Source organism: Pistacia vera, unplaced genomic scaffold (assembly GCF_008641045.1).
Source record: "Pistacia vera cultivar Batoury unplaced genomic scaffold, PisVer_v2 Contig212, whole genome shotgun sequence".
In the NCBI taxonomy this organism is placed as follows: Eukaryota; Viridiplantae; Streptophyta; class Magnoliopsida; order Sapindales; family Anacardiaceae; genus Pistacia; species Pistacia vera.
In genome coordinates this window covers 158214-230302 of record NW_022196016.1, presented here as the reverse complement: position 1 = coordinate 230302, position 72089 = coordinate 158214, and the positions used below count along the sequence as shown (strand labels likewise).

Sequence of the window (72089 nt, the reverse complement as noted above, 5' to 3'; positions counted from 1 at the left end):
TGAATAAATATTTGACAGTAACACATAGTATCCTACATTTTCCGGATCCAATTCAAATAGCTTTGCAGAAGCCACACGGGCTAGGTTTGTGTCTTTATGAATCATGCAGGCACCAAGCAATGCACCCCACACAACAGGGCCTGGCTCAACTGGCAAACCCTTTATAAATTCTAAGGCTTTCTCTAATTGTCCAGCTCGACCAAGGATGTCAACCATGCAGGCATAATGCTCAGCTAATGGCTCAAAACCATGATCATGGACCATGGATTTGAATATTTCATCTCCTTCTCTCACTAACCCAGCATGACTACAAGCATACAAGACAGAAAGAAATGTAACCCTAGCTGGCCGAATGCCAGAATGCAACATCTCAGAAAAGAGCTTTAGTGCTTCTTTGCCATGTCCATGGAGGCCATATCCAGAAATCATGGCGTTCCAAGTCACCTCATTCTTCTTTGGCATCAAGTCAAATAACTGTCGTGCCTCTATAATGCTTCCACATTTTGCATACATGTCAATTAGAGCAGTTGACACAAATACATTAGTCTCAACATTATTGCTCTTCACTAACCCATGCACCCATTTCCCCATATTTAGAGCTCCAAGTTGAGCACATGCAGAAAGAGTACTTGTAATAGTCACAGCGTTCAGAATGACTTTCGATCTCTGCATTTCCTGGAAAAGAGAAATCGCATTCTCTTTTAAACCATTTTGGGTATAACCAGCTATCATGGCATTCCATAAAGCTGAACTTTTCTCTGAAGACTCGTCAAAAAGCTGCCTTGCAGCTTCAGTCTCATTTAGTCTACTATAAGCAGTAAGCAAAGCACTTGATACAGAAGAATGTGAAACAATTCCAGCTTTTACACAAAACCCATGAATACAACCGGTGAGGTGTAAATAGCCAAAAGGATAAAACACAGGTATCAACCCCACAATCGTGCTTGAATTAACTTTCTCCCCTGAAGCCAGCAATTTTTTAAACAGCATAACTGAAGCTTCAGTCTCACCATTACAAGTATACCCAGATATCATTGCATTACAAGATATCAAATCAGGCCGATCAATCTCCCTAAACAACAGCTTTGCACTCTCAATCTCACCACATCTCGAATACAATGAAACCAACCCAGTAAGCACATAACCATGATCATGAAACCCCAATTTCAAACCCAAACACTGAATCTCCATCCCCAGTCTCAACTCTTGCAACTCTGCGACAGCCGGAAGCACAACAGCCAAACTAGTCGAATCCAACCTTATACCGCCATTTCTAAACACATCCACAAAAACCCAAATAGAATCCTCAAAACAAGCGTTCTTCACCAACCCAGAAATCATAGAATTATACAAAACTGTATCCTTGTCAGTTATTTTATCAAACACCTTACGCGCTGACTTGACACGCGAAAACTTAAAATACAAATCAACTAAAGCAGTACCCACAAACAAATTAGACGTATGCCCATCAACAATCGTTTGGCCGTGCAACAAAACACCTACACAATGATCAATAAAATTAGACGCCGCAGACAAGGCATACGAATAAGTGAAGTTATCAGGCCTAAGATTAGTGGTTTTTCTCAAGTGGGTGAACAACAAAATGGAAGCTTGAGGGTTTTTATTGCCGGAGAAGCCACGAATGAGGACATTGAAGAGGAAAAGGTCGGGTTTTGGGAAGGAATTGAAGAGGGATTTTGCGTAAAGCGGGGCGTTGAAGTCACAGAGTTTGTGGGCGAGTTTTGTGATGGTTGAGAGGTCGTTTTGAAGGCCATGGAGTATGATTTGAGCGTGCGTTTGAGTAAGTTGAGAAAGGGTTTTAGCCGACTTGAGAAGACTCAGAAACAAGTTTCTGGTCCCTGGCAGCGTTGAGCTAAAAGACATAAGTTAGTTTTTTCTCCTTTGAAGTTTAACTGTCTGTTCAATATTCATACAAAAAAGGCGGGAAATAGAATCAAAAGAGCAGCCCCGTATTACCGATTACCAGTAACATTACACGCGTGATATTTTGATTATTTCATTGCCCTTTGTAAATGCTAAAATCTACTGTTACGGAAAGAAAGTCTAATCCTATGAGATAAAAGTCATTGACAATTTGTTGTACCTGCACACAAAGTAAATAAGTTTAAAGCTTATGTAAACACAGGTGTCGTGTCTGCCGTAGACATCCTGAAGCTTAAGTCACTCAAGTCAGTAAGGCTTAATGAAGCAATTTAGTGAGGGCTAAGGAAATGAAGAGTTATCGGAGGTTAAGTCGAAAACTAGGATCACGACGTAGGTGTAGAACACGTAAGAATAGGAGTTTGGGTGTAAATATGTGGTAATGAGATTGAATGCCTAAACAGAAGAGTGGTCCTGTTTATATAATAATTATAGGATCTACGCATCTAGGACTTTAAATCCACAATGGAAGAAGTTTAGTGAATAGGAAAAATCCTGGTTCGCTTGCTTCATTAGTACTCAGAGTCCTAATTCACCTAAGATATGAAATCTTAGGCGAATCAGGATAGAACTCAAATAGGAAGAGTCTTGATTACCTTAGTATAGAAGGCCTGGCCTTAGGTGGGCTACCAATGATGCCTATTTTGGAGAGAGGTCGGATTTGGGCTGCACGTTTTGGCCCATACCATGAATATTGATGTTGGTCTAACCAGAATTGGGCCGTGACCTTGAGCCTATATAGTAGAAAATATCTACTTGGGTCTTATCAGGCCCAAGGTGATTTTTGGGTCATACACCCGTTATTTACAAAAACATAAATGATTATATATTTTTCATGTATTGATATGATCAATTTTTTATTTGAGACAATGGTCGTAGAATCATTATTGTTACAATTGATTGATAACCGCATCGTAAAAAGATTATTTTATTCTAGAATCGCTTATCTCTTGACTTGAATCCTGAAGAAATTTTGATTATTTCAATACGCCTTATTTACAAATAAATAAATAACTATTTATACACAACAGTTCTCTAGTCAAGACCGTCTTAATATAATTATACCATAACTATATATTTACTGTTGAATTATTATATATAAAATATTATTTCGATCCAACAATATTAGAGTAACATTTGACATTTAATATTAATTACCAATAACCATCCTCCAAATATATTAAATGAAAGAACACAATATAGATTACTGTAACAATATGATGATGAAGTATTATAATGTAAATGAAGAGATACAACAGAATCTATTCAATAAGCTTTTTCTTCCTCTCACTGAAACTTTGCTTCTTTCTACATTGAAATTTTAACCCTTTTTTGATTTCTTTGCATTTTCTGTTCATATGCCTGGTACAAAAATTACACCTAAGAAAGATTGGAGCCGGTTGCTCGCGCGTAGAAAAGAAAAAATTAATTAATTAAAAAATCCAACAAAGTAAAAAAAAATTTACATTTACTGAGACCCAAGCAAGCAGCATTCTCTCTCTCTTGAAGTAAATTTGTTAGCATCATAGCAGCTGGTTAGGGCCATGGAAGTTTTATTTTTTATGGCCATGAATGGCTGCTCTCATCGTCATCCCTTCTCCAAAGCTTGTTTCTTTTGTATAAGATGAGTCCTAAGGCTGTACTCCTCTACCTGTTCGACGACGACGGTGAAAGCGATCAAATACAATCCAAGAAGTGTGCATGATAAAGAAGAAAGTAAACTATTGAGCTTGAAAAAACAGGTCCTGGTTTAATTTGCAGAAAGATACAGACAGAGAAAGAAACAAAAAGAGGTTTGATAAGGACTTCTGCTTAAATGCCATGTGAGAACAATTGAATTGCTAGATGACAAAGGACTAATGGGCACATGAGCAGGGAATAATGAAGCAATTGACAGACTGCATTGATTGAACCCACCCAACCATTTGAACATCTATCAAAGTTAAAGAACGCCAACTCTCCACCATTTGATGAGGGTAAAGTTTCAGCTATGTAAGTATATGCAGTTAAGAGTAGCCCCACTGGGTCGCTACACAAACAGACAGACTGCCTGACAAGTATTGCTCGAAACAATCGATAAACTAATTGGGGCTCGGATTTTTGCACTTAAAAGGGTCTTTTGGAACAATCCCAGCCCGGACAGACCTGACCAGCTAGCTGACGATGAGTGACAAGGATGCTCAAGCATGTCAGGTCATTGCATAGCTAAATGTGAAACGGTCTATTCAATCCCACATGAATATTAAATGAGCCTTTTCATAAAGGGAAAGAAAAGTATGATTGTCAGGCAATCAAAAAAACATTCAATCGGTCAGTTAAAGGAGAAATTCAACCTTGGATACACATCTATAAACTATTGTAAAGCTTCAGCATCAAATTGGTGGGCATGGATGATAAAGACCAAAAATGCATCTTGCTGCCATTCTAAGATTTCTTGCAAAGTCCAACTGTAACATCATCTTTTTTATTTCTACTAATATTTTCTCATTGAAAGGGACATGGTAACACACACAAATATAATGCAATAATTGCTACACAGCACCTTAGAAGTTAGTGCAAATGCAACTTTAAAAAGTTAACTCAAGATAGCATGACTTTAATTGTGATTTTAACAACTTTGGCATGCATTAATAAGCGCAGAGTATTGCATAGCTTCCTACTTAAATCTGCTCATCAATTGAAGATCTTAATGAATAATGGCATTAAATTATACTAAAGTATTTCTGAGCAAGCATAAACTTTTTGCAATGATTAAGCAATTCTCACCTGCATTGCTTCTGTTGAAGCTAAAAGAGCTTCACATTCATCCAGCATTGCTTTTCCTTGTGCTGCTACAACAGCAAGTTCAGAAACCAAACTGTTCACCCCCTCCAACTGCAAATGACAGAAGGTCAAAAAAGGAGACAAGCATTGCCAATTATATACTAGAACCACAGAACGTTATCAGTGAGATGAACCAATGGTTATATCAGAATTTGTAGGTCCTATAAGGGATCAAATGCAAATGTGGTGGAAATATTGAATCATAGAAAAAAATATGCTCTCATCAAAGCAGAAAGATGGTGAACAGAAAAAAATGAAAATAATTCTTCAAAACAGGCAAACATTGCGTATTTAACATTCAAACAATTGTCCTAAACCAAATGTAATGGATGCCACAATACACAGTACAGTATCCTCACAATATGATTGGATAAAATCAATAATATCTCACCCTAGCAAGTAAAGAACATATGGAGGATCCCATTGACTGCATCACATCAACAGCTGAGCAAACAGCACCCTTTAAAGATTCAATGTCTGCCTGTAAAAGAACAAATCCAAAAATGATGCCAAGATTTCTCTTTTTGGATATTAATTCAATGACTTATAAAAATCTAAAATACCCTTGCTCCGCCGGTTATTGGAACTCGGCAAGTGCTCGCCTCCAAATCTTCCACAACGCCAGATAAAGAGCTAATATGATCTCTTTCAATTGAAGCCCAATCGTCAAGGTAAGCCATCTGAATCATCATTGTAAATGCAAACACTTAGATGGTACCATCAATTAAGAACTGATACGGTGACAATACTTATTATTTCCAAATCTATGCAAGCCTGTTATTAGTCAAAGGCTGAATAATGGGACATCTTATTATTTACAACTGACTTAAGGTTTGAAGAACTGTTTCTCAATGATTTGTTATTTTAACATAAAAAAGAATCGCTCATGAATTCAAGAATAACTCTGGCAATGAGATTTTACAGGGCCACCAAAATGTTCTATCCACTAAATGTGTAAATAAGGAGGTCTCCAGGTCTAAGAATATTGTTTCCATTAACATATTTTCAAGATATAAATTTGTTTTTAGCACATCACTATAACTATCCTGTAGAGAATTCAAAACCATAACCTATTTTTCAGATCAAATCGACAAAAATCATCAAAAATAGATCAATGCAATTTTTTAAGAGAGACTGATAAAAAAAATGACATCAAAATGAGAGACAAGACATACTTGATCGTTCAAAACTGCATTTAACTTAAGTTCCAGATTCAGCTGCTGGAGATTAATTCTTTTACTGATTACTGAATCCCACAGATTTAAAGTAGTGTCCCAAACGTTGTATAAAGTTTCCTGCACCATCAAATCAGTTTGTATGTTAAAAGTTTTGATGCTATAAAAGGAATACTATCTAAGAATCAATGCTAAGCATTGATCATATATAAAATCAATGATTATGACAACCTCTGGTTACCCAAGTTTATCTTCAGCATGAAGACAGTAACCCATAAATGACAAAACCATCAACAGGAGTAATTCATTCATATATAACTAAAGTTAACACCAAGGAAATCTCTTTATTGAGAATGTCCTTTTATAGCATTAGATATTTAAATGATGCAGTTAAAGGAACAAATATCTGAGAGAGAAACGAGAGATAGTTTCACAGAGATAAGGATCGTACCTCAGCCATTATTTTTTGAATATAAAGTACAGCCTCTGCTCGGGCATTTGTGAATCGCCACTGCAAATATCTATTGTAAAGCAGCCGCAAATGATGAGCATCATCTATGTAGCTTGCACTCTTTTTCCCTTTTTTAAAATCCGCAATAAAGCTGAGCACAGAAGTTGAACTGCTGGATTGACTAGCAGTAGTCGATGACCTTATCCGAGATGGACTGATGCCTCTTGGAGGTGGAGTTGATGGTCTTGGCCGAGATGGACTGACACCTCTAGAGGATTGTAACATTGAGGTCCTACTTGGTGAGGCAGGCCGTGATCTAACTGCAGCAGCTGCTGACGTTGATCTCTCAGATAAACTTACAGAGGTAAGCTTGTAAGATCCAGATACTCGCAGTGAACTGTCATCGACTGACTTTGCCACAGTCCCTAATCTACTAACTTCATCAAACGTCAACAATCTAGAAGCAGTGTCACTAGAAGATTTCTGTGAAGGTCTACTCAAACCATCAAGAGAATTTCTCCTCAATGAAGGTATCCCAATTCCCTGACCTGATGTACATGAGTTTCTAAAAATCTTATCCACAAGATCCACACTTTTAGCCAAAGGATTGGCAGATACCTTCCCACCAATTCTACTAGGCCACCGATGTTGATCTATCAATCTAGTTTGTAAACCATCAACTGGTTTAGAATTCTCAGATTGATCAGGCGCATTCTTCCCTTTAAGAGGACTCCTCTTTCTCTCAGGCGTGGGCTTCCTAGACAGAGGACCATGCATTTCACCCTGCTTATGAGCAACATTCGAAGGCGGTCTCAAAGTACGATCCAAGGCAACATTTGTAACTGGTTTTTCCTTCTTACTTACAGGAATAGAAATCGTATCCGACTGAAATGATACATTAAGACTCCTCATTGTAGAGGGCCACAAACTTTCAGGCAGTCTACCACCTCCACCTCCACCTCCACCACTCAACTTTCTAGATGACAATTGTGTACTATCTACAGATGACTCATTAACAGGTGTTGAAGGACTAGGCGGTGAGGGCGGTGTTGAAGGGCGTTTTCGCTCAGCCGATACGGCTCTCTTAGAGCCCGATGGAGTATGTGAAGAGAAACTTCTTGTAAGATTAGGAGATGGACAACGCCTAGTACTAGAAGGCATTGTTTGAGAAGGCGATTTATACCTTGAACTAACCTCTCGAATCCTCGGCCGACGACTCGACACTGAATTGAGAGCATTGTTCTTTTCAGCTGGAACCAAAGGCGGTCTAGGAGTCTCAGTTGGCGACTGCTTGTGCAACGATCCACAAACATCCATCAATCAATCACAAAACACTCTCAAAACCAAACCACATTGAGGAAAAAACCCAAATCCTTTCAGCAAAAACCCCCTAATGATTCGTTTTTGCCAGATAAATCCCACAAAGAAGATCCTTTTCTCTGCAAAGAAATCAAAAACAGTAAGATACTTACAGAAGGGCATCAGAAAAAGCAAAGAATAATAAACAACCACAAAAACCCATAAAGCAAACAAAAAAAGAAAGAAAAGAAAAAGAATACATCTTTACAAGAACCCAGATCTGGAAGGAGCTGAATTTGAGAAGGGTGTTGTTGAATCATAAACAAAACGGTTAGATCATGAAACTGGAGTTGGAAGAAGGCAGATTTTTTCAGAGAATGGAGATAAAACATGAACAAAAGCAACCACATTTGGGACAAACAATGGGGTCACAGAAATTTGCGGAGTGAAGCACAACGTGCATTAACGGTTGAGGTATTTGTTATGGATTTCAAGCTAAAATTTCAGAGTCCCACAACCACCAAAAATTTTGCATTTTTGCAGAGGGTCCCCTAGTATAAAGGGAAGACTAGGAAATCAAAATTGAACAACTGTTGTTGTTCATGTTGGGGAAGTTGAGGGCTGTAGTGTAGGATAAGACGTGAGTTGTGTGCGTAGGATAAGAAAATGCAGAGACTTTTTTTTTTTATTTAATTTGGTATGTATTTCTCTTTTGTCCCTGTCACGAGAGTGCCGTGGTCGTCTTTGCTGTCAACAATGGAGATTAAAAAAAAAAAAAGTAAGAAAAAAATATTCTCATCTCTTTAAGTCTTCTTAATTTAGGTTAGCTAAGAAGAACGTATTAGAATGATACGAAATATGTGTTTTATTTAAATCGTTTTTTACCTTTGAATTTAACCATTTTAAAAAAAATTGTTAAAGAAAATATTATATAGATACCGTGATATATTTGTTCAAATTATCGAAGATTTTGTTGTAATTGAACAGATTTTATATAAAAACATAATTATAATGTCATAACATATAGACATTCATTTTTAAACTAAAACAATCCCTAAAAAAAATACTTTATCACAAAATTGGGAAAATCTTAGTATATATACATTTCAAATTGAAACAAACCCTAATTCCGATCAATGCGGAAAAATATGACTTTTTCTCCTACAATACAGAAAATCTTACGTGAAAACACAAATAAAATATTATGACATGTATTATATTCATTTTTCGACTACAACAAACAGTGATTCCGAAAAAAAAGAATAAAAATGACTTTTTCTCACATAATTAGAAAAATCTTATCATAACATTTACATAGTCAAGTCTTGTGTTCAGGGGGGAAAGATAATTACTGAGTTTACCAAAAATAAAACCAACCATTAATAAAAATAATAATTTAATATATACATGAAAAAATATTATTGAATGAAAGCATGAACGGCATACCCCACTCCCGTTTTTTCATGAAAGGGAATTAAATGAAGGTGATGATGAAAAACTTAAACATCAATCATGCCTGATTCTATTGCATATTAAATCTCATTAATATGTGTTTAATGAGTCAAATGATTGTGATTAATATAATCTAAAAGCAATGAAAAATCTCCAAATAACGTGATTTGTTTTTATGCAAATTATTTAAAAGTAATTTAATTATTTATTTATATAGTTTTTTGGGTGTACTTGTTACTATCTGAATCCCTTGGGTGTGTTTGTTATTTTTTTTCAAATCTTGAGGAGGAAACTGTTAGAAACCGAAATAAATAAACTGAAAAAATTTTACATTAATATAAGTGAAAAAAGTACAAAAAAAATTAATTAAAAATTACTAGATTTTTTATTTTTTGTGTTTTGACCACTGGGATTTTTTTTTTTTTGTTTTGGATGATACCCAGATGAGATATGATCTAAGTTTGGATTTAACTGGAGATTAAATGGGTTTTATTAAGAATTAATTAAAAAAACAAATGGAAATATTCAGATTTTTTGCAGGTTTTGTCTCTGAAATTGCAAACATTTTACGTGATAAAAACTGTTCATGTAATCCCTCTCAGAAATTGCCCAGAAAAATACTGCAAAGCGAGACAGTTCATTGAATCTGGTGCTTCCTTCTTTTTTAATTTTTATGCCAGAAATAGCAATAAAATATATATTTTTTTTAATATTTCACTACTATCAAGGAAAGTGAAAATAAAATCAATAATTAAAACCTTTAAAATTTAAGAAATAATATAACTGTGAGAAAATATTTTTAAGTGGAAAATCTGACCTTAATTCCGTCGAGAGCTGGCGGAACTACGAACTGGGTGAGTGGAGACGGAGGAGACTTGGCCGGAGAGCGACGAGGGAGCGGAGGAGGGTGATCGGAGACTCGGACAGGGAGATTCCGGCGGGAGAGGTAACCGATTGGGTTTGATGTTGATTTGCTTTGAGAGGGATTAATCGATTTAGAAGAAGGTTATTCAGTTGAGAGAGGAGTCAAAGAAAGACGTTGTTTCGCGCCACCAACTTTAATAAGGCTGCGTTTGACTGTTTATTTTGGGAAAAGTGATTTGTTATAAGTGCCTTTATTAATTTATATATTGGGATTTTTAATTTAAGTGATTAATATTGTGTTTGAAAATATTTTTAATGTTATAATAAAAAAAAAGGTTTTATAATATATCAAGACGTACTCAAAAATTTATAATATATATTAAAAATTAATTACATATATTCTAAATTTTAACGTGTAGATCAAATTTAAAACTAAAAAAAATATAAAATAAATTCATATGAGAAAAAGAAATAAAAAAATCAATAATTGAGGATAAAATGCATGAATGAATAGTAACATTTAAGATTCCTGAAGCACATTTGTTCTTAATTATCTGAAGGTCGTGTGGATTGGTTGTTGTGGCCTGTGGGATAATTTCTTCCGATAATTAGTTGAGGTATATGTAAAACTAGTCCAAACACCTTAGTTAACAAAAAAAAAAAAAAAAAATGTTGAATGAATAATGACATTTCATGATTTAGAAGTTTTGGACTTAATATAGATTAGTCTTTAAGAAGATTTTTTGATTAATTATTTGCATCATTTTTGCTTGGGCTTTAAGTTTGATAAAATAAATTAAATGGGGGTCTTTTTTTTTCTTTATTAATGATTAAAAATATAATAAATTTAAATATACATATAAACAATGAAAAAAAAAAAAAAAAAAAAAGGAACCAATTAAATGTGTTATTGTTCATATACCTTTTCGATTACTAAAACTGTTGTCTCCACAAAAATGAAAAACATAAAAATTTAAAGTTTCCATCTAAATAATTAAAAGCATAACTACCTTTAGATCTCCATCCCATGCTGCTAAAATTCGTGGACCGTTGTCATTTTGGAGGCCAAAATCTTGGAATTAAATTATTGGTAAAAAAAAAAAAAAAATTATTTTTGGTTAACAAAGAGAAATTTCATTAATTAGGAGGATATAGTTTCTGTAAAATTTCGTTAACTTCAAATACAAAATCGATCTTTTGAATTTTATTCTTTGAGGTTTCATAAATAAAATAAATTCTCTACCTTTATTTAATAGATATTAACATAATTGTCTTCAATATTTATTTTAATGTCTAAAGTTTAAAGGCTTTTTAATGATAAGAAAATTCTTATTATTTCCAAAAAGCATAATATAAAATGGTCTAGTTTTCCTGCTTTTCAAAGATTGTAGGTGTTCGACAAAGGCTTTAATTTCAAAGTCTAGTTTACAAAGCAAGTGCTGGGGATTTGTAATATATATGGTCCAGTTTTCCCACTTCCCAAAAATTGTAAGGTTCGAGGGGACTCTAATTTTAAAGTCAGGCTTGCAAAGTAAGTGTCGGGACATATGGATTCTCAAAAAAGAAAAAGAAAAATAGGTTTTAACTAAAAAATAATAAGAAAAAGAAATACTTGGAATTGGAAATAATATTGTGAAAGCAAGCATCATTGTAAAATTAAGGAAAATTATTGTTTAAGCAAAATGAAATTGAAGGCATACAAAGTTGACCCAAAAGAACAGAACAAAACATAGCACAATTATTTGTCCATATCAATAGAAGGGTATTCATAATTTTCTTTTCTTTGTATGGAAGCAATTTTCTTGTTTCTATCTTCTTTTGCCAACTCTTAATTAATCTATAAATTTCACGGACATAATATCTACAAAAAAGAGTGAAAAAAATATTATAATAATTTTTTTTAACATGATCATTCTTTGTAAGTTATAAAAAATAATTAATTTCTTGAACTTATTGGTTAGGTGGGTCAACATTCTGATGTGGCGGAGACCGAGGTTGTGTTACCTTGAACCGTGGACGGAAGCTAACGTTTAAGGAAATAAGGTTGCATTTTTACTGAAGTTTTTTTTTTTATTTTGGGTGGTAAACGTTTAATCTTAATAGAATTTTTGTTTTAAAACTTTAAATATAATCGTTTGATTAGTTATAAAATAACATCAAAATTAATATTGATTGAAAATGGTAATTTTCTAAGAAAAAAGAATACCAAGAAAAAGTAATTACAAGAAAAAAGCTAAAATATTCATTTTGGTAATTAAATGCTAATCTTCATGATGGAATTAAAACAAAAGATAAGACAAGAAACCTACTATAAAATTATTAGAACGTTTAAGGTTGGATCTTATAATAATATCATATATTTTCGTGTAATACAAGTCAATTTTATTTTATTTTTGTCTTTGTTTTAAATAGAGTTTATAACTAAGGTTAAGGAACTTTAAAGAATTAATTATGAATTCATTATTTTTAAGAATTTCATTTGATTTTTTCAACCATTCCATGTCTATCACTTCAATTCCTAACTTTTGACTTCAATTAATTTTATTATTTCTTCTTAAATTACAAAAAAAAAAAAAAAAAAAAAATTTAGACATATAATTTTGTGTAAAGACTAAAATACCCTTTTATTTAAATATCATAAATACAATAAATTGGCAATTTAATTTATATGTTGCCCTTTTATTCAATTTGTTGAATATTTATTCTTTAATTTGTGTTATCTTTAGCCATCACGTTTGTTTTATGATCCTTTTTTGTGCATTTCAGAAGTTAGGATTTTTTTTTTTTTTTTTAATTTGTGTGGTTTCGAAACAAATAACCTCTAAATAATAATACTTGTTTAGATTATTATTTAATCATATGATTGGATATTGAAATTAATATTATTTTCATATTTTTATTTGATCCCTTCTAAATTAATCAAACATATTTAAATAAATTGACCTTATTATAATTTATATGCACGTTTTGAGTTGTCAAAATGTTGCCCAAGTTGAATGTTTTAGTGTTGGATATTGAAGCCACCACTATGTGTACATTCCAAGTTTTAATATTTTATATTTAAGAATTTTAATAAAATTTCATTATTTTCTCTATCATATCCCATCTATAAACATAATAATATTTTCCATCTTAAAATGAATAAATTTATTATAAAGTTTTCAAATGTAATGAATTATAAAACCCATTTGATATTTAGTCTTACCAAACTTTATTTAAAAAAAAAAAAAAATTATATCTCTTACTTTGAAAAACAATAAATTGTATTTAAATCACAAATCAAATATAGTCAAACATCACATTTTATTTAATTATTTCTCCTCTTAAACTAAACATTAGTCCCATAAATTTTAAGAATTGACTAAAAGACTTAGTGATAGTTATGTTTTGATAGTTTCAAAGGTATATTTCATTATAGCAAGCAACATGTTTGATTATGTTTCATTTCGATATTAATTAGAGGTTGATAAGATAAAAGATTTATTTTCATGTAATTAATATAATGTTGACATTACATAAAGAACATTAGCTGGGATCATAACTTTGTACATGTAGAATTGCTGATTTCCTATCCCCTTACGACATCGATAGGTATTAGACGTCCTAACTATTTTAAAAAACTATTAAGTATCCTATATTAGAAGAGTTTTTATACTTTAACAAGGGTTTTTGGTAATATACGAGAAGATTTTGATAATTTCATAGGTTTTTAATAATTCAAAAGAGATAATTAATAGTTTTCGAAGATGTTGTTTGGGCACTTGAGACTTATCAATCTCTTGGGAGTGGATAAAATTAACCCGTTTATGAAATTAGGTGGGAGCTGTAATTTATTAATTAAAACCTTGGGGGGTCTCTAAAATTTACCATGAATTACAGGTAAAATTACCAAAATGTCCTTAAGAATTGACCCTTTGCTTTTATGAATCGATGGCTTTGTACACTTTTATGCAGTTTCACGGCTTTAGGCCGAAAGCTAGCAGGCCCATTTCCAGCTATTGAAGCTCACTTTTGGACCCACAAAAAGTGATTAGAAGCCCTTGAGCCAGTGATTAAAAGAGTAGTTAAAAGCTATTAATTAATCTAATCTAATCTAATCTAATCTAGGTTAAAACAAAAGCATGTGCTAACCCTATTGTACTTTGAATTTTAGATGTTACTTTTTGGACCACAACTATCGTACTAGGTAATGTATTATTTATATCATGATATTTGATAATATCACATTACTTATAAAGCTCTTTGTTATCACTTTGTATGTGAAATTCGGTTAATCACTACACGTCATGTCATTACCATTATACGTGTAATAAGTTAAGAATAATGCTATGTGCATTAACAAAAAACCATACAACTCAAGTACTAACTGACGTGATAGATTTTTCTTATTGTCATGTCAGTTCCCCCAAAAACAAACAAAAAAAATTTTCAAAATTTCAACTGTTAGTACTTGGATTAGTACAAATTGGTTACTGCACATAGTATTACTCATAAGTTAATCACGAGATGTCATTTTAGCATCGTGATACGTTGTCAATAATTATTTTACAATTTTTTCATTTTAAATACGATTATTAAATGAAGTAAAAAAAAAACATATTTACAATATTCTAAACATGGAAATTATTGTTTGGATTATAATTGCATAAATCTTTAAGATATAGCCAATTTTTAACTGAAAAATCTGTAAGTTTTAAATCGTATTTTAAATTAGTAAAAGAGGAGTCCAATTATGGGTCAGATTTTGAATTGTTAATTGAAGGTGGGTGAATTATTGAAATAGTAATAAAATTGGATTCAACCACCCCTGAGTGGTTGGAGAAGATGATAATGACTCTCGGATGTATTACTCAAGAGATCTTGAATATAATTTTTCTCGATTACTGACAAGAGTGACCACTACCAGGTTTACCTAGTTGTTAATTTTAAAGTTCTGAGGGATTAGTCGAAGTGCACGCAAATTGACATGCACACCTCATTCATAAAATAATAATAATACTAAAATTGGATAAAGTTTTTTATTTTTCCCAAATTAATTATTCTATGAGACAACCTCTAGAAATGAAGTGTTGCCATATAATCTTTATTCTTTAAAAATATGAAAATTACATCTATTTTACTTATATTATAATGTTGGTAGACTAATAGTACAAAATATGAGATTAATAATATGGAACTCAAAAAAACATTTCTATTAATAGCTATAATTTTGGATCTATTGTGCCAAAAATACACACTAATGTCAGAACCACTAATCAGAGTTCAACTAGCACTTGGAAATAAGGTAGTATTAGTTGTCAAAAACTCAAATCGTCTTCAAGAGATATTTTATATCAATCTTATCTTATTTTAAGATAAGGATTAAAGAGTGATCCCTACGTGTTAAGATAGCTTGCAAAAGCATTCATTACATTGACTTCCAAGGTATAAACTGACACATCTCTTCGTGAAAAAAGGGCTGGTTGGACATATGAGAGCTAGACAAACATTTGAGCTTTAATATTTTTTCTCTGTAAACAAAGCATTTCTTCATTCTTTGTATGCCTTATAGGCAATATCAGAAAAATAGCTAGAGAATAATAAAATAACAGTAGATGTAGGATTTGCTTTAAGCATTCGAACCACTATAAAAATATCTCTTGTCAATCTATTATTTATGTTTCTGCAAACATATATAATCTTTGCACCATAAACACTTCTTATGAATCATTCACGTCTAATTTCTAAGAGCTCCTTAGCACTTTGCACGTGCGAGTCATTGGTGTCAAAATCAAGCATCAACAGTTTGACGCTAGAAAGAGGGCATGATTCACATCAACTCTCCATGTTTTTCTAGTAAGCCTCAAAATCTTCACGTTATCAGATGTGAAAATCTGAAGTCTGTTCTAGATCAGAGCTATGAGATCGCGTGCTCAGGTCGCAGATCGCAAGTATCAAAACTCTCAGATCGCGTGGTCATATTGCAGATCGCACGCATCAGAGCTCTTAGATAGAGTGGCCAGACCGCAGATCGCACGTACCAGAGCTCCGAGATTGCTTGGTTAGATCACATATCGCACACATCAGAGCTCTCAGATTGCGTGGTCAGATCGTAGATTGCACGCATTAGAGCCTTCAGATCGCAGATTGCAAGCATCAGAACTCTCAGATCGTGTGGCCAGATCGCAGATCGTACGCATTAGAGTTCTCAGATAGCGTGGCCAAATCATACGCTCAAATCACTCAGATTGTGTGGTCAGATCGCAGATCGCATGCTTAGATCATTCAGATCGGACATTCAAGATCATTGAGATCATGCATTCAAATCATTCAGATCGTGCTTTCGAGCACTTAGATCGCTGATCTCGAGTTCTCAGATTAAGCTTTGCGCTTTCTAATCGAACTTCTTGTGTTCTCAAATCAAGCTTCGCGCTTTCTGATCAAACTTTTTCTGTTCTCAGATCAAGCTTCGTGCTTTCTGATCGAATTTCATCTATTATTAGATCAAGCTTTATGCTTTCTGATCGAACTCCTCGTGCTCACAGATCGCAAAGAGCTTTTAAGCTCTCAATTCGCAAAGAGCTCTTGAGTTCTCAGATCAAAGCTTTTTATGCTCTTTGATCGAGCTCATAAGCTTGCTCATTTGCTTGAGACCGCACACTGTTGATTGTTCAGATCGCACGCCTCAAGCTCTCAGGTCGAGCCCCTATCAGATCGTGATTAGCTCTTAGCTCTCAAATCGCGATTAGCTCAGAGATTGCAAATAGCCTCAGGTCGTTTTCTCAGCTCTCAGATCACGATCAATTCTTAGTTCTCAGGTCGCAAATAGCCTCAGGTCATTTTCTCAGCTTTCAGATCATGATCAGTTCATAGTTCTCAGGTCGCAACCAGTTGCCAGTGTCAGAAAAAAACGTGTAGAAAACTCAAAACAACCCAAAAACATATTGAAATAGTGGATTTTAGCCTCGAACATGGCCCTAACTAGATTCCCCTATTTCCACGATGTAGAGCTTGGAACGAGCTTTCTGTGGATATCATACGAGCTGCAAAATTCCTCCCGGATCAAAAGTTATGGCTATTTTTAATTGACTTGTCCGTTTAAGGCCTCTAAGCCGTGTATTTGGGCTTTTGACGTTAGCTCTCTCCAGGAATTCATCTACTAGACATTTTATGTTAGTTCTCAGATCGTGCTTAGCTTCGGATCGCTCCAAGCTCTTAGATCGAAATCTTAGCTCTCAGCACTTGATTATGCCAGGCATAGTTCGATCTCTTTAGTTCGAGACTATAGCCTATAGTGCAACAGTTATTCAGATCTAAGACATGAGTTTTTGAAGTGCGATTATGCACTCCAAAAACTGGGGGGGGGGGGGGGGGGGGGGGGGGGGGGGGGGGGGGTTCTGTTGTGCCAAAAATACATACTAATGTCAGCACCATTAATCAGAATTCAACCAACACTTGGAGATAAGGTGACATTAGCTGTCAACAACCCAAACCGCCTCCAAGAGATATTTTATATCAATCCTATCATATTTTAAGATAAGGATTAAGGAGTGGTCCCCACGTGTCAAGACAGCTTGCAAAATCACTCATTATATTGACTTTAAAGGTACAAATGAACACCTTTCTTTGTGAAAAAGGGGCTGGTTGGGCATATGAGAGCTAGACAAACATTTGAGCTTTATTATTTTTTCTCTGTAAACAAAACATTTCTCCATTCTTTGTACGCCTTACAGGCAATATCAGAAAAATAGCGAGAGAATAATAAAATAATAGTGGATGTAAGATTCGCTTTAAGCATTCGAACCACTATAAAAATCTCTCTTGTCAATCTATTATTTATGTTTCTACAAACATATATAATATTTGCATCATAAATACTTCTCATAAATTATTCACGTATAATTTCTAAGAGTTATTTAACACTTTGCACGTGCGAGTCGTTAGTGTCAAAATCAAGCATCAACAAGATCTAATAATAAATATTTAATCCTAACAATTAACATTAGTGCTAGATCAAGGGTTTGATTTCCTTGAGAGGAAGTGTTGGGTCAAATGATTTTCATTATAAATCTTATATTCAACGTTACCAATCTTTGTTATCTATACGGAGATCATACATCCTATATAAAATTATATATTTATATAATAAAATGAGATAATCTTTCTCTTTCTCTCGTGATTTTTCTTCAAGTAGAAGAATAAGAACAAAAATCCTATTTGTAAACTCCATAAATTCCTATTAAGTGGACCCAAATTGGTGCATTGAATTTCATACAAGATGGTTCCAAAATTTCAAGTTTAGTCATCCTCAAAGGTGGAGGCAAGAAATGGTTCCTAGAGTTTCCTCCAAATTGTTGCCACATGACATGATTTAGACATATCATATGTTGCGTAGTTTTCACCTTAATTTTATGGTCTTTTTGTCCCCTCTCTTTAGGCCCTACTTGGGTTTTTAGTTTTTTTTGCTTTAGTATTGCTTTTATAATCAGGATTATGATTATATGATTACATTTTTTTATTATCAAGTTACTTTCGTAAGTTCGAAAAAAGTTACGAAAGAAATTCAATCAGTTTCATCTTTTTATGAACATAATTATAGGTAAAATAAATTAACTATCTCTAAATGACCGAGTGGTTTGATAGAGATTATTGGGTGTATTATTGAAGAGGTGAGTTTGAGCTACTAGAGCTTTTACCCGATTGGTAGTTCCAAGGTCTTGGGGGATTAATTGAATTGCACATAAGCTGACCCGGACACCCTTGGTCATAAAAAAGAAAAAATTTATATGTCAAAATCTGTTCACACTAAAATGAACGAGATGATAAGGTTACTTTGGTAAATTCAATAAAATTCATCATTTGACGATTAGCAAATGGGGTCCAAAAGGGTTTTTCACCATTGATGGATTAAAATGCAATAAATGAAAAAGGAATTTTGATGTAGGAACAGCCTTTCTCAAATTTATAATGAGGTTTGTTAGAAAATAGAAACAATTAATTTAAAGATTGTTTGGAAGACAACTACTATGTAGACCCAACTTTTAGTTTGCAAGGGCCATGTGGTTGGTAAAGAGTCATTTTATTCCAAAAGTGCTTCTTGACTTCTTGTCAAATTAGTTGCCATCATTTCACCTAGCTCATTTTACATAGTCAAAAGAATCAAGATCCAAAGTCTTTAAATTACATTATGGAAATTAAGTATGTAGAAATTAGGTGCATTTGGGATGCTTTTGGTTGTGGTGTTGTTAGAAATTGTTTTCAAACAGTAAAACAAAAAGCACTTTTTTTGTTGTTTTTTCTAGTGTTTGGTTAACTCAATATATATATAAACTCAAGCACTCCATAGAACTTAACCAAAGAAAAAAAAAAAAGGGTTTTAAATAATTATAAAATTCGAATATGTCATTTAGTGACAGGATTATACCAAAAGTTAATTTCAATCAAATTTCTCATATTATAAGTCTGAATTAAGAAAAAAAACAGAAAAAGACGTTTGTAGAAAAGAATGAAAGTTTAAATTATATAAACACATATATATTGCAATTTTGCATTGCCTTAAAAAGTGCTTTTGGCAGAAGTGCTACTAATGTGAGGAGACACAAAATATTGTCAAACACACCTTGCTTAAACATGTTTGTTTGTTTTTTTTCCTTGTAACTTTGACCAATAAAATGAAGTGTGCTTGAAGATTAAAAGAATAAAGTAAATACAACTAGCAAGCAGTCTTCATTTGATAATAAATTCTTTGAAGACCAAATGATGGGCACTCATGTGCTAGAATATGAAACACAATCATGGTAATCAAGCCATGCATATGCCATTCCTTTTCCATTTTTCTAATGTGGGCATTTTTTTTGGCCGAGACATAGAGCCTGTTTGGTCGAGCTTATCAAAATTAGCTTATAAGCAGTTAGTGTTTATATAAGATAATTTGAGTTTATAAACATTTAAAATTTAAGTAATTACGTGTTTGATTAAAATACTTATAAATGACTGATAAGTAGTTTACGCGTTTTTATTATTAAAATGATTAAAAAAATACACTACATTATTTTATATGATGGGTAATATAGTAATATACGTAATCAAAGTAACTTATAAGTAGAGTGTAAGAAAAAAAAAAAAAAAAAGGTTATAAACAAACATGCCAGTTTGATTTTAGAGCTTACTCTTATATATATTTATTTTTACATTTACTGATTTTATAAATTAAATTACTGACCCGCTCACTAGGGATGTGGGATATGACATGTATAACCACTGGATTGTTGTGAAATTGATATATTTATACCAATAAATGAGGGGTTGTGGGAGTTATATCAAGAACTTAATATATTTGATCCAAAGGTCTGCATGTTCTTCCAATACGAAGGTTTGCATCAGAGAAAAACAATATATTATTCCATATGAATGTTTATATTTTTATAAAATGTATGTAGCACCGACTCTGATTTTTGTTTGGTTAGCAGGAAAATGGACAGTGGAATTTGGTTGACATAGGATACCTTAAGGATAACATGAAATCTTCTACTCTGGTAGTGTCAGTATATATGGCAAAAGACAAGTTCTCTGAATCTCAAACTTGGTCTCCTTTAGGACAAAAGGATCAGTTTCTTATTATACATTTTTTAAATAACAATAAATTAAAAAAATTCATTTGAACTTGGATTCTGTTGAAAGTATAAAATATTATTTGATCTTGTAAATTGATTAAACTTTGTAGAATGGAATAACTTACGAACCCTATATTCAAATTTACTTAAGATAAAATAAAAAATTAATGATATTAAACCCCGAAATTTGATTAAATAACAATAATCTTTCCGGGTTTCTGAAATAATAAAAATCTTCGTTAAATATTAGACGCTAAAATAAATGATAGAAGGGTAATTTGATAACTATATATAAATTTAAAATAATGTAAGCTTTAATGGCTTACTATTTACGAACAAGAGAATAAATATCAAAATGCATATTAAAAAAAACTCAAACTCAATAAAACCTTGAAAAAAATTTAAAAGAAAAACTGTCTTAATGTCATATATAAAGCCTTCCTGCAATATAAAACCTGAAACCTAAAAAATTACATTACAGGAGTTTTGAAAGGGTTAAATATTACATAAATGGAAGCAAAATTAAAATTCTAAAGAGATATTACTTTAAAAATTATTTTCTTAATAACAAAATTGCATAATTAGTTTAAATGGGGCTTAAATAACACTACTCCTTAATATAACCCTTATATATATATAAAATAAAAAAAAATCTTAATTTATTATGTAAAGCCTTCCTGCAATATAAAACATGAAAACTCAAAAATTACAGAAGTTTTGAAAGGGTCAAATTCTACACAGAAGGAAGCAAGATTTATTTCTTTTTAACAATAAAGTTGCAAATATTAATCTATATTTTGATTTAACGTCAGGAAATTCTGATTAATTTTTTTTTAATTCAATTATAAAACCTTTATTATTATTATTATTATTATTATTATTATTTTTTTTTTTTTAAAGTTGATTATCAAATATTAGCACAATATTCAGACTGCTACATGTCTCAACTTCAATCAAAATCTTATCTCAAAAAATGATTCTCAGATTACAATGTATAAACTACAAAAAAATAAGCACTTCTGAGCAAGTATGTAGTTTACGAGCTAAAACTCTAGCTCTTGCTTCAAGAATTCACTACATCCTCTTGCACAAACAATGCTAGGATTTGCTTCGTCTGCATTTGTTCATAGTTATCACGAAAACAGAATCACAAACTCTGGCAGCCATCGAAAGGTGTCGTTTTTTATTTCGCTCCTGTATGCATTATTTGCTGGTAGAGGTTTAACTTGTGACTCTTCCAACTGTAATGAAACCCAGAAAATCATTTTAAGCTGCCGATAAGAATGAGAGTACGGCTTTAAGTTAAACTTTTGTAAATGGCGACTTATCCATAAGTTCCAGGACAAGAATGAACTGATGAAGTATACTCACTCAAGTTTTTGTTGACCACATTATCAACAATTCGTTTGTTTGGTGGAACCAAAAGCAGATGAATTTGTATTTGTTTGGGACATCTTTTAGTACTTTACGAATCCAGCGCCCTGAGCTTTCCCCAAAACTGATTCTATGTCACCGAGAAACAGATCGAAATTTTTTGCAGCAGCAAAACCAGCATACATGCCATCCACTGCTGCACTTACGATCCCACCGGCATAGCCTGCTCCTTCACCAACTGGGTAGAGTCCTTTTATGGACGTGCTCTCGTAGGTGTTGTTACTGCGGGGAATCTGAACAGGCGAACTGGTCCTAGTCTGAAAGAAAGAATGAATTTAGCTGAAATTGTTGATAATGGACTGCTATAAAGAAACTATAAAATATCTATCCTAAATTGTCTTAATATCATTCGCTAACAAATATCATTGGAGCTAAAATGGGGCGCAATACCCAGAAAGTATGCAAAAATTAATTCCTTTCAAATGTGAAATGCATACTTACTAAATTACTTAAAAAAAAAAAAAAAAAAAAGAAACCAATGGGATACCTCTACGCCATGAAGAAGAGCAGCCTCAGAGATAAATCCTGGTAACTGAAAATTTCCAAATTTCAACAGAAGTATAAAGTTTACGAGTTGATAATTTTAGACAATTATCATAAATATAAGGAGTTAATGAACAAGAAAAATTTAGGACCTCTTTGTCAAACATTGAGATCGATTGCTTCAATGCATCCGTGATATGAGCAGGAAACAGCTCATGGAGATTCGATGCCTTCACTCCTAGCCGATAGCTTGATGGTGGCAGAGATGTGCCTGACAAAACAAGGAGAGTCAATATAGATGAAGATTTGGAATTAAAATGACTCTGGAATGAGAGAAAAAAAGAATCTACCTGGTAACTTGTTCTCTAAAAAATCCATAACTCTCTGCACGGGAACCACAAAGTTTCCCCCTCCCATCATAGCTGCTCTTTGCTCAAATTCTCGCTAAATAATAAATAGAAGAATCAATATTAATATTTGCTGAGTGTGACAGATCTTGAACCATTATTTTATATATTTTTGTACATTGGCAAGGATCCACCCTCTGCTTGAGAAGAAATTATTATTAATATTTGCTGAGAAAAATTACCTGAAATTCAACCCCAGCAAGAGGTCCATGGAAGTTATATGCCTCAAAATCCTTTGCTGAGACAGTGACAACAAGTGCTGCATTTGCCCATCTGGATGAACGACGAGAAAATGACATGCCATTGATACATAGTTCTGATGGATTAGTACTTGTAAGAACAACCTGAAATCAAGATTTTAGTGACTACGTGAGCAAAATATATTTACGAAAAGTTTCTCATTGCTTTAGATGATTTCTTGACTATTTCTGCAAGAATTTAGCCTAGTCTATCCAACTATATTCAGAAGCCATTTCCAACTTGTGCTAATTCAACTATATTCGGATGATTAACCTCTCATTGCAACTAATTCCAAAACAACCTTTATGAAAATAGTTAACGGGAAAGCCAAGGAATTTCTAATGCATGCAAATTTGTTTGGAAGTCCAGAAAATCCATCTGTAAAAAGACTAAATATTCATGAAAACATGCATTCATAAACTATAACCAGAAGCAAACTACATATTTCAAGGTTAACAAAATAGAAGCAGACCTGTCCACCTGGACACATGCAGAAGGAATAGCAACTACGACTCATAGGCCTGACATTGATGTCCATGTCCTCACCACTAACATACTTAACAACTTTGTAATCTGCAACTGGTACTTTCCCACGTCCATTGCGGACCTCAGCAGCCAATCTGGAATACTACACATTTATAAAAATTTAAAAAGGCAAATGATTCAATTAGTGATGCACTTCACAGAATAGGATGATAACAAAACCCACAAGACAATAGCTTCATATATAAAGAAGTGTTTTAACAATTTAAAGAGTTGAGCCATTCGTTGGGGCATTCATTTATGAGTTAAACAAAAAGAAATGAACACAGCTGACCTGTATACTGTTTATTAGTTGCTGAGGATGCTCAACCCGCAAACCAACCTGTTTAGACAAATAAGTTGTTATAAATAGTGATAAGCTCAAAAGATAAAGCATTTGTAACATGACACACCTCTTATTAATTTTCTTTAAAAAATAGTTTTAGCTACAAAATGACTGACAAACGAAGGCAAATGGGCATTCGATAAAAAATAATAAAAAACAAGATTCCTAAAAGAATGAGAGGTATATAAACATGATAAATGTTTTTTTTATTAATCAACATAGAGAAAAAAGTATGTATAGGAACTTACAGCAAAATCTTTCGGGAGCAGGTCTATATTATGAGAAAGAAGCATTTGATACATATCACGTGCAGAATGCCCAACAGCCAAGACAACTGCATCATAACTCAATTTCTGGAAATCTAACCTAGATACATCTTTTGCGTCAGAAACCTTGACCCCCACAACACTTTCATCCTCTATGATTAGATCATCTACCCTTGTTCCAAACTTGATAGTAACCTAATACATTGAACAATAAACATAAGATGCAAAATATGGAAACATGCAATATGGATGGAAAATCAATGCTAACATGTGCATAAGTTTTTAATTCAAAGATGCAACTCACACCCAGTCTTTGTAAATGTTGGCGAAAGTTGCGAAGTAATGGAATCAACTTATCCGTTCCCAAATGGGGCTTTCCATCAACCAGTATTTTTTCTGGAGCTCCAAAGTGAACTAAAGTGTTCATAACCTAAGAGAAAATTACTTTAAGTCAACATATACCATAGATAACCAATGGTTAAAAAAAAAAAAAAAAAAAAAGGTAAAGACTCTGTTAGTGCAATAGCGCATGGTTAAAATAAGGAGACATAAAGTGGCTTCCACCACAGACATCTAAAATTTACAAACATTAAAAAGCCTTTTCAGGACAACAAAATGTATCTCCAAACTTAGAGATATATAGCAATGAGTCAATGACACAAGTGTAAAACCCAAAAAAGCACTTAATAATGCAAATCTAAGTACATATAAGAGGTACAGAATAACAAAGATAGAGAAATAGTACTGACTGCCAAAACACTTTCACTGTTTCTTCCAATTCTAGTTACCAGCTTTCCATCACTCCAGGTACCTGCACCACCCTGCCATGGATAAGTCCTTAATATAATTTGGCAACCAAAATATTTGCTGTGTTATAATAAGAAAAAAAAAAATCATATTTAATTTAGTGTGGAACACATGGCAAAAAGTCCATAACTTTGGTTTTACACATGCACATGCAGTCTCACTGCCTCTTAAACATTCAAACAGCCTAGAATTCAAAGAGTGGGGAGGGAGTGGGAATGTAAATGAAAAAGGAAAACCAGATTTAATGATATATTTCCATTAGTCTCCAAATGGATGTCATTGACAATTTAAACATCACTCAATTTTAGCCAAGAAAACCAAGAGCTAAGTTATATATGATATAGATAGCCCTGTAGAAAGGTATAAGTCTTTTATAAAAAGAAAAAGAAACAGTTATCCTTCAGATCAATTGGTCAAACATTCAATTGATAAGAAATTCATGAACAATTCATTATAAAATAATAGTAAAGAAACTTGAGTAATGCCACAGCAGAAATTAGCACAAAAGTACTAAAAGAATCAAGATATAACCTCCCCAAAGCAAAAATTGCTCTCCAATTCTAAAATCCGACGAACTACCAAAGCACCAATGTCGCGCCCCCTCTGTTCAACTGGTTGACCTCTTTCAATTAAGGTGACATCTGCACCAAGTTCTGCAAGAACAAGACTAGCAAACAAGCCGGATGGGCCACTACCCACAACAGCGACATTGGGTTTTCTGGTTGTTGGGTACTTACATGATTCCTCAGAGATTTTTTTACAGTCATGTATTATGCTAATCAAGTCACCGGAAGCTCTTTCACGAGGCATATGTTCTACAACCCCAACCTTCGGCTCCAACCGAGAAATGAAGTCCCAAGTACGAGGCTCTAGATCTAAAAGTTTGCTGACATCCATGTCCACAGTGTATACAAACTTTGGTTCCTTTAAAACCTGGAACATCAGTAAGTCAAATTTGTATCATTTATATATCACAGAAACTCTATTTGTTATCGTGTTCTTGCTTCTGCTATCAAGAAAAATTGACAACAAATTGAAAACCAAAAAATAAAAAAAAAGCATTATAGAGTTTTGAACATTCACCATATGAACATACTAACAAGCTTAATAGGCATGATTTATCAAAATGATGCAACTAGTTCATCATTCAGTCCTTGAAGCTCGAAAAAGGAAACTTTAAGCTTCTACATTCAAGTAAGATTAGAGCATATATATGTGATTCTATTCAAGTAGTTTCTCCTAAAATCTTAAAAAAAAAGAAAAAAAAAAAAAAAAAAGAAAAAATCCATTCCAAGTAATTTTTGAGTGGGATCCAAAAAATAGAATTTCAATCTTAAGAAATTCTAATATATTGAATTCAAGTTTGACAGAATTCCAGAATCCAAATTTGAAGTTTTCACAATTAAATTTAGCCTAAGAAATATTAAGTGTTGAACAGCTTAGAATTCATCATGCTTCAACACAATCTCAATGGCCAAATCTATTTCTCAAAATTATCTTATAGATTAATAGCATTCAATCAATCACCTACCAAAGTCATATCCTATCTATTTACTACTTCAATTCATTAAGTGGTCAAATGATTCAAATGCTGGAAGTGCTTTCAAAGAAAGTGCTTTAGCCCAAAAGCCCTTTTAGCAAAATCACTACAAAAAGCTTCTCAAAAAAGCGCCTATCAACTGCTTTCAATGAAGCACTTCTGTTTGTTTCAGCCAAATTGATACTCCTTCAAAGCGACTAATGCTACACACTTCAACCGAGTTCGGACTAAAAATTAGAAAAAGAAGTGCTTTTCACAGTGCAAAACTCCCAAACACACCATAAAACAATCCAAACACTCTCATTTTAAACTCTAAAGTAACAATTTCACAAACCTTCCTCGCATCAAACGATTTCCGTACAACCGAAAACGCCTCCCGCGGCAGCATAGAAGCAACCTACCACAACAAACAACAATAAAAAACCGAACTTTATCACAAAATTGAACTAAAAATTCAAACTTCAACACAAAATTGAACTAAAAATTCAAACTTCATCACAAAATTGAACCAAAAAAACCAAACTTTCTCATCCAAAACTCACCGGAAACTCGAGAACTTTAGCAATTTGCTCAAGCAACCCATCGGAGATGCCGAGAAAGTCCTTTCCCGGGTCTTTATTCACCAAAACGCCGAGTTTTGAGAGCCTCCAAAAGCCTTCGAACTTGTTCTTCACATCAGTGAGGACTTGTTTGTGTTTGAACTTGAGCTTTTTTTTCTCTGAAGGGTATCTCTGTTTGCCGGTTCTCTTGGCGCAGAGGATTGGCGTTGGAGGGAGGGTTTGGCTGCGAGAGTGGGGCTGTCTGGGGGTGGGATAATGGAGTTTGAATTCGGAGGTTGAAGAGTGGAGAGTGAAAGCGAGAGACTTCGATGGAAGAAGAAGGGACATGGCTAGTTGTTTAACTGAAGTGAAGTGGTTTGAGTTCGGATAAGGAGGGTTCACGTGAGGAATTAGTTAAATTTACGAGGTAACGTTACCCCACATGTACAATCAGGTTAGGCCTAGTGTGAAAATATCATCCACTCCAATTTAACAAAACCAGTACTCCCCTACAGCATAGTGATTTTATCAGTTAAGACTTAAGTGTATTGTGTAGCCGAACCGATTTTATAGACTGATTCTTCATCCTACTGATGCGGAGTGCAACATGGTATATCAAAGAACAACCATTAAAAAGATATTATGAATAGAAAAATACTATATTAATCGATTCTACAGACCAATCCTCCATTCTGACTGATGTGGAGTGCAACGTGGAGAGTCCCAAAGCCAATCACGTAACACTCTATGTCAGTCGGGATGAAAAGTCGGCCTAAATGTAGTCTTACTTTTATGAATAAACAGTCTTTTATTTGCAAGAGAAACGGTTAAAATTCAAAATGGTCGACTATTTTTGCTAAAACGCTTGCAATTGGCCTATTCAAAAGTTATTCTACTTGTTAATTTGTTACATTTGACTGCCATAACTTTCATGGGGGAGTGACCAGTGTTAATATCTCTGTTGCTTTGTTACATTTAATTGACAACTTCTACTTGGGAGTGACAGCGTTAGTATCTCAAAACTGGGGAGAGAAGCGTTTAACGCCAAACGCCAAGCCTAGGTCGCATTAACACTTATTTTTAAAGAGTAAACAACATGTTCCCACTCAAGGTTTAACGAAATAGTAAATTTCCATCCTTAATTTCATAAATTTTATATTATCATCCTTAAATTAACAGTTTATGTTTCATTTAATAGTTAAAGTGGTAATTTAAATTATATTAAGAGGGTATTTGTCTAAGGTTATAAAAATTAACTTATAAACAATAAGTGCTTATAAGCTAAAATTAGCTTATAAGCATTTAAAATTTTAAGCAATTACGTATTTGGTTAAAGTATTTATAAGTGACTGATAAGTAGTTGACGTGTTTGGTAAAATATGGCTTATAAATACATTTTATTATAAAATGACTAAAAAGGGTACTATATTATTTTATCAAATAATAAATTATATTAACTTAATTTTTTACTATAATATTATCAAAATAAATTACCAATATCCCAAGTTTTTAGATTCTTTATACAAAATAAACTAATGAATAAATATAATGAATTATAATTATATTCAAAAAAATAAAATTTCAATCAAAATATTCGATTCATGTCTCAATTGAATCATATTAATCCATTCAATTTGCATATGAGAATAACTACACGGTACAAATTTCAGTTGCAATCAAACCACGTATAGCCATCCAATAAGCAGTATTTTCACCATTGGTAAAAGCATTATCTCCATCTGACAAGAGTGCTCCATCTCCATCTAATAAAGACATATAAGTTTCATTCTCAGCTACTTGAAAAGCCATGTTTGGTGTGTTCTTTTTTCTAATGTAGTTGTGAATTGCCATAGTCGCAAGCACAATATCTCGTTGTGTGTCAATATGGAAGGTAGGCATATCTCTCAAAATAGACCAACGTGCTTTCCACACACCAAAAGTTCATTCAACAATATTTCTGCACGACGAATGTAGATAATTGAATTTTTCTTTCTTTCCAGTTGGTGCACGTAATTGCCTTGTTTGAGCACGTTGAAAATCTTCCAAGTGATATCTTACATTTTCTCCTTTGTATGGACTCATATATCCCCACGTATGGGGATATCCAGCATCTACCAAATAATATTTGTTACTTGTTGGATGGGGAAATCCTAACTCTTCTCTACGGAGTGCCTTAGAAAATATGCGACAATCATGTGCAGCACCTTCCCATCCAGCCCATGCAAATGTAAAACACATATTAAAATCTACTACTGCAAGAATATTTTGAGTAGGATACCCTTTAAGTCCAATGTAAGGTATTTCTTCCCCCTGAGGCAATTTAGCTTTCACATGTGTGCCATCTAATGCTCCAATACAATCCTATTAACATGAAAAAATATAAAAATTACTACTTCATACAATTATAATCATGAATCAAATTAATAATAATACTTTGAAAAAATATATATTGCATAATAATCGTTACTTACATCGAAAGGTTTGGATTTTGGATTTTGTGGTTTGTGAATTCCCTTTCCTCCATTGTATTGTGGATGTGGTCTAATAATATCTTTAGCTAAAAGAAGTAAAGCAATCAACACCCTATAGAAATGGTTATGAATGGTTTCACCAGAATGATTAAATATTTCTTGAATCAATCTATTCCCGCAATTGTGAGCACAAATCATCAAGAATATGCCTACGTCCTCATATACCGACATCCCTCGTGTGGGCTTCAAACCATATTTATTGGTTAAATCATGACATAAATCAAGGAAGACAGATTTTGTCAAGCAAATTACTTTAGTGGGTATCAGCAAGGACTTGGTGCGTTAATTATGCATTAATACTCTTTTTCTTCTTATTTTATGTATTCCGTGATAGAATTTCTTCGACTACCTCCTATTGACAAAACATCTAAGCCGATTGAGAATAATGTTAAAGGCTTAAAGCTAATGAAACCTAGAGAGTTCAACGTGCAACTCAAAATCAAGCGAATAGGTCATATCAAATCACTACAAAAATCACACAAGGGAACAGAGACAATGATATATTGAATTAAACAAAAAGCTCTAAACCCTAAATTCCACCATTAAACTAGAAAATTACAAGAACAATTAAGGTATTTACCTTGATGAAGAGAGAGCAGTGAACCCTTAACCCTTCGTGGAAGAAGATTTTTGCTTCACAAATTGAATACAAACAGATAGTAATATGACCTATTTCAAATATAAAAACAAAGGTATACTATGGAATTTTAAAATTAAACAAGGGTAATATACTTGGTCAAACTAGCTTATAAGCAGAGTGTTTATAAGCCCAAAAAAAAAAGTACCTCTCCCCCAAATTTTTTTTTTTTTTTTTTTGGCTTATAGGCTCAACTTATAAGTTCAAAAAAGTTATAAACAAACGGGTCAGCTTAATTTTAGAGTTTATAAACTAGTTTGACTAACTTTTAAGCTTAAACAAACACCCCCTAAATTTGAAATGAATGAAAATTTCAAATAACCCTCTACATTTCAAAGGGTAAATGGCTGGGTGAGGAATTTGGTCAAACAAGTGGTGGGCGGGTTGGCTGAGGGAAGGTTGGAACTGATGGGGAGTCATCCTTGATTTATGTCATGATTTAAACAATAAATATGTTATTACATTTATTTTTTTCTTCATGGGATTTCACTGAACATCTTTACAACTGTTAATAACATCATGAGTTACTCATTTATATTATAGCCTTTTATTGTTTTCTTTCACAACTTACTTCTTATCAATATTTAGTTTCGTTGTTATTGTTCAAATATCATCACCTCAATTTTGTTTAGTTTAATTTCAAATTAGAATAAAGTTCTTTTGTGTAGTTTTAGTTTAACTCCTAATTTTATGCATCGTTTCTTGTATAATGAAATATTGGAGGAAACTAATAAATGGTGGTAACCATTTTTTCTTTAAATTAGAGCTGGAAATTATATAAGTAGTTGAAATCGAAGTAGAAGATTATTTCAGTTTTAATGGAAGCAAGGTTAGATCAAGTCAAAGTTTATCAAGTTTTTAGTTAATCCTTTCATTGTCTCAACAAACAAATAGAGAAACGTACATGGGACTAACACCAAAGAAGACTACAAAGCAAGCAAATGAAGTTAAAATCAAAATAGAAGATTATTTCAGTTTTAATGGAAACAAGGGTAGATCAAGTTTAGTTATTCGTTTATTGTTACTTTCATTAGAGACCTTATTAATTTTTCTCTTATTGTAAATTCCTATTTTACCCTATAATTCCTATTACAATGTAAATACTCATAAAGTTCTTTATATTAGAAGAAAAAAATAAAAATAAACAACATTTCACCTTAGAGAGTGTCTGTGTTCATCCCCATCGAACAGTGGTGAATTTTCCATGGTCATTTTTTTCTATATTGTCAACATCCTCTTGATCAATGGTAAAAAAGAATTTGATAAGAATTAACAGTTGTTATCAACATTCATCCATTAATGATTCACTCAAACTATTGATTATAAATAAAAAAATTAAAGCATTTGGAAGCTTTAATTTTCTCTTAGAAGTGTCTTTGATTTTTTATTTTTTAATTTAGTCGTAATACCTATCACCGTAGCAATAATTTCATGAAAATAATATGAACTTTATTTCATTACTTCTCTGCAAGAATACCAAGATGTGTCAATAAATTTAGTGCTATAATCTTGTAAATTTATTATAAAATTGTAGAGCAGAGAAAGGTTACAACAAAATTTAAAGGTATAGTGTTAATATAAGAAAAGACATGTTTTATAGCTTGTTCAAGATACAATTGTTTAATGACAACATTCTTATTACATGGAAGATTGCCAAGTTTGGAGGATTTTTTATTATAATGAATTAATGAATTTCTAAACCGATCTTTTGATATGAAGCATTAGACAAAAGCCATAGTGGGTAAAGTTATTTGTACAAACTCTTTGTATAAAGAGAGTTTATACAAAGTGATGTGGCATATCATATAAGTGCCACGTGCCATGATGATTCACATAACATTAATGTGACATTAAGTTATGTGGGTCTCAATACCATATGGCTTGTTTTGTAACATGTCACATCAGTTTGTACAAACTCCCTTTGTATAAGAGTTTGTACAAATAATATTACCTATTTATAATAACTTCCGGCTTTTACTAGAAAACTCAAATACCAGAAAGTACCCATCGCAGTACATCACTGAAAAGGCAAAATCCTGCTAAATTTACAACCAAATCCATAATACACAATTGGAGCAACTAATAAACAAAGCAAATATGCAGACAGTCTCAGCAGAATCTGGCATATGCGATACAGGAAATGTAAGATACAAAAAACCAACCAAATCTGAAATCCTACTACACAAAACCGTATCCGGCTAGAAAAACAATAACAGCAATGCCACTCCAAGCAAGACTAGTATTGGAGAAATGCGGCCGCAGCTGCAGCTTCGAGAGATGAAACCTGCAGTTTCTGTTTCAGACTCTAGTACTGTATGACCCAGAACTGCCTGTGAACTCGCAGCAATTTCAAACAAAAAGCCGAGGCATTACAAAACAGAGAAACATCAACCAGGAGGAGACTTTTACAGCAATAAGACCAGCAGTAAGGAGGAACCTGTTTGTTTTTTTAATGAAGGAAGTCAGCCACAAAATCCAATATGAATTAATTGCAGCAAGTTAATATTATGCAAGACAGGCAGCGCAAGCTTGTTGACAAGCATCCATCTCAGTATTCAGCAGCTGCAAAACCAGAAAAGCACAGCGTCATAAAATCAACTATTACTTTGAAGTAGACTACCAGAATCAAGACAACAGGAAACAATCAAATGTTATGATTCTTTTTTGAACCATGAAGTAAAATCTAGGAGTCTGAAGTTAATCAATCGGCAAAGGGAGCTATTATCTTGAAGAAATTCAGTTCTACTTCGCCACAAAGATGTCAACTCGTCACAACTGACCATCTTCAGTTCTTCTACTTTTGATAACCAGTTTGTAAACCTCTCTGTTGGAACCCTAGGGTTAAGTGAACTGTGGTCAATTGTAATTCTCTGCACCACCTGTTTACATCCTTCAACTTCTAATTTGCAGTGTGATGGAAGACTTGGGACTGATATCAACAATTCCTCACAACGTCTCATGACAAGCTTTTCTAGTAAAGGAAGACTTTCTGGCAATCTTCCAACCAGCTTAGAACATCTTATAATAGAAAGTTCTCGCAGGTGAGCAAACCCTTGAGCTTCTTGATCATATCCACGAGGAATCCATTCCTCCCATTCTTTCATATCCTCAAAACAAAGTGTCTCCAAGGATGGAAAAGGCTCTGAGCAACCCTAAAATTCTGAACCGAATATTCTTACTCTATCCATTCCTCTAATAACTAGGTAGTTGAGTAAGGGTTGTTGCCAAACTGATGGCAAATCGGTACACTTTCTACAATTTTTTAATGTAGGACTTACTAAATTCGAGAATGAGAACTCTCCTAACCAACTCGGATTGTAACTCCATAGCCACTGATAACGAGTTTTTTCAAATCTTGATGAGGTCGTAATAAGTCAAGTACCTGTATATTTCTTTCCTTTCTTGAATTGCTAGCACTGCTAATGCATTCTAGAACTATCACGTTAAGGCCCCTCTTGCCATTTAAATAAGCTTTCTTGGCATTCTGAGCATGCACATTCTCCAGCCCAGAAATACAAAGCCTCTCCTTAATGTGTTCCCTAATGTACAGCCACAACTTTTGCCCACCACGAAGTTAGGCAGGGTAATGAGACCAGTTGCATTACCAATTCTAAGAGGTATTTCCCTTGGTGAATAACTAAATATGCATTAGAATTATTGAGATGGTGCAGATTTATTAGGTTCTCCATATCTGCACATAATTTCTCTGGAAAATAACAATTCTCTAATAAAAGCGTTTCTAGGTTCTAAAGAGTACTAATGGATTCTGATGAAGCTTCGATTTTAGTGTGAAAGGTCAAGGTACCGCAGATATTTCAATTCACCAATCGTATTGGGCAGTTAAAAAATATCATATCCACGCAAAGATAAAGTCCTCCAAGTATTGTAGTTTTCACAATATACGAAAAACTTTACCAGTCAAATAACTCCGATGCAAGTTAGCCAAAGCCACTGGTAAAAAGGTTCGTAGGAATTTGGCATCAAAGAAGGCCTCAAACCTTTTAACACCATCATATGGTTCATGAATATAAGATAAATAGCGAAGAGTTTAGAAACTCCACATTGTCCGACATCAAGATCCAACTTATTATCCATCCTTAAGTATATTTCTCCTGCAGCTCATTGAGCAAGATCATTGATGAGATCATGCATCACGAATCATGATTTATCCTTACTTGATTGTTGGAAAAATGACCTTGATTTTAGATCATGAAAAAACTCGCAACCAAAATCTTCCATCTGCTTCTTTTTATTTTTATGCTGCAACAAACCCTCAATGATTTGGGGATGTGTTAACTTTAGCTTTATCTAAAGAAATGATTAAAAATAAACTAATAATGTACTACTTTTTCAAAACCTGAAAACAGGGTGGTTTGAGTTTGGTTTGATATAGAAGTCTATTGAATTTGTTTTAATTTCATCACTGGCAGTATATAAAGAGTGGATGAAGATTTCCAGAAAACTTAGAAATAGCATAAACTGTAAGTTTGGCATGAAAAAATTGCTGTGTATTCAAATACAACAGCCCAAGCCACAATTCAGCAACAGAAATGCAAAATGAAAAGTACAGCGCTAACTCAAATACTGAGGACAAATCTCGGATAACATTTCAAAGATCAGCAACAATATCTAGAATAATTTGTCAACACTGCTAGCAAATTGGAATCTCTCTTTACAGCTGATTTATGTAGATATTCGTAGTAACTGGTGAATACGGAGTAACTAACAAACAGAGCTAATATCCTGATGAATTTACAACCAAAATCCAATATATGCAATCTGAGCAACTGACAAACAAGGCAAACCTGTAGAAGACAATCTCAGCAAAATCTGGAAAACGCAATCCTGGAAAGGTAGGACAGGAAAAGCCAACTAAATCTCTACTATACAAGACCATATAAAGTTGGAACAACCTTAATGTTAGTAAATAAGAGAATGGCTATCCCACTCCAAGCAAGACGAGTATTGGAGAAATGCCAGCAGCAACAGCTTAGAGATATGAAATCTACAAATTCAATCGGTTTCAGACTCCAGTCAGCAGCAAGTGGCATATACTGTATGACCCAGAACTGCCCATGAACTAACTGCAACTGCAAACAGAAAGCCGAAGCATTACAAAACAGAGAAACATCAACCAGGAGCAAACTTGTGGAACAATAATACCAGCAGTAGGGAGTAACCTGTTTGTCACATCAAGAAGGAAGTCAGCCACAAAATCCATCTGAGTTAACAGCAGCAAGTAATATGCCGCAGGACAGGCGCAGCAGCACAAGATTTTTGACAAGCATCTATCTTAGTATTCAGCAGCTACAAAACCAGAAAGGCAGAGTGACATAAATCCAACTATCACTGTGTTCTCGCGCGAAAAGCACGCTAAAAACAATCTAGACTATTGAAATTGACAAACATGATCAAGAGAACAGGAAAATTCAAATGATATGATTTTTTTTTTATCATAAAGTAGAGACTAGGAGTCTGAAGTTAATTCTTATTATTGAAAAATAAAAATATGTTCAAGGGTAACAACTTACAACCTTGTATGTAGAATCTCATATAATAACCTCACTATTTCCAAGATGAATACAAATACAGCAGCCCAACCCCACCCAAGCCACGGTTTCAGCAACCATAAAACATAAACAGCTGTACAGAACCCACGTTTGAGCCAGAGCAAAGCCTCAATGCAGCAGCATAAAAATGCATATGGAGAAAATAAATAAAACCTTGCAACACACCACTCTGAGATGAACATTTAAGCCAAAAATTTCTGGCAGGACTGCAACTCCTACACAAATCAAATATGCAAACAGAATGTCAGCATAATGTGGCAGCTGCAATCGAGGAAACCGTAGGATATAAAGAACAATCCAAGTCATTACTTGAACCACCTGGAACAGCCTCCATTTAGTAAATAGCAGCATTGCAATCGCATGCCAATGCAGACAAGTATTGGGAAAAATGCCTTCAGTACCCATAAACTCAAACTACAAACATAAATCTCATGCATTACAAAAATGAGTAACAACCAGGATTAACTTGTGCTGATATAGGATCAGCAGCAGGGAAGAAAGAGGAACCTGTTTATAGTATATTAGCCGAGAAGAAACTTGGCAATACAATGCAAAGCTACAAGACAGGCAGAGCAGCACAAGCTTGCTGAGAAGCACTCATCAACAGCTGCAAAATGAGAAAAGCACCAAGTCATAAAATCAACGATTACAGTGTTTTTGCACTAAAAGCTGGAACAATCTAGACTGTGAAATAGATTAACAGAATCAAGAGAATAGCAAAGAATCCAATTGTTACAATAGTATTCTATACCATGAAGTTAAGACTAGTAGTCTGGAGAGACCACGCCGAATTCTTATTACATCCATTGGTTTCCATACATTTCAAATATGAAAACCAAGATACAATGTATATGTTTATAAAGTTTTATAGTTATGTATATCATTTATATTGACGTATTAAATTTCATAACTAAGGGACTTTTTAAATTTTTTATCTGAAAAGAATATACAACCGGTAATTAGCTGCATTTACAGTAGAAAACCAAAAATATACACTGGGACAGAATCTGGAGACTGGAGTACTTCTATACGTTTTAAATGCTAAATAAAACAACTCGGCAACCCCTTCATTGCCTGTCCTAGATCCGAACACAAAAGTATAAAATAAATTTGAGAAAGGGGAAAATCAAGCTATTCTTAAATGAACCCACCATCTGAACAAACTAAATTGCATAAAGTTTTAAAGGTTAGGGAAATCTGGTCACGTGTGACTTTCTTTAGGTAAATTATTTAGCAGCTGCAATACCACATCAGTTATACAAGCAATACTTTTGACATTAATTATGGCTTTTGTGAAAATATTTAAACCAGCTAACTATTATTGTGGTCACATAATGTAAAATTTTTAACTCAAATTTTAGACAATCAAAATACTTAGGAAAATAAGTATACCTTCTTATAGAGAAATTTGAAAGGGACCTTCTTCCTTCTTGTTGTCTTTTCGGCCCATTGTAATTGTAGACATCTCCATGAATATGAATATCTATTTGGATGTAAGGTATGTGTGATATTATGGGCCAATAGCGTCCTTCATACTTTTTGCACCTTTGTTTTAGTATCGGACATCTGGTAATCTTTAGTTGCAAAAGTGAAGAAGGTAGGCCTTCCTCTGGAAAGGATTTGAGCTTATAACAATTATACAGAGAGAGTTTCTCCAAAGAAGTTAAGTTTCGAATATCATAGGATATGCATTCCAGATTTGGAAAATTGGATATTCTCAAACAAGTTAGAGAGGTAGGAAGCATCATTCCTATCTCTTCCAGTGGAAATGACACCACATCTGGACATCCTCCATCAATCGTGAGATCTGTAAGAGAAGAGAGTCTATGCAACCCCCAATCAAATAATGGCTTACAGAATTTTGCATCTTCAATGCAAAGTGAAGCGAGGCTGGTGGGAAAGCCATTTACAGGGAAAGAGATCATACTTGGACACCATCCTATGGATATATCTTTAAGAGAAGTAAGATTGTGGATACGATTCGGGAGGGCCCCTAGTTCCTCACAGTTGGATATTTCGAGCTTTCTCAGGTTCATTGACGGCAAACCTTCTTCTGGAAAGGAAACAAAACTTGGACAGCCTTGTATAGTGATCTCTTGAAGATGACAGACCTTGTGAAGATTATAAGGTAGCACTTTAATATTATTACACCAAGAAATCATAATTCTTTCAAGAGATGTGTGATTTTGCAATCGTTCTGCTATCGATTCAAGCCTTGAGCAGCAATAGATATTGAGACATTTAAGAGCCTCAGGTAGATTCTCACTTGATGATAAGGAAACAAGTTTTTCACAATTCCAAAGCTCAATGTATTCAAGTGCGGCTGGTAACTCACTTTTTGACCACAACGATGTGAGAGAATCACAACTCTCAATATACAAGTACTCAAGAAGAGAGGGATTTCTTTTGTTCACACAGTAGCTTATTTCCTTGTGCATTATTGAAACTCCCTCCTCGTCAACCAAAGTCCATAAATTTTCACAATTATTGACTCTTAGCCGCTTTAAATGTGAAGATAGCTGAACTCTCGCAATGTATGTCAAAGAATTACAAGCGTGAACAGACAGACTTTCAAGAGATGTATTGCTGTTGTACATCCATGCCTCTGGTAAGGATTTAAGTGCATAGCATTCCGAAATTTCAACAACTCTCAGCTGAGGTGGCAAACCAGTCTCAGGAAACGAAACAAGTATAGGGCAGTCCTTGATATGTATCTCTGTAAGAGAACTAAGGCTGAGAATTGCTTGCGGTAGCTTTACAAAGTATTCACATCTAGACAATTTTAGATATTGAAGTTTGCAAGGCAATCCCTGCTGTTGTTGCTCTTCTTCTTCCTCTGCCACCAAGGAACAAAGCTGGGGACAATCCTCAATCACCAATCGGCAAAGAGAGGCATTATCCTGAAGAAATACAGTTCTACTCTGCCACAAAGATGTCAGATCTTTACATCCTACCATCTTCAGCTCTTCTACTTTTGATAACCCATTTGTAAACCTCTCTGTCGGAACCGCAGGGTTTAGTGGGCTGTGGTCAATTGTACTTCTCTGCACCACCTGTTTACATCCTTCAACTTCTAATTTGCAGAGTGATGGAAGACTTCGGACTGAAATCAGCAATTGCTCACAACTTCTAATGACAAGCCTTTCTAGTAAAGGAAGACTTTCTGGCAATCTTCCTACCAGCTTAGAACATCTTATGATAGAAAGTTCTCGCAAGTGAGGAAACCCTCGAGCTTCTTGATCGTATCCATGAGGAATCCATTCCTCCCATTCTTCCATACTCACAAAATAAAGAGTCTCCAAAGATGGAAAAGGATCGGAACAACCATAAAATTCTGAACCAACAATTCTTACTCCTTTCATTCCGCTAACAGCGAGGTACTTGAGCAAGGGCAGTTGCCCGACTGATGGCAAATCAGTAGACTTGCTACAATTTTCCAATGTGAGACGTACTAAAGTCGAGAAAGAGGAATCTCCTAACCAAATCGGAAAACTTGTACCCCCATAGCCACTGATAACGAGCTCTTTCAAACCTTGATGAGGTCGTAACAAGTCAAGCACCCGTGTTTCATTTCTTTCCTCTCTTGAATCACCAGCACTGCTACTCCATTCTAGAACTATCACATTAAGGCCGCTCTTGCCATTTAAATCAGCTTTCTTGGCATCCAGAACATGCACATTCTCCAGTCCAGAAATACAAAGCCTCTCCCTGATGTGTTTCAAGGACTTCAACTCTCCTAATATAGACCCACTACCTTTGCCTACAACAAAGTTTCGCAGTGTAATGAGACCAGTTGCGTTACCAATTCTGAGAGGCATTTCCCTTAGTGAATATGCATTAGAATTATTGAGATGATGCAGATTTATTAGGTTCCCCATATCTTCACATAATTTCTCTAGAAAATAACAATTCTCTAATAAAAGTGTTTCTAGATTGTAAAGAGTACTAATGGATTCTGATGAAGCTTCGATTTTAGTGTGAAAGGTCAAGGTACCGCAGATATTTCAATTCACCAATCGTATTGGGCAGTTAAAAAATATCATATCCACGCAAAGATAAAGTCCTCCAAGTATTGTAGTTTTCACAATATACGAAAAACTTTACCAGTCAAATAACTCCGATGCAAGTTAGCCAAAGCCACTGGTAAAAAGGTTCGTAGGAATTTGGCATCAAAGAAGGCCTCAAACCTTTTAACACCATCATATGGTTCATGAATATAAGATAAATAGCGAAGAGTTTAGAAACTCCACATTGTCCGACATCAAGATCCAACTTATTATCCATCCTAGAGTATATTTCTCCTGCAGCCCATTGAGCAAGATCATTGATGAGATCATGCATCACAAATCGTGATTTATCCTTACTTGATTGTTGGAAAAATGACCTTGATTTTAGATCATGAAAAACCTTGCAACCAAAATCTTCCATCTGCTTCTTTTTATCTTTATGCTGCAACAGGCCCTCAGCCATCCATAACAAAATAATCTCCTCTTTTGGAAATTCATAACCCTTTGGAAATATTGAACAATATGCAAAACATGGTTTTAAATGAGAAGGAAGGCAATAGTAACTTACCTTCAAAGTTGACATAATGTTACTTCTCTCTTCTGGTAAATCCCATACTTTGCTATTTAACACTTCTTCCCAATCACTATAGTTGAGTTTACCACGTAAAAGGCCACCGAAGGTTTCCGCTGCCAAAGGCAAGCCATTGCACCTGCTTACTATCTTCTTGCCAATGCCTTTTAAGTGTTGATGCATACTAAAATCTGTTCTTCCCAATGAACACCGTGTGAATATACACAAACAAGCTTCATTTGACAACTCTTTCATTGGATAGGCTGGAAGAGTACCCATCATTGTCGAAACACCTTCATTACGAGTTGTGACAATAATCTTACTTCCTGGTGACCCAACTTCAAATGGACGGCGTAAGACAGTCCATTCATTAGGATTCTCGTTCCAAATATCATCCAAGAGAAACAAAAACTTCTTCTTAAACAATTTTCTTTTCAGTTCCTCTTGAAGCTTGTTAAAATCTTTCTCGTCTCCCTTATTTATAGTTTTGTGAATGGAACGTAGGATTGTTTTTGTGATCCTGATAACATCAAATTCTTCCGAAACACAAACCCAAGCTTTAAGATCAAAATGTCCTTCCAATCTAACATCATTATAAGCAAGTTGAGCAACAGTTGTTTTGCCCACCCCACCCATCCCTGTTATAGGAATAACAGGGATTCCATCATCGGTACTTAAATCATCCCTCAACAATAATTCAACTATTGCCTCGTGATCCCTTTCCCTACCAAAAACTTTGGCTTCATTCACCAAAGAGGATGTGGGTAGTCTTTGTCTGGCATTTCTGGACTTTCCTCCTGAATATTCTCTCAAACCCAGTTGGTCTTTTTGGGTTGCAATATCTTGCAATCTGGTAGTGATCTCCTTTATTTGGGACATCATCATGGAATTGAACTTTACAGTCCTTGGATTCAAGGAGCTACAGAAGGAAGGGATTAGCTTCCGTACCTTACTTGTGCTGGCTTGATCAGGATCATTCAACAATTTTCTCCGCAAAGCTTCAGTGGCAAACTCATCCAGCATGTCTTCCACGTCGTAAGCCAAGTTCCGAAGTTCAGCCAGCCAGATCTTCACTGTCTCCTCCCTCACTTGCTTCTCCTCTGCGTCGTGAAGCACTGCCTTAATCTTCAACAATATTTTCTTCCACTTGCTAAGATCTTCTTGGATTAGATCCTGGTTTGCAAACTGCAACAGTGCAGTTGAATCCAACTTTTTGAACAGCATGTCAATAGAAGCAGTCAGAAAGGCCTCACCAACGATAGACATAATTTCTCTAAAGAAAAACACAAAAGAATTAAGCAAAATGAAGTCAAGAATTTCAGTAGATCCAAAAATATTGAAGATATTTAGTTTGGTTTGTCAAAGCTCAAGCATTCAATTTGAATATTTCAAAAGTTAAATAAAAATTAGGAATATCAATATCAATCTAAAAAATGATTGAAGTAAAGTCGTCTTCAAAGGTCTTTACCCAACCTTCGAAGAAAGGAGGGGAATTTTATAAAAAGGCCATTTGAAGTTAAAGTTTAATTAAAAGGCTATAGTTTGTAAATGTTTTTATTGAACTTAATTAAACATGATTAGGGGTTAATTAGGATTAATGAATAATTATGTAATCTTTTAAAAATTATAATATATCTTCAAAGAGTCGAAATTCTTACAAACAAACCCAAACACCTTCTTCTTCTTCCTTCCGTCACATTAATGCATTCCTCCACTATTAACATCTTCTTCAATACAGATTCTCCTCCTCCTCCTCCTGACATTTCGTCCAGGTATGTGTATCTCCCCTTTCGATTTTATATTTCGATTTACAAAGATTTAATGATGGATCGGGTTTGGGTTATGATTTTGATTTAGTTGTTTAAGTTGTTGGGTTGTATTTGATGTAATGGAAGTTGAAATGAGTGAAATTTGTTGAAAATTTTCTTGCATTGTGGGTATCTGGGGGTGGTAGCACCAATCGTAGGTGGAGAGGACTGAAAATGTGTTATGGATATGATGGATCGCTTAAGCGATCTGATACGTCTAGTAATGCAGCAGATAGATCGCTTAAGCGATCAGGTATATGGCATAAGATCGCTTACGCGATCTACTAAAAGTCTGGTGTATAGCAGCAGATCGCTTAAGCGATCAATAAATGGCATAAGATCGCTTAAGCGATCATGCTTATTTATACTGGATCGCTTAAGCGATCCAGTAAACGATATATCAGATCGCTTAAGCGATACACCAGATTTGTCAAGCGACTGTGCAGATGCTTTTTAAAATATTTCAACCCTTAGTACATTAGTTAAGAATATTTTTTTTCTTACATTATAGGTAGTTGGCTATTATTAGACATAGGACAAGTTGTTTTGGGTGTTGAATATTTTGGTGAGTGGGTGGAGGAAGAAAGTAGCTGGAAGTGGATTAGGAAGAGCAAATAAGTTATACAAATTGCTGTGAGCACAGAGGTTAGTTTTGATGAGTTGATTGATGAAATAATTAGAAAAGGTAATATGAGTTGCTCACGTAGTGATATAGTTGTGAAATATGCTTTAAGCAGAGTTCCTGAACATTGTAAGGTATCTCCTGCTATATTAAAGTCAGATGAAAGTGTGAAGTTATATATGATTGATGTGGCCGATAATGGTTCGAGGCCGATTTTAAGGGTTTCTTTTGTAGAAAAACCGTTGGAAGTTGGTTAAAAGGAAGGGGATTACTATGATGTTGGCAGAGATTTGCCTGGTTTTAATTTGAACTACGAGGGCATTGATTTGTTAGTTGAAAAATCAAGAGTAGACGGTGAATTGGGTGGTGAGGAGGACAATGTAGAAGAGGTTGGTCATGGGCGGCAGAATGAAAATGTTGAGGAGGAGGACCCTGTACATGTTCCCGCATATGTAGAGATTCCTTTAAATATAGATTATGCAGAAGGTGTAGTTTGTGAGGAAGAGAATACTATGGTTGTTAATGCAGGTTCAAAGGGGGCAATTGCAGGTAGTAGTGAATTAGCTCATATTTTTACAGATGGATCGGAGTTGCGCATAGGATATTTATTTGACAACAAAGAGGAAGTGGTGAGGAAGCTAAAACTTGTTGCCGTGAGAGGTAATTTTGAGTTCATCACTAGAAAGTCAAATTCATTGGTTGTGACGGTTGCATGTCGTGATCGAAAGTGCAAGTGGCGAGTTTATTGTAGAAGGTTGGCGAAGTCCCAAAAATTTATTCTTAGCACATATACCCGTGAGCACACATGTGGTTTAGGACATATTTTAGGTGAGCATCGACAAGCGTCCACTGATGTTATTGGACAATTTGTCAAAAGTCAGTTCGTTGAAGGGAAATGTCCATCTCCTAAAGACATTCAGAGACTTGTAGGCACAGAGTTGGGATGTGCTATTAGTTACTGGAAATGCTGGAAAGGGAGACAACATGCACAAGATTTTGTGAGGGGCACGCCAGGGCACGGGTACGCAGTATTAGAAACGTACCGTTATATGCTTGAGTTGACAAACCAAGGTAGCAAGACGGCTTTGAAGTGGGATAGGAATATGATGTTTAAACATTTTTTTGTTGCTTACGGTTCTACTATAAGGGGTTTTGTAAACATGAGAAAGGTGTTGGTTGTTGATGGTTGCTTTTTGACAGGAAAGTATGGAGGTACATTGTTGGTGGCCACTGCACAGGACAGTGAGAATCACACATATCCTGTTGCATGGTGTGTGGTTGACTCTAAGAATGACAAGTCGTGGACTTGGTTTTTTCAACAATTACGTACGATAGTGCCTGACAGTGACAAGTTATGCATAATATTCGATAGACACAACTCTATAAAGAAGGGGGATTACCACTATTTACCCTCAAGCACATCACAGATTCTGTATGAGGCACCTTGGTGAGAACATAAAACAAAAGTTTAAGTGTGCTGGCCTTCTTCAGACATACTACATGGCAGAAAAAGCTTATCGGGTTGATGAGTTCGAGGAGCACTTCCAGCAAATCCGAATCAAGGATGATAGAGTTGCTAATTATGTTGAGCATGATGTTGGTTTCGAGCGATGGAGTAGAGCTTACTTTCTTGGAAGAAGGTTTGATGTCATGACCACGAACATAGTTGAGCCATAAATTCAAAGTTGTTAATAGAAAGAGAGTTTCCATTGCACTTTTTGATGCAATCCAAAGGACATTGTCACGGTGGTTCCATAAGCTCGTACGGAATTAGATAATTTTACTACAACCCTTGTTCCGTCAGCTGAAAAATTATTACGAGAATGTATGGAACTGTCAAATGCACTGTTTGCCTATCTTCTTAATGCTTAAGAGTTCACTGTGCGTGACTATAGTCTGGATGCCCTAGTTAACCTTGTTAGTAAAACTTGCAGCTGTAAAGTGCTTGATATTCAACGTTTACCTTGTCCTCATGCACTAGCAGCACTGAAACACCAACGGAAGCTAGATTTTGGTTGAAGAATTAACATGGAACTTTGCTCCCCTCTCTATATAGCAAATCACTACATGCTAGCTTATTCAGAAACGATATATCTAGTACCTCCAGAAGAGCAATGGGTAGTGCCGCCAGAGTTGGCTGACATTATCATCCATTCGCTATTCAAGAAGACAACAAAGGGGAGAAAATGAGTTAAGCGTATTCCATCAGCCTCTTAGGTTCCCCGAAAGATGAATAAGTGCTCAATTTGCAAGCAACCTAGCTACAAGAGAAGCAGTTGCCAGAAGTAATCACATGCAGATCCAGAAAATCAGGTTCGAAGAAGGATAAAATTCAGGGAGTTGCCAAGGCCAACCGTTGATGAGTTATTGTTTTCAATTATTGATGTTTTAAATTTTATTGTTACCTTGAATAAATCATTCGTTATATTTAGTATTCTTGTTACATGGCCTAAATATGTGTTAGTGATTTTAGTTTGGAATTAGGTTGTCAAATTGAGGAGAAAGTATGGAATTAATATGTGTTGGTAATTTTAGTTTGTCAAAATTCAGGAGAAAAGATGGAAAAGTATGTATTGCCCATGATCGCTTAAAAGGATCGGTTAAGCGATATCATGGATCGTTTAGGCAATTGTGCACCTAGAAAGATATTGATTCTGCCCATCACATGATCGCTTAAGCGATCTAAGATCGATTAAGCAATCATCGACCAAGTGAAAAAGAGAAGAATCGCCTAAGCGATATCACGGATCGCTTAGGCTATCATGCACTTGAGCAGATATTGATTCTGCCCCGGACTTGATCGCTTAAGCGATCTAAAATCGCTTAAGCAACACTGTGTAAAATCAAAGAATCGCTTAAGCGATCGTGCATCTGGCAGATATTGATTCTGCATCGGACTTGATCGCTTAAGCGACACTGTGTAAAAGCAAAGAATCGCTTAAGCGAGACCCTATATCGCTTAAGCGATTTTGCATCTGGTAGATATTGATTCTGCGTCAGACTTGATTGCTTAAGCGATAGAAAATCGCTTAAGTGACCCTGTGTAAACGCATATAAATCATCGCTTAAGCCAGACCCAGTGTAAGATTTGAAAATTAACAAAACACCCCCTAGGTTTGTTAAATAACTAAACACCCCTGTAATGAAAATATTAAAGTTACAAAAACACTCCCACTCACCCATTAAATTCTGGCAGCCGGTCACCACAACTGGAGGGTTGCCAGAGTCACTGTATCAGCTCACAACCGTCTAAAACTGGCTGGGCGTACCTTGAGATGGCCTTTTCCAACCAGATCCACCGTGGATCTGGCTGAAAAGGGCCAAATCTATGGCCAGATGTGGCCATGTTTGGTCGTCAACGATGGCCATACCTTGGCTGTCGTTGATGACCAGTAACGGCCAAATCTATCAACGACGGCAATACCTTGGCCGTCGTTGATGACCAGTTACAACCAAAGAAGTTGGGCTGGAACTAGCCGAAAAATTATAGATCGGCGCACTACCAGCAAGATGAAGTTGGTTTGTTAGTTCTTGGCAAGAAAGTATTCTTATTGAAGGAATCGTATTTAATTATTTTTTTTCCCAAGAACTAACACAAATAATAGAATAATAATAAATCATTCAGTTTTCTGTACGGTGCTGACTGACAAAGACCGAAGTGTTATTTTCTCATTCTATTGAAATGAAAAAAATTATTAATAATAATAAATATTAAACAAAAAAGGACTACCAACAGTAATAGAATAACCGTAGATCATTTAGTTTTATGTGCAGAGTTGTAACTCTACAAAACCATTTTCACAAACAATCTGTTGATTAGTCATTCAAACTTCGTTTACTCCTTAAGAAGTTTCCTGTGACACCCTAAGCCACTTTGAGAAGTTTCCTTTCATTGTTTGCCAACAACCCGCAAAATCATCAAGCACAACTGTAGCCACGTCAGCTTTTCTAAATTTAAAAAAAAAAAAGTCAAAAAGATTTTTAGGGCCATTTTGTTAAATGGAAACTTGGGATGTCCGGGGAGTTAAATTTTCTCTCTTCACGAACCCAACTATTGCTTTCACCATCTGTTAATTTATTTAACCAAACTAAGCTTAAAGTAGGAGTCTCACTCGCTTTCACGAACAGAGGGAAGCCGAAACAAAAGCTTTTATTGCATAAAATGTTTGCGTCCAAAGAAGATAAGTTATGGAGTGCAAGATTGATAAGTTCACTGAGTCTATCTCTTTCTGTAAAGCTCTGTATAAGCATGACACCTGCAGCATCAGCACCATAACCCAGGTATCAACATCAACATCACATAAACTACAAAATTCAAAGTCCAACTTCCATACCTTTTGATTGGGTTTTGGTCACTCAAAAGGGATCCATATGCCCATGGAAGCACTCAATAGCCCAGCGCTCCCGATAGTTGCTCATTGTTTTGTCATTCAAGTTGTCCATCGGGGTGTTAGTCATGTTGAACTCAATAAATTTCAGGGCATATGCCCCACAATTAGCACTACAATAAGAAGAAGACATTACCATTAGAATCAGCTTATAGAACAATTGTATTATGTAAGTTAGTTTTATACAAAATTTACCTTGACTCATTTGTTGGGACGGGAAAGTGCTTGAGTGGCCACTTTCCCGCCATTACTTGATCACCGAAGTGCTCAAACATCCGGCCGTCATACAACAGCTGTGGGAACAACACGAACAGTATCTCCAACTCGGTCTCCAACTGTCTGTCTCGACAAATAATTAGGTTACAGTCAAGGATCTTCAGCAACCTCTTCTTTAGAAGCGTGACGACTGCTATCCAGTGCATATCCTTGATGTTGATGATGCAGTAGACTCTTTTAACCTTTGCCCAACTGTGGCCATATTTGGGCCTTTCCCCCCTACATACTGCATGATCCTGTCATCAAATTGAAAATCATCAGGGACGCAGTCCAAGTCTTCTTTGCCCAATCTTTTTTGCTTGGCTCCTTTTGCTGCACCTCTACCAATGGCCTTTTTCATTAAACTGCAATATATCGTTACTAGTGTTTGGCCAAAGGCCACATCGGTGATGGCATAATTGGGATACAATAGATCACCATTACTGCTTTGTCGTAGCCTCATCAATGCCAATACCTCATCGATGTGCTGCATCAAATAAAAACAACATGATAAGTATACAAAACCTCATGGAAAACATAAGCAAAAATAAGGAAAATTAAGCGAAAATAACTCACCGAGTCGTCAAGCTACTTGCCCATCATTAACATCTTTTCAAACCAGTCCCAAGGATAATCCCCGGTCTTACACTTTACGGGCATCACTTCCATATTCATTGTAATAGACATATAAGAGTTTTTTATTTTCCTCCTCTATTGGCGTATACAAATTGACCTTTAACTCCATTTTCGCTTACCCACTTCCTCCCCATTCCTCCATTTGTACATCCCCACTTCCTTCGCCTCTCGCCTCACCCTTCTCCATTATCACTGCCCCACTTCCTCCAACAACCTCCTTAACCTCCTCAATTTTTGCTTCTTCCTCAATTTATTTCTTCATTTTCCTCTTCTTTCCATGTGTTACTACGGTGCAAGGTGATTTGACAAACTTGCTCTTTTGGCTCTCTCTTTTCAGCCTAGGTTGCACTTCAACCACCTTCAATACTCCACCAACTTCCTCCTCCACCCTACCAACTTTCTCTGTCACCTTATCCACTTTCTCCTCCACCTTTTTCATCCGCTCTTCCATCTTCTTAAACCTCTGATAAATGGCTGTTGTAAAACTCTCAAACAGACCGTTTATGAGGTCAACCACCTTATTCTCCTGACCCCGATGCCTCGGCAAAGTGGTACTTGTTGTACTGGTTTGCCAATTGGGTGGAGGCATACAAACCTCTTCCTCCCCCTCCTCCCCCTTCTCCCTCCTGCCGGTTGGAGCTTCATCATCCTCGGCGTCAACCACATTCTCAAATAGTGGCCCTGCAACTGCCCTTACATTCGTGACCCCTTCTAGGTATCGCATTAGGTGATCTATCCCTTCATCTAATTTATCCTCCAGTGGTTGGAAAGATGTGACATACTACTTTTCCGCTTTACCCCTAGTAGTGGTGAGGAAAGGATATATGACTCCTTGTAATAAGAAACAAAATCAATCAGATTTAAGCCACATTTTAAAGCAAGTGCATATTCAAAAGCTTAATCCCTTAATCTTACTCGAGTCGCTAGAATTTCAATGTCTATTTGGTCATAATCCCAATGGGTACACTTCTCGACATGCCACTGCAACATCCTAGGAAATTGTTGTCGTTTATCCGAAGTCTTCATCCCCCCCCCCCCCCAAAAAAAAAAAAAAAAAACTCTTCTATGTCTTTTCAAACCAGTCCCGAAGATAATCCCGGTCTTACACTTTACAGGCATCACTTCCAGATTCATTGTAATAGACATAGAAGAGTTTTTTCTTTTCCTTCTCTATTGGCGTATACAAATCGACCTTTAACTCCATTTTCGCTTGCCAATTTCCTCCCCCTTCCTCCATTTGTACATCCTCGCTTCCTTCGCCTCCCACCTCACCCTTCTCCATTATCACTGTCCCACTTCCTCCAACAATCTCCTTAACCTCCTCAATTTTTGCTTCTTCCTCAATTTGTTTCTTCATTTTCCTCTTCTTTTCATGTGTTAATACGGTGTAAGGCGATTTGACAAACTTGCTCTTTCGGCTCTCTCTTTTTAGCCCAGGTAGCACTTCAACCACCTTCAATACTCCACCAACTTCCTCCTCTACCCTACCAACTTTCTCTTCCACCTTATCCACTTTCTCCTCTACCCTTTTCATCCGCTCTTCCATCTTCTTAAACCCCTGATAAACGGTTGTTGTAAAACTCTCAAACAGACCGTTTATGAGGCCAACCACCTTATTCTCCCGACCCCGATGCCTCGGCAAAGTGTTACTTGTTGTACTGGTTTGCCAATTGGGTGGAGGCATACAAACCTCTTCCTCCCCCTCCTCCTCCTTCTCCCTCCCGCCGATTGGAGCTTCATCATCCTCGGCGTCAACCACATTCTCAAGTAGTGGCCTTGCAACTGCCCTCACATTCGTGACCCTTTCTAGGTCCCGCATTAGGTGGTCTATCCCTTCATCTGGTTTATCCTCCAATGGTTGGAAAGATGTGACATACTACTTTTCCGCTTTACCCTTAGTAGCGGTGAGGAAGGGACATACGACTCCCTGCAATAAGAAACAAAATCAATCAGAATTAAGCCACATTTTAAAGCAAGTGCATATTCAAAAGCTTAATCCTTTAATCTTACCCGAGTCGCTAGAATTTCAATGTCTATTTGGTCATAATCCCAATGGGTACACTTCTCGACGTGCCATCGCAACATCCTAGGAAATTACTGTCGCTCATCTAAAGTCTTCATCCTCCCCCTCCCCTCCCCTGCTTTAGCGAGGACAGGGACGACCTCATACATCCAAGCCTACATTGTAAAAAAACATTTCCAAATCATAATTCAAACACATATATTACAAAAAATATAACAAAAAGCTATTAATATTACCTGCATTGCCCTTGGGAAGCCAAACAAATTGTATGTGCTCGGTCTATTCTTCCCGACCCATTAGGAGTGCTTTAACGCCATGTCTTTTAGTTGCAGGGAATCCATGGTTTGCTTAAATGATACCCGTCCTCACGAATAAGCATTAAAGAAGTCCAAGTTGCTTGCAAACATCACCCAATCCATATCAACGGCTTTTGTTGAGTCAGTAGCTATTAGGATCAAATATATAAACAATACCAAACAGATTTAGAAGTTCTCTGAAGAGGTTAACCCACCTTCTTCTAACCTCTCCTCTAAATCTTGTCCTGTAATAGACACTTGCCCCGCCCCCCCAAAACCTTGTTAGCCAAGCTTTTGGCTACCCTACTCTACTTTATTTTATTTTGCTCAACCGCATCTGGCAATTCCCCATATTTTAAGCCTGTCACCAAGGCATATTCCATCATCCCAAAATGTAGTGGATTTCCATCCATCACGAACCACATTTTTTTTTTTTTTTGCTTTTTACTGATTGCAGCAATATATAATGCACTCCCTGCCCCCAGAACGCCTTTTTCCAATTTTTTTCGATATCCAAAAAATGACCGAAATAAGTCTCTTTGAATTGGTCTTCACCATTCCTCACTCCCTGTAAAATCCCCCTTATTCTCGTAAAAACTTCCCAACTCGACCTTATTGTCACCCTTACAGGGAAATACGGTACCTTCTCGCTTACAATCTGCAACCCGTAGTCTTTATAGTTTACGCTCTAGATAATCTGCACAATCGATATAAACAAAATATTAGCAAAAAAAAAAAAAAAAAAAAACCAAAACAACTAATAGGCTGCCAACATACTTTGTAAACAAAGAAAAAGTATCATACAATCAAACTTTCAACTAATCTTGTCACGTGTATGAAAAAAAAGGCTTTTTGTGGTTTCATCAGAGCAGTACTTTATAAGAAAAATTATCAACTTTTCAATTAAGGGAGTCTAGAAAGTAATATTGGTTTCTAGTTCAAGTAAACCAGCCATGTTCCATTTTATAAAGCCTTGAAACATTCACATTATTTTCTCAACTGACGTGACAAGAGATTAACGAATTGCTCTAACATTACCCAAATTGGGATTATCTCTACACCAAAGAGCTTCCAGGAAACTGAAAATGGCAACTCCAGGAGTGGACACTTATCTATCAGTTTAAATATATATTTCATTTCATTACACTATCAAAAGTAAATGCCTTTATTATAGACACTAATAAAGGAAAAGTAACGCCAATGTAATGTATACTTGCTTTTTTGTGGGCGTCCAACAAATGTGAACACAAAAGACATAAGATATAATGTTGCAATTGGGAGGATCTCATTAAGAAGTGTTTATTGCTAGAGATAGAAGTGTTTCAAGAGACTTGTAATGAAAATGTTGTTCCTAATGAAAGCACAATGGTTTCTGTCCTTCCCGCTTGTGCTCATTTGGGTTCTCTTGAGTTGGGCAACTAGGTTCACTCTTGGATTGAAGAACATAGACTTCGTACTAATCTTCATACTGTTACTACGCTTATTGATATGTACTCAAAATGTGGTGATTTGGAGAAGGCTTGTGAATTGTTTGACAGTATAGAGCAAAGGGATGTTATTTCATGGAATATTATGATTGGTGGCTATACTCATATGAGCCACTACAAAGAAGCATTAATGTTATTTTGGCAAATGCTATGATCAGATGTAGAGCCTAATGATGTCACCTTTTTAAGCATTCTTCCAGCTTGTGCTTATTTAGGTGCGATTGATCTTGGCAAATGGATTCATGCTTATATAGACAAGAACTTCCAAAAACTAAACAATATATCCCTCTGGACAAGTCTTGTTGACATGTATGCTAAATGTGAAAATATAGAGGCAGCAGCACAAGTTTTTGACACCATGAGTTCCAAAAGCTTGGCTTCTTGGAATGCAATGATATCTAGGTTAGGCATGCATGGGAATGCAGATAAGGCTATTGAACTCTTCTCAAGAATGATCAGTGAAGGATTCAAGCCAGATGATATCACATTTGTTGGTATCTTATCTGCTTGCTGATATCACATGCTAGTTTTCTAGATCTTAGACGCCAATACTTTACCTCAATGATCCAAGATTACAAAATTTCACCAAAATTGCAACACTATGGTTGCATGATAGATCTTCTAGGCCATGCTGGATTATTTGATGAAGCAGGGGCTCTGATAGGAATTATGGAAATGAAGCCAGATGGAGCAATTTGGACTTCTTTGCTAGGAGCTTGCCAGGTTCATGGACATGTGGAACTAGGTGAATTTTATGCCAAAAATCTCTTTGAACTGGAGCCAGAAAATGCTGGGGCTTATGTGTTATTATCAAACATCTATGCAGGAGTTGGTAGATGGGACGATGTAGCAAGGATAAGAACCAGGCTAAATGACAAGGGAATGAAGAAGGTTCCTGGTTGTAGCTCAATTGAGGTGGACAGTGTAGTTCATGAGTTTCTTATGGGCGACAAAGTACATCTCCGTGCAAACAAATATATGAGATGTTAGATGAAATGGATACACTCTTGAGAAGTATGGGTTTGTTCCTGATACATCGGAAGTGTTGTATGACATGGATGAGGAGTAGAAGGAAGGAGCCTTGAATCATCATAGTGAAAAGTTGGCAATTGCTTTTGGTTTGACTAGTATTAAGCAGGGACAACAATCAGAATTGTGAAAAATCTTCGAGTATGTGGGAATTGTCATTCTGCAACGAAGCTAATATCAAAGATCTTCAATAGGAAAATTATTGCTAGAGATAGAAATTGTTTCCACTATTTCAAAAAGGTTCTTGTTCTTGCAATGAATATTGGTAAAATTCAGACCTTGAATGTACAATATCTAGGATAAATTTGAAGCGCCAGTCTCATAAGAGGTTGCCAACCAACATAAGAAAAGAACCACCATAGGAGACTAAAAACAAATTGTAAACCTTAAAAATAATAGTAATGAACCCTTTCCACTCATGTAACTGTGGAAAGAACCACAACTTTTGATTTTCTGCTGTAAATAGCAACAGACCTGCTTCACTGTCTGTAACTGAATCAAGGAAAGTGCCCATCACAAACCACAACTTTGAATACAAATAGTTGTCCACTCCCACTTATAACAACTCATCTAAACTTAAAAATAAGAAACCCCCCCCCCCCCCAAAAAAAAAAAAAAACAAAAAAAAAAAAAAAAAACACCCCCCCTGAAAAAAAGAGGACACCTTAACCAACAACCACCCCCCCCCCCCCCCCCCCCCCAAAAAAAAAAAAAAAAAAGCCAATGACCAAAGCAACAACACTAGGCTAAAATCAAGCTAAACCATAGATTTGCCAGCTCTGTGAAAAATGTCAAATGCCAACATGCTTTTCTCACCACCTAAAATGCATTTTTAGCACAAACATCCTCTGAGACACGAGACTCCAAAATGACCCACATTAGCATTGCGGCCTTAAAGAATTAACCACAAAATATAAGAGTCAAATATTGGCATTCTTTTTCATCCATGCAAAACTAAAGCATTATGAAGCACAAATAAAGAGATTCACTGAAAATAGCTTTGTCATAATAAAACACTTCCAACAAATCTGAAACCCCTCGGTCCGAACAAGGTATGCCAACAAAATTCCATGTTCTGAAACCCCTCGTACAACAAAATTCCCCCAAATTCGCACAAATCATCCATTTTCTCATCCAATTAAAAAAACAAGTAAAAATACGTACTATTTCTTCGCCGGTATCCTCCTCCTCTCCTGAATTCTTGCTGGCGTCCTCCTCCTCGCCTGAATTCTTGTCGGTGTCCTCCTCCTCTCCTGAATTCTCACAGGCATCCTCCTCTTCAGAACCGTTTTATGATTCTTCTCTCTGTTGTTGTGCCGCCGTCGTCTCCTCTGCCTGTGGACCACCTTCACTGATCGGATGATCCACCGAGCAGCCATTGAACTGCTTACGCCGCTAGACTCTAGGATTCAAAATGGCGTTGGGTTTTCCTCCTCTTTGTGAATGTTAGCCATGGTTTTAAGAAAGGAAGCTTTAGGATTGAAAATGGATCGAAAATTTGTAGGAATGTGGGACTGTAGTCGTCGAAAATTGCAGAGAATGGGTTTAGGGTTCGTCGGTCGATTTTTGCCTAATACGTTTGATTAAGCGATTTGAATGGGTGCGGCTCATTTTTAAATTTCAAATTTTAAATAACTTTCATTAATTGTGATTTTGCCCACATATGTTTAAATCTTTTCATTTTAACCCATTTTACATGTTTAATGAATCCTAAATGTGCCACGTCAGCTTTTCTAAATTAAAAAAAAATCAAAAATATTTTCATTGCCATTTTGTTAAAGAAACTTGGGATGTCCGGAGAGTTAAATTTTCTCTCGAAGTAAGCGAGCCAGGTGGAAACAGAGAAATTTTCCATCCATTGAAATATTGAATGTTAAAATAATAATAATAATAATAATAATTAAAAAAAAATTATTATGGTTGACCAACACTTCCTGATTTACAATATGAAGAAAGATCACAAGCAAAATATGATGGTTCAAGAATTTATGAGTGGAATGTTGATGATTTAGCAAAATATCAAATAATAAATGTATTACAAGAAATGACTATGGCATATCATTCCATTCGTATTGCCCAAATGGAATATTAAATACTGTTTTATATCTATCAAATTAAGCAATTTGAATCTGCCAGAATCCTGATTTCATATCAAATTTTGAGAATATTGTTGCTTTATAGAGTCTATTAATCAAATTTTTTTTGTTAGGTATAGGATATCTAATCCATTGTAATGCCTTGTTTAAAAGTTTATAATTTTTAACTAATCTTGGAACTTCTTTATATTTTTCTGCTACATTATTAACATAAAAAGCATAACAGCTCCGGGGTGATTTACTAGGTCTAATAAGTTTTTTTACCTTGTAAATCTTTGATTTCTATTAGCAATATAATTTGTATATATTTGTAATGTAAAAGACAATATGTTATTGTTATGTGTTTGTACAGTTAGCAAGTTAGCAGAGTTAGTTCAAATAGTTAGTGTAGTTAGTTAACTGATGTTGAATTAACTTTTACTTCAGATATCATCTTTCTTGGGGTCTTGAACATGGTATTCAGTTATATATCTTAGAAGCCATACATTAAGATTGCTTCATAAAACGCCAGTGGGGGAAGAAATTATCTAGGCCAGGTCTTTTGCCACCCTTACTCATGTTGTTTCATCATGTTGAATAATGTTACCAGACAAATTGTGAACCCTCCTAATTGTAAGTTTCCCTTTCCCTTATAAAGTGTTTTTGTTCTTTGGATTGCAAAACTATAAAAAGTTCAGTTATTTTTAATATCAAATGTGTTAATGCATTTTGTTTTTGTTATGTTGAACTAGTGTAAGGAGATTGTTGCAGCAAGGAGATCAAGTCAATGATGTTCTCACTTTTTGGTTTCCTGCTTGGGTATTCATTAATCAAGAAGATTTCTGAATGGGATCAAACTTGTAACTAGGAAAGCAATCTTGATGTGTTACTAGGAGCACCTCTTTTGCCATATCTTCATGCTGTTGGGAGGCTGAGGCTTCTTATGGACTATGTTTCATATTCTGTGTTTATGGAGTCTTATTCTAGTTTGTCACCAATTAGCGACCTGATGTGGCTTCTCTTTATGGCAGGTTCAGTGATTGAGAAAGTTTTATCACCTCTCTTATCAAAAGCGAGGAGTCGTATTCCCTTGAAATCAACATGTGACGAAGAGTGATAATTCGAATGACCTTTTCAGATGTTATCCATTGTGTGTGATGGTTCACCTAACTAATAAAATATTCTTTATTCTGACAGACTTGTCCATTACGTAATAAGTGCCAGCCATGCACATTTAATGCGAGTCATGCTAAAACGACATTCTCCTTTAGGGCATTAAATATGGATTGGGGCGCATTTAATGCGGAGGAAGGTAATCGTGTCGTCGTTTGGTTATTCCAATGGAGGGAAGCGTCGATTGGTGTTTTCGAAGCGTGGGAGTTACTCTTCTCGCGAATTAACAACATGTGGTTGTAATCAATAGCAAAAATCGTGTCCTGCCCTCGTTGCCTGCTCAGGAAACCTAATCAACGCTTTTTCCCTATAAAACCTGAATTGGTTCAAATTTGTTGCCACAAACTCTCATTTTCAGAAAGAAAAACAAAGCTCTCGCAATAGTCAGCCCACCTTCTTCTATTGATATGCACTATCTGTTATGACAGAGAACTCTTCCTACACTGCCAAGAGGTAAGAAGAGTTTCTCTCTCGCTTTCTTCTGTCGTTCGACGGTTCTGTATGACTTGCTTGGTAATAGTGGGTATGGGCTGTCTGATGGGCTTTCATAGTGCATGTCCCTGGATAGTGGTGAGGAGAGGGATTTGGTTTTTCTTAGAGATGAGAAGTTTTAGGGCATAGATCCTTGGGGGTTCACCCCCCAAAAAGGTTTTGGAAGGTTTTACTAGGGTTTTAGAAGGATGCATTAGGGTTTCCCTTGTCCTTCTATGTCACCGTACGGAACATCGTATGAGGACTGAGCCATTTTTCTTTCTTTTATCATATATAATTTTTTTTATTAGGTCACCCCTTTTTCAGACCTTAGGAACAATGGACGCTTCCGCGACCTGGGCAATTGATGGCACGAGCTCGTAGGCGCCAGCCGCCCAAGCGGGTCCTGTGCCAAAGACTTTGTTTGTGATCACCCAAGAGGAGATACAAAAGGCAGTGGACCAATACGCGCTTAGCATTAATGTCTATTAACATAGAACCCGTAAGACTCGGAATCCCCCAGAGGGAAAGGCCATGATCTCGGAGACGATCTTTAAATGTGGGGCACTAACACTTTTTCATCCCTTTGTTAGGTTGATTCTTAACCACTTCGAGGTCGTGCCAATGTAGTTAACACCCAATGCGTATATGATAGCTATTTCTATGTATATCGCATGTGGCAAAAACGACCTTGGCGAGCTGACGACACTGGAGCTTGCATACTCTTACTATCCAAAGAAAAGCAAAGACAAGGATTCTTTCTAGCTCTCTAAGCGATCTACGATGGGGAAAGGATATTCAATTACCCTGCAACATTGGGGCTTATGAAACTAAGTTTTTCTTTTTTTGAATAGGACAGCGTCTGCTAGTTTAGGGAGCCAAGTATGTCTTTCCTTTCCCTTTGCGAGCTGTTATACCTTCGGTTTTTATACTTGGTGAAACTTTCTGTCTCTTCACAAGAAATAAGACGACTAGGTTAGGAAATCTAAAAGATTACAACCGAATCATTGCGTTCGGCTATCCACCCGACCATTGTCGCAACGCGAAACTGCTTGTGACCATTGCCAACTTGAGAAAGTATGACTTTTTCAACCCGAAGGCGTCCTTAGAGTCAGACAGTAAGTATCCCCATACTTAGAATGCTTTTTGGTTGCCTGTGGCGACCTGTCTTACTAACATTTCTATGGTGCACAACGATCATGTCGCCCAAGGTGCCGAGAAAGTTCTTGTTTCCCTGGGTTGCTCTGACTGAGCCAGTCGAGGCGGTCCCTGGTGATATCCCCACAGAAGGGATACAAATTGGCACTGAAGGGCGAACACCTCCAAAGCGACATGAAGAAGCTCCTCGGCTTGCGGTTGCTCGCGCCTCCAAGCAGAAGACCACGGGCCAAAAGACTAAGAAGAGAAAAAAGCTGTAGGCTAAGGAATCAAAATCCGAGTCAGAGGGTATTGGGGTACAGCCCGGGAGTTCGCAGACTTACCAGGCTTTCCATTAGAAGCGTGCACTGGGCGTCTTAGCGATCCTCGAGGGCTGGGGCCGAAGAGAGGGGAAAACCATGGTCACTCGCAAGAGAGATGGCAAGTAGAGGGTTAACGAGTTGCCAGTTCCTACGGAGGTAGGTATGCCAGTGTTAGACTCCATAGGGCAACTTCCGAAGCACTTGCAGCCGATGGTGTACACCATGTTGGAGTGCCAACTGGGTTCGACCTTTGAGGAATTTGTGGTTTCCTAGCCTACAGACTTGTTGACCACTGCTTTTAAACTGCAAAGCCAAGTAGGGTGGTCTGTCCTCATCGAGGACTTCAAACTTAGTTTATTTCCTGGTCTTAATAATTTTTGAAAAAATGGGAGCTAACTCTTGCCTTATTTCTTTTGCAGACCCTGCTCATTTTGCACATGGCTCAATAGAAGGTCAACCTAGACTACGCCAGAGGGGTCCACGACCTGAGAGAAGAGAATGCCAAATTGAAGAAGGACCTCGAGGATTGGGCCGCAGAGGCAAGGTTGTTCAACCTCTAGGCGAATCAATACCTAGTGGAGAAAAACTTTGCCCTTAGCTCTGTAGATTTCCAAAAGGTAGGCGAAGAGGTCAAACAGCTCCAAAGAACAATAGCCAAACTCACCAAAGAGGATGGCAAGAAAGAGAAGGAGTTGAAGGCAAACTCAAAGCGTCTCGCGAAGGCAGAAGAAGAGATAGCTTGGTTATAGGAGACCTCCGAGAAGCAAATGAGAGTGCTGAAAATGGACCTCGAGCTTTCCCGAGGGTGGGTCGCTTCGTTGACTAACTAAATGATGTTAGTGTATATTAGTGTATGCCCTAGAAACCATTCATGTTGTTGGTTTCAGAGCATTTTGTCTTGTATCTATATATCATAAATAATAGAAGAAAGAGTTCTTCAATTCATATATATAAATTGCTTCCTTTATTCAGTCATGCATTTAATATAAAGTATGTATATGAATTGTCCAAATGATTCATTTAATCAGTAAATGAACTATCGAAAAGGGTTCCCTACAGAAGCAATATAATTTGGGCAACTACATTGCACAGTAGGTATATCGGATGCTTCCGAAAGATATCATGAGTTGATATAAGTACGGATGATGATGATAGTCATGTCATTGGGGCATTGGTATGGATTAGCGGTTGGTGAATTGTTTTTTGAACGTGACCGAATAATGACAAATCACTTGGAAAACATGTAGTCAATGATTTATCGTTTGGTTATATCAGTGCACGATGTAGTCCTTTGACTTGAGACATTGTAGTCAGATCTGATACGGATACGTATGGTTCATACGGTGTATAAGTACGAGACTAATCATGTTTCGTATAATAAAGCCTATTTGGTCATGCGTTGTTCATATGCGGAAACGAACGATGGTCAAGAAGGGATCCATTGACTCGAAAATATAGGATTGGGAGTACCGCTGACTCCATCCGGATTCAAGTTCCTATATGAACGTTGATAAATGTCAGAAAACATAAACTCTGGCCAGAGTCTATTATTAGTCATACAAAAGGAAGTTTGTGATGACGAGTTCCGGACATATTGATCGATGATTTTGTAGAAGATTGAGTTTAGGATTTTTACGTTCCATGAATCCGTGCTTGATCAGGATATTTCAATGGAGGGACTTTACCTGCATGGTACGTATGATCTGAAATGGGTTCGATGAAGTATTTCTTCATCGTGGTTTAAGGACTATGGTACATTGCTAGATGTTTACCATAGTCATTGGGCCTCCGAATAGGTTTCCAGGTTCATCCAGAACTGGCTCACGGCTAATCCACGGTGGACCTACATGGTCACACCAATAGCCTTGAGAAGTTAGAGAAGGATGAGAGAGAGAAATGATTATCCGAAGAGGGTTAGCACCTTCCGAGGGTAATGACGGGATTTCTACGGTAATAGTTACGTAGAAAATTGTTTGTGACATTTTAAGGGTTAAAATGGTCAAGTAATAATTAATTATATTTAATTATTATATCTTAAAGCGTTAAGATTAATGAGATGAACAAAAATAACCTTTTAATAGTTAAAGGGTAAAATGGTAAATTTATGTATTGTTAATGTAAACTAGTTTAGTTTACATGGGCCTTTGAATAATATTGATTATTCAAAGGATAGCATAATAAATTAGTGGGGTCCCTTTTAAAATAAGATTTTATTGGGCTTGGAAGTGAAAAACAAATAACTGCAAAATTGCCCAAGTATATATAAATGCAAAAGGTTGTATTTTAGTTCATTCTTCACTTGTTCACTCAAAAACCAAACCAAAAGCTCTCTCTCCCTAGCCACGGTCACTCTCTAACCCTCTCAAGGTGGATTTAAAGTGTGGAGGTCTCATCATTTTAAGTCTAATCTTCATCAATCCAAAGCAAAGGAGTAGGTATAATCTCTTTTCCAAGCTTTGTTTGAAAAAATGATTTTTTTAGTCCAAGCTTTCATGCTTTCACTTCTCATTTCCACCACTCTTCATACATGCTGTTCTTTTAGATGAAGTGGGAGAACCTTGAGCTTGAAAGGAAAGTCGTTGACTAGGCAATACAGGCCATTTATGCCTTGTGACCAAAGAACCCGGGAATGGATCTCTCCGACCTCCTGCCTGATTATAAAGACATCCTTACTTCCATGGCCCGAGCTGACGACAACGCTGGGGAACAGGAGCCCCCTCCAAAGGATGACCAACCGGAGGAATATGTTCCTAAGGATCCAACGGTTGACCTCATAGCCGACGACCAACCAGGGGACGACGAGGTCCCGCCTGTAGATCCTGGAGATGGAGGCCAGTGATTGTTTATCTTTTTCTGCTTTTTTGACTTTTTGGTTGTCCATTGTACTTTTGTAAATCATAAATGAAAAGAGTTTTCTTTAGACTTTTACAATTTCGAGTGTTTTACAAAACCGATATTACATCTCATCAAGAAACTTGTAAAAATATTACAACGAACAAGATCATGTAAGGCATTTATTCAAGGCGAAGAAGAACGATCTCATTCATAAAGGTTACAAGGAAAATTTTACAAGTAAAAGAGATGGAAGACTGAGAGCGAGCCTGGAATTACTGATAATAGGGGCAAAGATGCTCGGCATTCCAAGCTCGCGGTACTTCGGACCCGTTAAGCCTCTTGAGGTGATACGTCCCTGGTCGTATTATTTTGGCGATGTAGTATGGACCTTCCCAGTTGGGTCCTAATACCCCCACGCTTGGTTCCCTTGTACCGAGAATGACTTCTTTTAGAACCAGATCGTCGACCTGGAAGTCTCTTCTTCTGACCTTGGAATCGAAGAACCTTTTTGCACGTTGCTGGTAAGATACTATTCTTAACCGAGCCTTGTTGCGATGTTCTTCGACTAGGTATAGGCTTGCGAGTAGAAGCACTTCATTGTCTGTTTCGTTGAACAAGTCTCTCTGAAGTGAACCAGTCCCCACTTCTACCGAGATCATTGCCTTATAGCCATACACTAGCGAGAATAGTATTTCTGAGGTAGAGGTTCTTGGAGTTGTTCTGTATGCCCACAGAACTTCAGGGAGGTCATTGACCCAATTACCCTTGGCAGCGCCAAGTTTGGCCTTTAAGGTGTGTTTGATGGCTTTGTTAACAGCTTCAACCTGATCGTTGGCTTGCGGTCTAGCAACTGAGGTAAACTTTTTATGGATCCCCAACTAATCACGAAACTGTTTGAACTCCTCGTTGTCAAATTACTTACTTTTATCAGAGATAAGAGTATGAGGAATTCCATATCGACACATTATGCTCCTGAAGACAAAGTCCTTGAGCTTCTCGGTAGTGATCGCAGCCAAGGGCTTGGCTTTGGCCCATTTTGTGAAATAATCTACCGCGACCACGACATACTTGACGCCCCCCTTCTTGGTGGGCATAGGCCCCATAAGTTCAATTCCCTACATAGAGAATGGTCAGGGGTTGGTCATTGTAGTCAGCTAGTGGGAAGGAAGTCAAGGGATGTTCGTGAACCGTTGACATTTGTCGTACTTTTTTACAAAGTTGAAAGTGTCTTGAAGCAGGGGCCAATAGTATCCTTGGCAGACAATCTTATTAGCGAGGGATCGAGCGGCACTGTGATTACCACAAATCCTATCATGTATCTCCCTTATAATATAATCCGTTTCCTTGTCGGTCACACATCAGAGGAGGGGGCGTTAAACCCTTGTTTGTACAACTGATCCCCGACGAGGGTGTAACGAGCAACTCTAGTGCATAGGATTTTTGCCTCAGTCTTGTTGCTGGGCAGAGTTCCATCTCAGAGATACAAAATGATTGGGGTCATCCAAGAAACTGATTCGGTTGTGGCTACTATTGGCTCAGGTGAGCTAATGATTAGGATTCCTATGTACCGAACTGGGATATTGTCCAGCACATCCGAGTCTAGCGATGAGGCTATTTTTGCCAAGGCGTCCACGATAGAGTTACGATCTCTCAGGATTTGCATGATCCTGAAGTGCTTGAAAGGCTTGAGTGCGGCCTTTGCTTTCTTTAGGTAGTTGATCTTGTTCTCTTCCTTGGCTTGGTATTCCCCTGAGATCTTATTAACGACTAACTGGGAGTCGCTATGAATGCTGAATGTATATGGCCTCAGATCCTATTTCTCTCGCTAGTAGTAGACTAGCGAGCATCGCTTCATACTCAACCTCATTGTTAGTAGCCTAGAACCCGAACCGGAGAATTCCATGAATACGCGTCCCTTTAGGACTGAGGAGGAGGAGAAGACCTGCCTCTGCCCTTTTTCTGTTTGAGGAACCATCAACATAGAGGCTCCAGATTGACAGGTTCTGAGCGGTTCTTGGATGACCTCATTGGTCAATTACTCGGATCTTCGATTGGGCTGGTATGAGAATTCCGAAATGAAATTGGCGACAGCCTGCCCTTTAATGGTCATTTTCGGTCTGTAATGTAGATCGAACTGACTCAGTTCCATTGCCACTTAAGCAATTTACCTGAAGCCTCTAGCTTCTAAAGGACTTGCCTAAGTGGGTAATTGGTCAGAACATGGATTGTGTGGGCATAGAAGTAAGGTTGCAGCTTTCTAGAGACGATCAGTAGGGCATAAGCTAATCGCTCCATTTTTGGGTACCGTATTTTGGCGTCTAGCAGTTGATTGCTTGCGTAATATATTGGCCACTGAACTCTGCCTTCTTCTCAAATGAGGGTAGCGCTGACCGCATGCTGGGAGACAGACAGATACAGAAGTAAAACTTCGTTGGGAAGAGGCTTGGACAGGAGAGGTGGTCTTTCGAGGTGTTCTTTTATACTCTACAAGGCTTGTTTGCACTCTAGAGTCCATTCGAACTTCTTGTTGGCCCTAAGCACATTAAAGAGTGGCATGCAATGATTTGTTGCTCTCAATATAAAGCAACTTACAGTTGCTATCCTACCATTCAAGCTCTAAACCTGCTTTTCGTTGGTAGGGCTTTTCATATCGAGGAGAGCTTGTATCTTTTCGGGGTTGATTTCGATTCCCCGCTGGTTAATTATGTACCCTAGGAACTTTCTTGAGGATACCCCGAATGAGCACCTGAGAGGGTTGAGTTTCATTCTGTACTTTCGGAGCACGTCAAACATTTTGACGAGATGCGCTATGTGATCTGAAGCGACATGCGACTTAATTAGCATGTCATTGACATAGACTTCCATTGTTTTATCGATCTGTTCAGAAAGCATATGGTTAACCAGCCGTTGGTAAGTTGCCCTAGCGTCCTTCAAGCCGAAGGGCATGACTTTGTAATAATACAGCCCCCAATCTGTAATGAATGAGGTATGCTCTTCATCTGACGCATAAATCAGGATCTGATTATATCCCAAGTAGGCGTTTATAAAGCTCAGCAGCTCATGCCTAGAAGTGGCATCAACGAGCTGGTTGATCCTCGACAGGGGAAAGCTATCATTCGGACAAGCTTTATTGAGGTCGGTGAAGTCGACGCAAGTCCGCCATTTGCCATTGGGTTTCTTTACGAAGACTTGGTTGACAACCCAGCTCGAGTAAAGTGCCTCTCGAATAGACCCATTCAAGAGGAGCTTATCCACCTCACTTTTTAGGGCAGCATAGTATTCAGGGTCCATTGCTCTTCTCTTCTAGCAGACTGGCTTGACTGCATTGTCAATGTTTAGAGCATGACATATTATGCTCGGGTTGATTCCGACCATATCGGCGTGAGTCCATGCAAAAACATCGATATTTTTTCTGAGGAAACTCGTCAGGCTTTCGACGAGTTGGGGGTTGAGATTACTCCCGATTCTTAATACTCTGGTCGGCTCACTTTCATCGACCGACACCTTAGACAGGTCCTCAACTAGCCTGCTATGAGGAGATTCCTAGATGTGAGTATCCATGCTATCCTCTACTGGTCTAGGTCGTGGCTCAACCCTGTTGATTGCCATGGCGTGTTCAGGGGCACCCACTGGCTTCTCCTTTCCCTTGCATGCCATCTGGATCGCCCTTATGTAGCAATCACGAGATTCACATTAGGATCCTTGCACTTCCCCGATCCCCTTCGGGGTAGGAAACTTTATCTTCAGATGGTAGATAGAGGTGACAACCTTGAAATTTCATAGTAAAAGTCATCCTAGGATGCCGTTGAAGGCAGACGGACAGTCTACCACCAAGAACTCTGTCACCTTCATCACTTCGTTGGTTTCTCCCAACGTGATGGAGAGTATAATCGTTCCCTTGGGAATCAGGTGTTCCTCGGTAAAACCGTAGAGGGGGAAGGAGGCATGCTTCAGGTTTGCCTCGTCCAATTGCATTCTTTCGAAGGCTTGTTAAAACAAGATATTCACGGCGCTTCCATTGTCGACAAGCATTCTGTGGACTTCGCACTGGCCTATTTCAGGCGCGATGACGAGTGCATCGTTGTGGGGGTGATGTAGTTGTATCGCGTCTATTTGAGAGAAGGTAATTTCTTCTTCCCTGCGGATCTTAGTAGGTCACGGCGCTGTGCTTATTACATTTAAGGGGTCATGACGAGCTTTACGGGCATACCTATCCTAGGCATCTTGAGAGTTCCCCACGAGGTGTGGCCCCCTAAAAATGATCCCTACATAGTAGAGCCCCTTGCGACCACTACACCTCTTCCCTTGTTCCTCTTAGTCTTTTTCCCAAATTGGAGTCTGACCGTCAACATACTCCTTGAAGTGCCCCTGTTTGATGAGGTCTTCAATTGCTTGCTTGAGAGCCCGACACTCATCAGTGTGATACTCTTGTCCCAATGATAGCAGTAGTACTTTTTGTTGTTCCTGGCTGAGGGGGGATTCTTCATAGGCTCTAGCTCTCTAAGTAGGCTAGCCTCCTGTGACTTATCTAGAATTGGCGATACGGAGGCATTCGAATGAGTGACTGATTCTTGTCGTGATCGTGATGAGGAACTGGGGCATAAGACTTTTTGGGCTCGAATCGCTGTTTCTTCCCTTTTCGCTGATCATCATTAGCCCAACAATGATCAGCCTTTCTACTGTTCTCCCCCTGGCTGGGAACACTGGTTGACGGATCGGGGTTGTGGCGATTGAGAGTAGCCACAAAATTTTCTATTGGGAAATACTTCTCGGTGAGGCCATAGAAGGGAGTGAGGGAAACATCGTCCTCTGACTATAGCTCTGTCCATAAGTCAGTTTGTGGGCGAACCCTTATGATAATGAGAATCCAAATAGATTCTTCAAGAGTGTGAGCCACTTTGTGGAGTTCGCGGTGAAACCTGTTTAAATAAGATTGGAGGGACTCATCCCTCTCCTGTCGTATATTGCTCAGATAGCTCAATGGCATTGAGAACTTCCTGTTTGCCTGGAAGTGTCTTAACAAGCTCATTTGTTGCCATGAGCTTATTGACCCCGCGGGGAGCGACCTGAACCAGCGCTTGACATGGGCAGTTAATGTCACTGCTAAGCAATGGCATTTGGCCAAGTTGGAGACTTGGTGGAGTTCTATAAGGTCACAGAACTCATAGAGGTGGTCCTACGGATCAGAATTTTTGTCGAATGCCCACATGTCGAGCATCCTGAATCTTGATGGGAGAGGAGCAGATAGTACTGTTGGAGAGAAAGGGGATGCTTTAGTGACCTTACCCTGTTCGTTCTGCTGAGCCTTGAGCTAATCCAATTGTCGCTGCAACTCCTCAATCTGAGATAGCAAAGCTATCGGGGGGTTACTTTCCGCAATGTGGGTTTGACCCTCACAGTTGCGATTAAGGAAGGACCGAAGGTCAGGCCCTTCTGCTACTCGATCGAAAGCTCTAACACACCCTGACACATGCCGGCTAGAGCCGTGTGAGGGTAGCGAATGGCTTGGGGAATTTTCCCGACCCCTGCGATGGTTAGAACCAACCCGCGGACAGTAGGGGTTCCTCTAGCGGTGATGGTCGGGATCATTATTTTGATGAGGCTGGGAGTCCCCCCAACCTGCACTTTTAAGGGTGTGCCCATACGACGTGGCATAAGACGACTTAGGCTACGACATGTCACCAAGTCGCAATGCCACGAGTATTTTACCCGTTGCACGACCGACGTTCGTTGTTCGCTAGCCCCTCGAAGCCTCCTGGTTCACTGGTTGCTAGTTGTTTCCCCTTACTTTTAAGCACTACAGTGCGCGCGATTCAGGCCTTTGCCCTTTTTCGAGCTTTCGCGTGACCTGCAGGCGTCTTTTGCGGTGGCACCGCCTCTTTAGACTCCGGTGGCACAACCTAGTCCGAACGGTCCAAACTCCAGCTAACCATTTGGAAACTATTGTTGAACCTCTCCAGGTAATTCATCACGACTTGGTCGAGTTGTGAGCTCGAAGAAATATCTGCCATGATACTCTGCTGGGCTGGCGGCACTTCAGGAGAAGTGTCATTCTGTACCTGGGGGACTTCCTCATTGTCGACATTGGGTCGCTCAGTTTCGAAACCGTGAGCCATTAGCTAGTGGATAGGATTGGTTAGAGGTTTCTAATGAGGAGCGGATACTAAATCATGCCCTCCTTCTAGCGTCAAACTGTTGATGCTTGATTTTAACATCAACTATTTGCAAGTGTGAAGTGCTAAGCAGACTTAGAAATCACACGTGGTATAGAAATGTAAAAAAGAGAGATGGGGTGGGTAACAATTTTTAAAGTGGTTCGGATGCTTTAAAGCGAATCCTACGTCCACTGTGATTATATTAATAGTGAGTTACAATCAGGTCGCACTCGACGAGCTGAATTACAATAGATAAATAAAATGGAAAGTGAGGGAGAGAGAGAGTGTGTGTTAAGATGGTGAATGAGCCAATCCGTAAAATAGAGGAGAGCTCTCGATTTATAGTTGGAGGATTCAAGCTAGTAATCAAGATTCTGTGTGCGAGCAAGTGGACAATTCCTAACCCGCTTCTCATTGGTTGTCTGCATGGGAGGTATCCTTAAATCGCGCATAGCTTCAGTAGGTGGACAATTCCTAGCCACTCATAGGCTTGGCGCTCACCTGCCTTACTGACGGTGGCCTTACCCCTCTTGTCCTTGCGGGACGTGGCTGCATCCAGAATTTAGAAAATCTTCCTGAATTCTAATTGGTCCCTACTGACGCATGCTTGCGCCAGCCTTGTTTCTCGGGCATAACACACTCAAACTATTGATTATAAATTAAAAAATCAAAGCATTTGGAAGCATTCATTTTCTGTTAGAAATGTCTTTGATTTTTTTTTTTTTTTTTAATTTAGTCGTAATACCTATCACCGTAAGAATAATTTCATAAAAATAAAATTCACTTAATATGAACTTTATTTCATTACTTCTCTGGAAGAATACCAAGATGTGTCAATAAATTTAGTGCTATAATCTTGTAAATTTATTATAAAATTGTAGAGCAGAGAAAGGTTACAACAAAATTTAAAGGTTTAGTGTTAATATAAGAAAAGACATGTTTTATAGCTTGTTGAAGATACAATTGTTTAACGACAACATTCTTATTACATGGAAGATTGCCAAATTTGGAACATTTTTTTATAATTAATGAATTTCTAAACCATAGTGGATAAAACTATTTGTACAAACTCTTTATATAAAGAGAATTTGTATAAAGTGATGTGACACATTATGTGAGTGTCACGCGACATAAGAGTTCACATAATATTAATGTGGCATTAAGTTACGTAGATCTCAATACCACATGGCATATTTTGTCACATGCAACGTTAGTTTGTATAAACTCTATTTGTATAAGAGTTTATGTAAATAGTATTAACCATTTATAATCATTGTTTTAAAACCTGACCCGGCTCGGCCGGTTTAATCGGGACCCGGCAGCTTCAACGGGTTGGGTTTAACTTTTCCGATTCACCCCCAAACCCTAAGATTTGGGAGGATGATCGGTGAACAATCGACAGCCGGAAGGTTAGGGCTTTTGAAGATGGTGGTGGCGGCATTGATTTTCGGTGAGTAAATCGACCGGAAATCGAAGAAACCTAGCAACGGCAACAATGGGATTTTTCTGGCGATTGGCAAGGCTAACGGGGGTGAGGTGAGGTGGGTTTTGGTCGGGAGGAACAGGGGAGTAATTCTTGGGTGGTGGGGAGGTTTGTCGGCGTCGACGTGGATGAGATCTGGCCTGGAATACCTACGCCGACATTGGTGAGATTGGCTGAAATCGAACATATTTTGGCCAGATCTTGGGTAGATTTTAATGGAAATGGGCTCAGGGGAAGATTGGGGTTGCATCTGGGGTGTCGCTGCTGTCGATCAGTCACTGGTCAATTTTCAATTGGGGTGTGTTTGATAAAGTTCAAACATGTAGGGACTTAAAGGTAATTTTTAGGGGTGTATTTGTTGAGTTTGTCAATCGGGTTAAACCGGTCAACCCGGGACCCGGAAACTTTGCCGGGTTTCATCCCGGGTTGGGTTTTAAAATATTGTTTATAATAACTTCAGGCTTTTACGCAAAACTAGAAAACTCAAATACCAGAAGTAACCATTGCAGTGCATCACTGAAAAGCCAAAATCCTGCTAAATTTACAACCAAAACCATAATACACAATTGGATCAACTAATAAACAAAGCAAATATGCAGACAGTCTCAGCAGAATCTGGCACATGCAATCCAGGAAATGTAAGATACAAAAAACCAATCAAATATGAAATCCTAGTACACAAAACCGTATCCGGCTAGAAAAACAATAACAGCAATGCCACTCCAAGCAAGACCAGTATTGGAGAAATGCGGCCTCAGCAGCAGCTTCGAGAGATGAAACCTGCAGATTCTGTTTCAGCTCGCAGAACTGCCTGTGAACTCGCAGGAATTTCAAACAGACGAATTTGAAAATACTAATAACTATACCTTCTTATAGACGAATTTGACAGTTCCCTTTTCGGCCCATTGGTACTTGGTGTCAACTCCATAAAGATTGGCATGATCGCGCTAAATCCGGAATTGCATGATAAGATACCAAAATCCGCTCCTTGATTTTGGCGGATAAGGTTTATTTTTTGAATAGACCAAACGCAACCGTTTTAGCCAAATAGTCGACCATTTTGAATTTTAACCATTTCTCCTGCAAATATAACCCTTTTTAAGTGACTATGCGGTAGGTGAGTCATGAGTGTACTGGTTTTGTTAAATTGGAGTGGAAAACATTTTCACACCAGGCTAATCTGATTGTACATGTGGGGTAACGTTACCTCGCAACTTTAACTAATTCCTCACATGAACCCTCCTTCCCAAAACTCAAACCACCTTCTTTTTCTAATTTTTAGACGAACTCGGCTGAAATGTGTAGCATTAGTCGCTTTGAAGGAGTATCATTTGGCTGAAACAAACAGAAGTGCTTCTTTGAAAGCAGTTAATGGGCGCTTTTTGAGAAGCTCTTTGGAGTGATTTTGCTAAAGGGCTTTTGGTCTAAAGCACTTTCCTTGAAAGCACTTCCGCATTTGATCATTTGACCACTTAATGAATCGAATTAGTAAATAGATAGGGTATGACTTTGTAGTGACTTTTTATAGTTCTGCAATCCAATGAACTGAAACACTTTATAAGGGAAAGGTAAACTTCAGCTAGAGGTTCACGATTTGTCTGTACATTATTCAACATGAGAAACAAGGTGAGGAGGGTGGCAAAAGACCTGGCCCCAAATAATTTTTCCCATGCTGGCGTTTTATGAAGCAATCTCAATGTATGGCTTCCAAGTGAATACTAAATATCATGTTCAAGATCCGAAGAAAGATGATACTGAAGTTGGGTGAATAGGATAGGCCTTAAAAATCGAAGTCCGACGGTACGAATCAGATGCCATCCAGCTGGATGTTTAACTGCAAACCTTCGATCCAAATGCGATGCTTCAATACCCAGAACTCAGTAGCTTTGCTATGATATTCAAAATGCCAATAATATAAGTGTGACCCATCGTAGTTGGAATAACATAAAGCACCTCTCGACACCCCAATGAATCCAAATTCATCAGTTTTGTCCTTGCACGTTTTTATGCAACAAAACATAAACTCTAACGCTAGCTATGATATATAATAACAGGTAGTAAAGCATAAATAAATTGCCAAAATTAAATGCAAAATAAAGAATACCAGAAATTAACGAGGTTCAGTATTAAAACCTACGTCCTCGGACGCTGCAAAGAAAACTCCACTATCTCCAAACATTACAACTTTTGGGCAATACAACAAACCACCAAAACAAAGGGGAGATACAACAAAACTTACAAACAGGGTCCTAAAGAAGAAACCCTAACAAAGAAAATATATGGAATTACAACTTGATACAATTAATATTGATTTAGATCCTTATATAGCCCCCAAAAGTTTCCCACTTTTCATTCCTTTTCAATGTGGGACAAACTAACTCATTTTGGCCTATTACATATAAGTCCCCAAACCTTTCTCCATATCACTTCTACCCCATGTGATTTTGCTAAAAGCTATTTTTCAACAAATCTCCACCTTGGCGAATTCAAATCTTCAAAGTTTTGTATTCTTCTGCCATTTTGCAACACCTTCAAATGCACAAAAAGGCACAGTCAAGCTCGCAGATTTTGATCAAGTTCAAACAATAATGAACTTGACCCTTGTCACTATTGAGTCACATGTCTGCAGGATATCTTCTGTGCCAATCTTCTGGAGAATCATTTTCCCATTTTCAACATAATCCACACAAAAACTAAACCAATATCTATAGTACATAAAATACTGTAGAAACCATTTCACAACTTGCAAATGTCCTTTACCAGGATCATACATATGCTCTCTCACCATACTAACTGCTTGTGAAATATCAGCCTTGTGTCCCATGGCCCATCATACATGGATCAAATCGCTGTACCACTGTCTTGGTGACTGCTTCAAACTAATAGCGATTTCTTCAATCTGCAAACCCAAGTTTTCTTCCCACAACCCTATAATCTCTGGCTGAGTCTTGTAGATTTCCTCTTCCCAACTATTATGTGAAAACATGATTTTCACATCCAATTGAACTATTTCAAATCAAACTGTGCCACCAGGTTAGCAAAATTAGAATGGAAGAATACTTTACCACAGGAGAAAATACTTCACTGTAATCAAATCTTCCATTTGAGCGTATCCCTTTACTACCAACCTAACCTTGTGTCGAACATCTTCTCTATTAGGAAATCCTTCTTCTTTGCATACACCCATTTGCACACATCGCCTTCTTATGTAGGATCGCATTTCATCATTCATGGTGTTTCCATATTCACATTTGAACTCCAACTACTTCTTATAAGTAGTAGGAATATCAACACCTACGATTGGAAGTGCATAACCCACCATATTAACGAAACGAGCAGGCTTGCGAATTTCTCGTCTTGGCCTATTGTATGCAATCAATTCCTGTTGCTGAGGAG

General features: G+C 36.9%; 6 protein-coding genes and 1 pseudogene across 10 annotated transcripts in view; 1 reads left to right on the top strand and 6 right to left on the bottom strand.

The window, feature by feature from the left end:
• LOC116129589 (pentatricopeptide repeat-containing protein At4g30700) overlaps nt 1-1902 on the bottom strand; it is a 3581-nt gene extending 1679 nt beyond the window's left edge. Inside the window, exon 1 of the mRNA XM_031415305.1 lies at nt 1-1902. This exon is cut by the window's left edge and continues 498 nt beyond it. Coding sequence (XP_031271165.1) covers nt 1-1884 — 1884 coding nt within the window. The 5' untranslated portion in view covers nt 1885-1902.
• A 1270-nt stretch (nt 1903-3172) lies between these two features.
• LOC116129636 (AUGMIN subunit 8) lies at nt 3173-8192 on the bottom strand. Its single transcript, XM_031415365.1, is given in 8 exon segments — nt 3173-3538; nt 3540-3592; nt 4708-4815; nt 5156-5245; nt 5328-5444; nt 5940-6059; nt 6391-7829; nt 7950-8192. Coding segments are annotated over 7 exon segments (1842 nt in total). The 5' UTR covers nt 7708-7829; nt 7950-8192; the 3' UTR covers nt 3173-3501.
• Nucleotides 8193-21526: 13334 nt separating this feature from the next.
• On the bottom strand, nt 21527-27551 carry LOC116129648 (uncharacterized protein Cbei_0202). 2 transcript variants are annotated; one of them, XM_031415381.1, is made up of 14 exons: nt 27185-27551; nt 26977-27039; nt 25634-26035; nt 25045-25116; nt 24600-24725; nt 24278-24490; nt 23979-24026; nt 23634-23789; nt 23104-23265; nt 22865-22958; nt 22667-22785; nt 22519-22563; nt 21969-22288; nt 21527-21868 (listed from the first exon to the last, which is right to left on the bottom strand). In XM_031415381.1, exons 1-13 carry the CDS (start codon nt 27527-27529, stop codon nt 22055-22057), a joined length of 2079 nt encoding a protein of 692 aa, XP_031271241.1. In that variant the 5' UTR covers nt 27530-27551; the 3' UTR covers nt 21527-21868; nt 21969-22054. The 2 variants fall into 2 exon arrangements, with proteins under 2 accessions (XP_031271241.1, XP_031271240.1); XM_031415380.1 differs by having other exon boundaries at nt 21527-21838.
• An 8364-nt stretch (nt 27552-35915) lies between these two features.
• Nucleotides 35916-38461, bottom strand: LOC116129429 (putative disease resistance protein At3g14460). Of its 4 annotated transcripts, none has more exons than XR_004127920.1 (3): nt 37312-38461; nt 36238-36526; nt 35916-36134 (listed from the first exon to the last, which is right to left on the bottom strand). XR_004127920.1 is itself a non-coding variant. In XM_031415166.1 (2 exons), the coding sequence occupies exons 1-2, from the start codon at nt 38355-38357 to the stop codon at nt 36520-36522; spliced, it is 1053 nt and encodes a 350-aa protein (XP_031271026.1). In that variant the 5' UTR covers nt 38358-38461; the 3' UTR covers nt 35916-36519. The 4 variants fall into 4 exon arrangements, 1 of the variants encoding a protein (XP_031271026.1); XR_004127919.1 differs by having other exon boundaries at nt 35916-36333; nt 36427-36526; XR_004127921.1 differs by having other exon boundaries at nt 36427-36526.
• LOC116129487 (putative disease resistance RPP13-like protein 1) lies at nt 38404-39797 on the bottom strand. Its single transcript, XM_031415227.1, has 2 exons — nt 38489-39797; nt 38404-38438 (listed from the first exon to the last, which is right to left on the bottom strand). The coding sequence occupies exons 1-2, from the start codon at nt 39795-39797 to the stop codon at nt 38404-38406; spliced, it is 1344 nt and encodes a 447-aa protein (XP_031271087.1).
• A 229-nt stretch (nt 39798-40026) lies between these two features.
• Nucleotides 40027-42260, bottom strand: LOC116129486 (putative disease resistance RPP13-like protein 1). Its single transcript, XM_031415226.1, has 3 exons — nt 42172-42260; nt 40495-41770; nt 40027-40428 (listed from the first exon to the last, which is right to left on the bottom strand). The coding sequence occupies exons 1-3, from the start codon at nt 42258-42260 to the stop codon at nt 40027-40029; spliced, it is 1767 nt and encodes a 588-aa protein (XP_031271086.1).
• A 1179-nt stretch (nt 42261-43439) lies between these two features.
• LOC116129485 lies at nt 43440-53310 on the top strand (annotated as a pseudogene).
• The last annotated feature ends 18779 nt before the right edge of the window (nt 53311-72089 follow it).

Coding starts and splice junctions, on each gene's coding strand:
- LOC116129648 (XM_031415381.1), bottom strand. CDS start 27,529: ATGTCCCTTCTTCTTCCATCGAAGTCTCTCGCTTTCACTCTCCACTCT. Junction 24,491..24,599: donor AACATTTACAAAGACTGGGT/GTGAGTTGCATC, acceptor TCAATGTATTAG/GTTACTATCAAGTTTGGAAC. Junction 23,266..23,633: donor GCATGTGTCCAGGTGGACAG/GTCTGCTTCTAT, acceptor TCTTGATTTCAG/GTTGTTCTTACAAGTACTAA.
- LOC116129429 (XM_031415166.1), bottom strand. CDS start 38,357: ATGCACAAGGAAATAAGCTACTGTGTGAACAAAAGAAATCCCTCTCTT.
- LOC116129487 (XM_031415227.1), bottom strand. CDS start 39,797: ATGGGGAACCTAATAAATCTGCATCATCTCAATAATTCTAATGCATAT. Junction 38,439..38,488: donor CAGCAATACATCTCTTGAAA/GTCTGTCTGTTC, acceptor GCGAGAGTTCAG/CTATCTTCACATTTAAAGCG.
- LOC116129486 (XM_031415226.1), bottom strand. CDS start 42,260: ATGTCAGGAGGAGGAGGAGGAGAATCTGTATTGAAGAAGATGTTAATA. Junction 41,771..42,171: donor ACGGAAGGAAGAAGAAGAAG/GTGTTTGGGTTT, acceptor GTTTTTCTTTAG/AGAAATTATGTCTATCGTTG. Junction 40,429..40,494: donor ACATTATGTCAACTTTGAAG/GTAAGTTACTAT, acceptor ATATTTCCAAAG/GGTTATGAATTTCCAAAAGA.